Below are 72089 nucleotides of genomic sequence, written 5' to 3'. Positions count from 1 at the left end.
TTGTTTGCCTTTGCCCTTGACCTCTGGTTAATATACTCTTTTTTTCATTGATTGCTGCCTGTCTCAACCATTTGGACTGTTCCTGTTTTCTATATATATATTTAAGGATACATTATTGATAACAATTGACAAACTCTGCATTCTATAAACTTCATATGGATAACAAAATGATCTTCAATAGTTAAAGTAAGATCTCCTGATAATAAAAAGTTAAAAATACCCTAGTGAAACTTAAGAACCATATAAAATCAATAATTGCACAACTAATTCATCAAGATCAAGTAGGTTTCGTACAGGGACGTTATGCCAGCAATAACACCCTTAGACTTAACATTTTTAGGTTTGCAGGAAGAAATGAGACTCCCCTTTTGGCTCTGTCCCTTGATGCTGAAAAGGCTTTTCACAGAATCATTTGGTGGATTTCGGAATCAAACTCCTTATAAATATGGATTCCACAGTAGCATCAAACAGCAATAATGGCTTTATCCAGTGGCAAGAACCATGGGAACCGGGATTTTATCAAATTGGTTCCAAGTTGGCAACGGCACCAGACAAGAATGCCCACAAGCACCAAGTCTTTTTGCAGATTACATAATATTGACTCAGAGAGACCCAACTAACTCGATAAAGAGTCTGATGCAAGAAATTCTAATTATAAATTGAATGTGGAAAAATCACAAACTATGACAATAAACCTAAGTTATAAAATAAAGAACAAACTAGCTCAAGAATATACTTTTGATTGGGTTTCTGAAGGTTTATGTATCTCGGTCTAAAATTAACCCCACAAACGCAATCTTTATTAAATGAAACAAAAACACTTAGATGAATCATATATTCCAAAAATATGACCATTTTGGTAGAATGCCCTCCCTTGCTTACCTGCTGGTTAAGTAAAAAGGATTAACCAAAAAAAAAAAGGAGGAAATAAAACCTATATAGATCTGGGTTTTCCACGAAATTACAACTTTATTTGAAGGCAACATTGAACAATCTCCTGAACCTGTTTCATTTTAATATACAGAGATTACACTTTTCTAAGAAATATCTTATAATATATATATTATATGTACAAAAGTATTGACCATTACACCAATAGGGGCTTTGATGATGTTGCATTCTAAAGACAGACATTAAAATGCAGTTGGTTCCCTATTTGCTGAGTGATTCTGTGAGAAATTTTGCGCATTCATCCAGTTTATTTTATAGTAGGGAGGTTTTACAATCTCGATCTTAAAGGTGTTTGACGGGGTTGAGATCAGGGCTCTGTGGGTGCCAGTCAAGGTCATCCACACCAAACTCATCCAGCCATGGACCTTGCTTTGTGTATTGGGGCAGAGAATAGAAAAAGGCCTTCCCCGAACTGTTCCCATAAAGTTCGAAGCATAGCATTGTCCAAAATGACTTGGTATGCTAAAGCATTCAGATTTTCCTTGACTGGAAGTAATGGGCCCAATCCCTGAAAATCAGCCCCATGCAATTATCCCTCCTCCATCATCTATCCGCTATCAGCAGAGCGTTGACGACTTTTACACATCATGCTCCTTATGACTCGATACATTTACGTGGTCTTCTGCTTTGTGGCAGAGTTGTTGCTTTTCCTAAACACTTCTACTTTCCAACAAAACCACAGTTGACGGTGCAATATCTAGCAGGGATGACATTTCACTTACTGACTTATTGGGTGGCATCCCATCACAGTATCACGCGGGTATTCACTAAGATCTTCAGAATTCCCCATTTTTTCACAAATGTTTGTAAACGCAGACTGCATGGCTAGGTGCTTGATACTTTTGTCCATATAGTGAATTATGCTAACTACAGAAAATAGTGATTTCTAGAATTTGGCATCAACAAGACACTTCCACTTAGGTTGAGTCAATAATCAAATACAATATCAAAAGGAGAAAGGAACATAATTCCTTTTGGGAAATAAAATATTTGAGAAAGAAAAAAAAGATACCCTGGTTAAATACCAATTCAACAGATTCAATTGGGTAGGAATACCTGAGGAAACGTACTTTTACATAACCCTTCTTCAAGGTTCTAATGACAAGATTATAACTACAAATAATCTGTTAAAATGAAATATCAGCTTCTGGTTTTTTTTTTTGTGAGATACGTCAGATGTTGCGCTATGCATATTTTCTATTTCTTGTGTCATGCTTTGAATGAAAAAATAGAAACAATAAAACAGATTAGCTAGATAGATAGAAAACAGAAAAAAATGTTACATTACCATTTGTCGTATGTTGACCTACAAACCTTGTGTTCCCTTTAGGCTGGTGAACAATTGCCTAACAAATAATGGTGCAAATTGTTTGGCAAAATCTATTGAAAATAACACCACTTTGGAGGAAATTTGGTAAGAATTGTACCATTTGGACTTATATAAATTCTTTGCATCAATACTATTATGATGATATTGTGATTTTATTCAGAATTTGTAATATCATGAATTGTAGCTTACTTCACTTATTTCAGTCTTGTTTGGCTATAATAATGGAACAGCGGAACTATTTTTTCCATGTATCAGTGATTTGTGCCTGAAGTAAATCTCTATTTACTTTTCAGTATTACTATAAAAATTCTCTGTTAAATTACCTTCTTGCTGTTTTACATAGTGTTAACACGCATGTATGAGTCGGTGTATGGTGTTAGAATGTCAGTAGATAGCCCATAATTAGCGGCCCTGGGAGAAGGAGACACAGAGAGTAGGAGAGATACTGTATGTATGTATTTATGTATATGTATATGGTTTTAGTATACGTGTTAGTAATGAGGGGGGGCACAGAAGGAGCGACAAATACTAGGCTCACCCCTTGCCAGCAGGCAGCCATTTTCTGCCTCCCCAAGTAGCAGGGGCGGGCTGGGCAGGGGGGCAATTGCCTCCCAGGCCGCCCTGAATCCGGGCCGGCGGGCCGGCAGACGGATATTCAACGCAGCCACTTAGTTTGCGCCTGGATTGAATGCGGCCGTCGTGCCGGTAGCGTACCTGGCGGGGGGCGGCCTGCCCCGGCTGGCGCGTCAGGACTTGTGCGCCGGGATTTGAGAAAAACACTGAAGCCACGCCCACCGTCTTCCGCACCGGAAGGACAGGACACAGAAGAGGAAGAACGAAGAGGAGGAGGAAAAGTGACAGTGACAGAAGAAAGGTAGGACAAGATTCAGGAAGAGTGGATAGTGTGTGAGAGTGATGGGTGTTATGCTGAATGTTTGTGAATGAGGGTTTCAGACAGCATGGATGTGTGAGTGTTGGGGATGGCATGGCATAGGGAGGCTGTAATCACATTCCTTTCATGCCCAGATTCCAGCATATACTGGCTGTCTAGGCATGATAGGAGTCCAACTTTGGTGTGTTAACAACACTTTTATTGGACAGAATAATATATATATATATATATATATATATATATATATATAAAGCAAACAGCAGTCACACTCCTATTATGCTAAGTCAGCCAGCACATGCTAGAACCTGGGCATGATAGGATTGTGATTGCTGTTAATTATATATATATATATATATATATATAATTAATTAATATTGTTGTTGATTTTTTTTTTAGTCTAATTTTGGTGAGTTACTTTTAATAAAGTATTTTAACGTTTTTTGGGTTTCTTTTTTTGGTTTTGGCCAAGTGAATGCTGAATTTTCAGTTTAGGTCCAGAATTTTCATTTCGGTGCATTTTCCCTACTATATACTAAGCCAGTCACTGACAAGGTAGGCCTATACCACATCAATGTTTGGCTTTGTATATAGTGATAGGGGTTGTAGTGCAGTATTGTCAGTGTCTGGCTCAATGTATAGTGATAGGCATGCATTGACGTCAATGTGTGCCTCAGTATATAATAATTATGCTGTATCCCTGTCAATGTTTGCCTAACCATAGAAACTATGCAGTTTTAAAGTGTGTGTGCCACATACAGTATATGCCACAGGTGCCAAATACTCTCGGTACGCCCCTGCATCATGTGGCAGTCAGACCCAACGGCCATGACTCAGCTCTTCGTCCCACGTCTTAAAAGGGGTGGGATGAAGAGCTGAGGCACAGCCATTGGGTGGTGCGGTGCGGTGCGTGCACGCCGGCCGCTTTGATTTCATTAAGCGCCGGTGGAGTGACTGCCACACGACAGCCGCTTTCAATGTCGCTCGCAGCCGCTTTGGTGGCGCAATGGGCCAGTTGCCTAGACTTGCCCCCCAGGCCTTGGCCCTCCCCTACCAAGTAGAAGCCTTGAGTGTTGTAGACTTTATACAAGACTTCTGTTAAAGACAGATGCTTTACATTTACTATTAATTGCGAGGAAGAATAAAAAAGACACCACAGGTGATCCCCACGCCACGCACCCTCATCCACAATGGAAGTATAAAAAAAAGACAAAGGGAGATAGATTTATATAATAAAAAAAATTTAGAAAAAAATTATCTGAGGCACTTTTTTTAACTACAATTTCCATAACATGCCAGAATACCGATGAGTAATGGGAGTTATATCCCACAATAGCAGGTGAACATTGAGTACAAAAAGGGTTCCTGGATGTTTTATAGCAAAAATATCAAATGTATCCCCTTTGTTTGTGTGCCTAAACTCTAGAGGGAAATGTGTTTAGGTCTATTTTTCCTGAGAGTATGTTTTTAAACTAGGTTTCTATGAATAGCTTAGCTTGTCTTGAAGAAGAAAAAAAAAAGGTTTCCCTAGGTAAAGTGTAAGTCGTTTCTAAGGTTGTCACCTAAACCTAAATATACAAACTGGCTTGGACTCCCATGAGGGGACACTCAAAGGGTTAATCTCTGATGCGACAATTTACTTCAACTGAAATTCAGTCTGAAAGTACGCTCATGTATGGGAAAACATACCGAAAGAGGAACTGTCATTTTTGAGAAGATTTTGCGAATTTATTGTAATTAGAGGTGTTCTGCGATTTTAATAAAATACTAAGAGATAACTGCATCAGAGCCCATAATAAAAAGAAGAAAAGGCTATCCCTATCCCCAATTTCCCCATCAGTTAGAAATGTATAAAGCGGTAGAATAGATAGGCCGGTAGTTCATGTTGTCAAGGCGGGTAATGCGAGTGTTAACAATATCTTAAAAACTTTGAAACCATTAAAAGACACATAAATACAATATGAGTTGCATACAATAACTCCTACAGTTAATTTAGCCAACAATAATTATCAGTCAACTCTATTTTACCTCTAAACCAATAAAATAAATAAAACAGACTAACATATGAGGACAAATAAGTTCTAATATAAAATAATATTAACCTAATTCTGTTTTCTTCACATTTAGCTTACATGGCAACCCCCTTACCCTAGGGGAAAATAATTATTTTGAAGAAAATAAAAGAATATTTCATTCCTTATCCTGTGTTTGACAATATCTGGATTCCGGAAATTTGAAGAATGAAGTACTTCTGTGAAGCAATGGCTCAAACCTCCTGCTTTGTATTTGTTCTGTACAGTGAAGGATAAACAGAATGAATGCTTCAGATAAAGGGACTGGTCCCACATGGCTACTTGCTGTGGATGCAAAACAATGTACAGCGGGAGGAAATTAGGGGGAGAAAACCTGCGCCAACCATCAGTGGGGATCAACGTCTGTGGATCTTACCATACTTTGCAAAGAGAAATGTATTTATTTTAGGAACTATTTTTGACTGTTGCCTAGATTGGCTTGGAATCTACCAGTGAAAATAACATCACACACTTGAGAACACTGGATTTATTGAGAATCAGCTTCTGTGATCACATTAGAAACAAGCATTATTATATTGAGCTGTGAGAACCTTTTATGGTCAGAAGGGCTACTTTTATGGCTACTATTTTTAATCCTTTGCACAGGTTTGCACTTGTCAATACAGACTGGTCAACCCAATAATGCTAGCTGAAGTCCAAGTGGAAAGCACAGGGGCGATGTTATGGAAATTATTCATAATAATACACAGTGGCAGTAAAATGAAGTGGTGTTAGAGAGGTAATGAAGTAGGTTGGAAAAAACATGGACACTGGCTGTGAAATATAGAGGGCACATGGTAATGGATGAAAGAAAAGGACAGGGTATTTGTGGTCAATGAAGTAGACAAAGGCGGCGAGTAGGACAATAGTTATGGAGAAAGAGACATCAAGAACATAGAGGATAGGTGGAACAGGAGAAGACAGATAATAGGGCTGAACATGGACCAGAGTGGTTGTAGAAACTGATGAGATGTAAGAGTGACAAGAAGAGCAGCAGTAGTAAAAAAACAAAAAAAACAGGCTTAACAGAAAATGCAAGAGGGTAATAAAAATACTTGGTGGAGCCTGCCAATTGTTGACTACTCTCTGAGCTACTGGCAAGACTAGCTGAACTAATTGACATTAACAGAGATCGAAAATGCATGGGTGGGATTCAACTCTGACTAATCCCGATACCTGAGATAGATTCTAGATCATGGCTGCTAAAAAAATCCAAAAGGGATGAAGAAAGTATTTGTGCGGCCTAAATAGATACATTCCAGATCATAAAAACCTTTGTCTATAATCCACAAGACCATTTCAATGCCAACATATGGATGGCAGCACATAAAGAAGACACTGCACTACTCCTACATTATATGCCAGTGAATCATGATTTGCATAGACATATTTCCACATTTAATTCACAGTGACTTCCTAAGGGTTCTATCAATATGCTTCTTAACCAAACATTTGTATTTTAAAAAATCCAAAAAGGGTGTAAAAAAAACTTTAGTGAAAACAAAGAATAGAGACATATGAACCAAAAGAGAATATTCTTCAACAATGAGCTTACAATCATAATACATTTGTACATGTAAGTACTAAACAAAAATCAAATTAGGTCATCTTCAGGTCCACTTTTCAGAGCTTATATATTATAAAACAGAAAACAAAATGAAAAGCCACATGGTAAAAAAACATAATATATCTATTACTAAGTAGTACAATATGTTTTCAGGCACTATATACAAAGTTAAATACATTTTAACAGCTCAACAATAGATGTCAGTCCTACCACCTCAAGAAGTTAGAAAAACATATATTGAAGTGCTTTACGAATAAAGCGAGGAACTCCCGTGTCCCAAAGACTATATATAACAAAATACTTACACAGGGCTTTTGTTTTTCAAAACCGTTCTATGAGTATTTTCTATATATTCTTTGGCAGATGGGTGTTTCTCACTATATCTATAAATTCTCCAACTTATGTTTTTTTTAGATCTATTACCACGAGCAATAGTACCAACATTAACCCACTACTCAGTGGGATAAGAACACATATAATTGTCATCTGTCCCCCGGACATTTGTATTCTGTGCCTTGAAAGTCAAAATTGCTTATTTGGGAGCATGATTTCAGCATGCAGTCTGGATTTTAGACAGACCCTTGAATAAACTAATATCTGATTATATACATATTTGAAGTAATTAAAGTATTTAAGTACATATGAAAAGCCTCTGGTATATACAGTTATTTTTCTGCAGAGTTTCTCGATTAATGAAATATTTTAAGAGCTGCTGTGAAAATAGTAATATATTTTGATATAGTTTAAACATTTTATTTGTGTTGTGTTCTGAGGTTTTTTCTAAATCTTATTCCTTTCTAGAGGTTAGGACGCAACACTGCAAGCATTACTTCTAAGATCGTGCTGCCTGGTTTGGACTTGGCATTTGTACTTTTGTTGTGTAAGGTGATTTTGTGAAAGTCTGACGAACAGTATTGACATTTTACTTTATATTCATTTGAATATAAGATGTATTTTATTTATTCAAATGCTTGTTTTCACTACTCATGTATAAGAATTTTGGAAACGTATTTTTGTACGGAAAAACAAAATGGGTAATATAAATGTGGAATTTTATTTGATTGAGCTCTGCAACTTTCATTGTATGCAAAAGTTCGTGAGAGGCTGCACCCCTCCAACAGGATGAACATTTATTTGGTCAGCAGCTGACATAATGTTGAGGTCAACAGTTCTGGCAAGACACGAAACTTTTTTTTTTACACGAATCTGCCGTTTAATGTTAATGTTAAAAAATTCCAAGAATGTTGCATCAAATCTAAAATTCTTCGAACTGGCAGCTCAGAAAGCAGAAGTATGCTGCTGTGAAAATGATTTATTTCTGCAGATGTGTTCCATTGTTAAATCATCTAAGGGATATAATATTTTGGGAAGAAACAGAAGAGGAACTGTTTCATAGGCTTCTGGAAAATCAGCCAACCATTACTACTTATAAACAAGGTAATTTTACCAGGAAGATTACGTTCATGATTTTATGTCCTGGGGAACCAAGTTCAGAGATGTTATTATTACCCAATAAATGGTACTCGGAAGGATGACCCTGAGATGACCCTCTCAGTATTTGAACCTGCAACCCTGAGGTTTCAACAAAAAAAGAAAAAACAATTGACTTCACGTTTTACTATTTTATACATAAATTGAGGAAGCGGTATAATTGTTTGCCTTGTTTTTCCAATAGGTGTAATCCAGATATTTATTGATGAGGTCGTTCTGTTTCTTTTTAGATGAGTTTCTTGCGACTCAGGGAACTTCGCAAAAGTGGTGGCTCTTGCGATGACAAACAATCGGATTGGAGGATCAGGGAGATTACGTCACCGGAAGAGCCGCCATATTGCTCTAAATTCACCTTGACAGCTGTTTCTGTGATGTCCTCTACCTGAATTGTAGGATCAAATGGGCAGGGAATGTAATTAATTGCGGAAAAGAAACGGCCCAAAATGAACCTAAAAATTATTTTTGGCCCATTTGCACGTCTAGCAATTATCCTAACTACCTGACCTGGCATTTCACCTGTTCCATTCCAGCTTCCTTTCACCTGTAGCCTGTGAAACACGCGTCGTAGTCAGGCTAATTGCTAATTTTTTTATTTATTTTAGGAAAAGAGAAGACAAGTCCCACCATTGCCAAATTTTTAACAATATAATTATTGCTCCCATTTCAATTACCCGCCTTAACAGTTACAGTATTTCTTTTTATTTCCTCTTAATAATATACTAAAAGTTAAGTTTTATGTATTTTCTTTTACCCTTTCTGCATGTATCAGTGGATTTAATTCCAACACTCCACCAAACAGAGTAGGTTTTTTTTGTTTCTTAGTAAAGCCACAGTTTGTACACTCTTTGAACAAAGCTAAAGGCATGTCTCACTCGGTAATGTATCTGCTGCACTTTCACTTCCTTTTTATACAAGCTACTTTCAACATCTAAAACGGAGTTATGAGTAATGGAGTTTTTGAGTTGAGTGACCGAGCCATTTAAAAAAACTTTTTTTTTTTAACTTTTCAACTGAAGTTAGTAGCTAATGAAAAATGAAAGAGTTGACTGAAGAGTTTGCAAGAGTTGTGGTTTCAACAGTAAGGTTAAACCGGTTGAAAGTGGACTTGTGCATTCTTCTTCGGGCGAACATGAAAACGAACACGAAGAGTGCGTTTTTGTGTTCGTTCCGAAAGACATGCCAAAGAGAAGAGAAGACAGCGGCGGTAAAACGTAGGCGAAGACAAAGACACACACCACGAAGATCTTCGTGATCGTCTTTGTCTACCACTCTCCCCCCTTCTAACTTACCTTGGCATCGCGGCAGTTCACGGAAGTGGAAATCCGCAGGTTCGCCGTCACGGGTTACAGGGCAGCGCGAATGAGCCTATTGGTCGCCTACAGGGACCTCCTCTGGCATCAACCAATTGGTTGATGCCAGAGGAAGCGCCTGCAGGTGACCAATAGGCTCACTCGCACGGCCTTTGTAACCCCTGACAGCGAACCTATGGATTTCCGGTCCCGTTAACCCCTTCGACGCTGCGTGAGATAACGGGAGCGGAAATCCGTAGGTTAAAGGGCCGTGCAAGCGACCAATAGACTCACTCGCACGGCCCCTTAACCCCTTAAGGTGCAACAAGTGCACGAGGAGCTTAAAAGTCTGTACGAGCGACCAACAGAGTCGCTTGTACAGACTTTTAAAACCCCAATGCTGCAACTTACCCTGCAGATCCCACTGGTCTCCCTGTTCTATGTCCGTACAAGCGACTTTACGTACAGACATTTAACTGATAGAACAGGGAGACCAACAGCATCTGCCGGACAAGTTACGGCACCAGGAGTTTAACAGTCTGTACGAGCGACCCTATTGGCCGCCAGCAGGGGGCTCGTCTGCCATCAACCATTGGCAGACGAGCCCCCTGCTGACGACCAATAGAGTTGCTCATACGGACATTTAAACTTCTGGCGCCAGAGCTGCTGCGGTACGCGTTAACCCCGTATTAACCCCTTAACCGTAAAAAACAAAGAAAAACCGAACACGAAGAACACATCTGGCCCCTGGCTTGCCACTCTGCCCCCCCCCAGACTTACCAATGCATTCCCAGACTTGTCTCAGGTGCTTCAGACCCCTTGGTGTCTTGGCGCATAGACAAACTCCACTTCTGCCCGGCACTCTCACGGGGGCTTCTATGACAGAGCACCAGAATGTCATGTCACTCAGGCGCTCAGTCACCGGCTGCCGGAAAGGAGGATCCAGGTCCCCTGTAGCGCTGCAGGGGATCTGGATCTTAGTTTTATAGTCATACCTCCTATATGAGGTCCGATTATAAGACGACCTTGCATATAAGACCAGCATTTTCTCTGAAAAAACCTTGTCTTATATTCAAGCAAATACGGTCATAAAATATTATATTTCTATATTATAAAAATATAAGAATCATTTTTTTATGTAATAAATATGTAATTATATATTATATTAAAACACGCACCACAGTGGCAGTACATTAGCAATCCTTTGGCTGCTCATTCGATTAACTACATTTCCTTCTTACAGTTCTGGGAATTTTAAATTCACACAAGTGACAGTCACAGCAGAATCCAGCTTGGGTTTCGAAAGCCTCAAATCAGTTGCGTACCCAGGACTCATACATATTTAAAGGGACAGGAATAGCACCATAGACAAAACTAGTGGGGCAGTTTTGCTCCTATAAAGCAGCATGAAAGCTAACAATGTCCACAAACATAAGAAAGTATCCATCATACGTGGCAGCATAAAGAAAAATCTGAACATAGATATACCACTTCTTTTATAACGTTGCTGCACTAATATGAAAAGCCACTTAATGGGAATAGACCGACTTCCATACACATGGGTCCAAGCTCCTGTATCCATTTGACTGAGGCCACCTTGCAGTGCATTTCAGTACAAGGTGACCAGATGGGAAATATAGGCAAAGTGGTCAAATCCCTGCCCTGCTGCTCACCCCATCTCTAGCCATGCCTTTCCGCAGATTTTCTAATGTTGAAAAAATAAAAACACTGCATCATTGACAATGTTGAAGAGAAAGACTAATCCGCAAGTCCCCTCTTTCCCGGTTCATCCTTTGCCGAATTTCCTTTGTACAAACACCATCCCAAGGCATTATTCCTACCTTAGTACTACTTCTTTGGACCTCTACATTGAATATTTATGCTTTTTAAAACATTTAATCAAACTGCTTTATCCATGGTCCCTTATGTTTTTTTTATTATTATTATTATTAATAATGCTCCTCAGCCCACAACTTAAGACTTTCTACATTAAAAACAATACATCTGTAGTCAAGGTAGGGACTTGGAGATGTACGCCAGACTCTCCTGAAGATGACTCTAAAGTTCAAGGCCACGTGTTGCTGCTTTGTGGGGGAAGAGAGAAAACATTGTGATGTCAAACTTGCAGGTGCACATTTACGGATTTTGTCGTGATAACGGACAAGACAGGCACAATATTAAAATGTCCAATATTAAAGGTAGTTTAATGAACTGTTTTCTTACGTATAGTGATACAGAAATGATTACTGTTGAGGACTGCAGAATGATCTTAATCAGAGGAACATCTCAGGAACGGTGTTTTGTTACATATAACCTGGAAGATGTAATGAAAATTTGGATGCTAACAATAACATAACACTTACATCAGTCCCCCCCCCCTTTAAAACCACAGCTATTTAAGAAGGCACATTTACCTCGAAATGGATCACAGTAAACACAATTCGGTACAAAAAGCAACAAATTCAATTCAGTTTTGAGACCTGCCAACAGACCAGGAGTTTTTGGATATGCCAAATTGAGAACAGCCAAAATCAAAATCCCTATTCTATGGGGTAAAATACTCTATTTCATAGTTAAGATAATGAATTGGGAGTTTTCATTGGAGCGAAATCTGTCTTAATGGTTTATTGTTTAGTTTACATTTCCTGCCTTGGATAACAAAAAAGTATTGCAAATTAATCATAAAATGAATCATAAAAATGTTGTTAAAACTCAAGCAGGAGAAACAGTTATTCAGTTGCCCCAGTAATGTGATCCTTAATAGATGAATCATTTTTTAAACAAAAAAACAACAGTTCATATTTCATCGATATCATATAACAATGCATTTATACACAGAGAAGACTGGGTCACATGTATGGTCATTTACCAATATGCATGTAATAAAACCAAAAGCACTGCTCTAAGAAATTAAGGGGCATTTACTGAGGTCTCCCAGTGTAGGGGGGAAAAAAGCATTATAATGCTCAGTAATCAAAGGGGAATCTGTTACCTTTTGGGAATTCTAGTTACATTTAGCCTTAAAAAGTTAAGCGCTCACTTAAATAATGAAGAATGGAGGTGCTATAACTAGTGGACAGGTCAAATGGAACAGATTTGATTGATACACCTTATCTTAAAAATAAAAAAACAAACAAACAAAAAAAGTACAACTGTGAGATTTTAGGAAATTACCCTTATGATGCTTGAGAGCATTACATTCAGAAATATCCATTGACAACATTCAGGAATACATGCAAACAAATCAGTTTCCTGGTGGAGAATGACATACCAGATATGAATGTGTGAGTCTGTTTGTCACGGAACTGATGGCAGAGATATCGTTCATGATAGTTCTGGCACATTAGTGAGTAACATTTGGCTAATCAAGTATTGTTGATCTCATACATTGATTCCCAACTTTAGTAGTCAAGGTCTTCCAGCATTAGATTTTCATGATACACCACAAATGTCCTACTTGCACTTGAGTGATAAAGTACTTGTGTTGCCACCAGGAGATACTGAAGGATCTTGAGAACCAAAGTTAGAAACCTCTGAGAAGAAACTTGAGCCAGAAAGTTCATGGGGCTCTAAAAAGCAATGTATGCTTGTTCTCATGCAGATAAGTATCCCATAAAAACAAAAAGGGACATCTCTGCTGTCACAGACTGGGCCCCAAGTGACTTCTGAGAGGGACTGTCTCTGCAATAGGACTTGGTGAAAATTATTCCAAGTTCCTTTCACATCCAGCCGGATGCAACATTTCCCAATTGTCATAGTATTTTCAGGATTGTCTAGGCTCCCCAACAGTAACACCCATTCATACCTTGCAGCTCTACTACCTGAACAGAACTTATGTTCATTTCATAAATAGCCATGATGATTGTTGTATATGCATATAACACTTGGGCCTCTTGGATTTTAATCAATGTTTTTTGACTTCTAGGTCAATAAATCTTTTTTTTTTTTTTTAAAGTAGTCTCTAAATGCAGGACTTTATGCATTTTAATTGTTCCATATAAGGGGGGGGGGCAATTAAGTATAATTGCACCAGATAAAAGCCCCTATTCAGGTTTGAAGATTCTATGATGGTTTTGTAGGTCTGCTTGATATGATATTATTGCCATCGCACACATGGGCATAATAACCCCCTTCCTGGCCAACATGTTCCTCTCTAACATTCAGAAACCCAGATGGAGATCTACTAGATATTAAGGCTTAGAAATATAATGCCAACTGAAGAAACCCAGACATCTAATTTTTCCATAAATGTTAAGTCGTGGATAAACGGACCCTATTCAAGTCATACCGTGGTCAAAGAAAAACAGGCAGAACATTCACCTGGACCATGACCATTTTTATAACCTTTGTTTCAGTGTAATGTACCATGATGGCTGAAACAGATTTAGATACCCGTAAAAAATAAAATTAATACAACACTTAAAAAACTGAAGGATTATTTCTCCTAAAAAAATTGCATAGGTGAAAAAAATTGTATTCACTCTTCAGAACTGGTTAAACAGAAGACGCATAACAGTACTAACCCTTTCATCTGTGAGTTTCATAGCTCGTCAGTGATGAAAACTGATTGTGTTATCCCGACTCAAGGCGATGCTAAACATTAAGGGTATAACTTTAGAACCCTTTCATCAAGGTAGGACTATGGCTTTAAAGGTGTTCAACCATTCTTTTCTGGACCAATGAACAGCAACTCATTGCTCAACAGAAATACTTCCCAGGAGGATGCTGGCTAAGTATTATGGGAGCAGCAGATCCACATAAGGTCTATACCTGTAGGATATGCGTGGTCTAAACAGTTTATGGTGTATAGGGACACTACTGCCTTGCCATAATATGCACTTGAGTTCATATGACAGCCTTGCTTCCTTTTAAATTAAACATTTTGACACATGGCAAGATTCATCAGAATCCACTAATGCATCTGTCCCCCCCCAGCCACACCTCTACTAACAGAGTGCCAGCTAGGAGTTGCTTAGGGTCGTATGAGAACCCCCTCATGTGCATGCACAGAAAGCAATCCCACCAATCTTAAAGGCAGTGCTTTCCTGCCGGTGATTAGCTGCTTTAAGCAGCCAACACTGGTCTGAAATTTACAACGGATGGGACAGTGCATCTTTTCCTAAAGGTAAGTGCTTATTTTTTTTCCGCTAAAGAATGCATATTGACATGCATACAAAGTACTTTAACATTTTTTGGTGGCGAGGCTGCAGAAGGGGCACCTGAGAGCCCCTTTAAGACCACTAGAGGAAATCAACAACCCTAATATAATAGTGTATACAATAACCAAAAAGCTTATACTATTGGGAAGCAAGATATAGGCATGCTGTATGTCCAAGAAACAATGGGTGCATTTTTTTTCTTAGTAAACAGTCTTTTTAACTATTATGGCAGTGTTTTGCTGAAAAATCATTCTTTTTGCTACAGGCACCAGGACATGGTAGATGGGACACATTTGGTCAGACACTTATCAAAATATCCAGTAGGAGGCAGCAGAGTCAATACTATTTTGTAGATTTATTTCAAGAAAAAAAGAAAGAAAAAGAGCGGTATTATATAACTAGCCCAGCATATTTTTCCAGACTGTGTGCAGTGTGTTAACCGGGGGAGGTACACTGAATATTTATTCTATTTTAAATAGTACATTTCTTTTGTTTTCCTTTAGTGGTATTGTGGCTTCAAATTACTCTATGTTGACCACAAAATCTACTGGAAGGTTGAATACAGGAAATAACCTGGTAAATCTTTTCAGATGTAGATTAGCTTTAATCTCACCTAGTTCGAAAAATATGAACGTAAGGTTTCTGTAATTACTAAAAACATGAATTGTTAAGTAACGTGCCTCTGAAACAAATTAAAAATTAAAAAAAAACTGTTGGAACAGATGTTCATATATATTGTGGTTCTATTTTGGGATACTTTTGTCACCGCTATTGTAGACACAGTCTGTCACTGACACATAAATCACATAACAGAAAGCACGAGGGGACTAGGGCCCTGGGGAAAAATACATGCATTTGCGTTATAATAATTTATTTTTATTATTATATTACACTTTTTCTATAATAAAAAAAAAATGGCTTTTAGGTGCAACTTTAACAAAGTTAAAGAAAATCGGATTTTGGTGCCGGATTATGGCTGCCCATGTTGGAAACGTCACATTTCACTCTCTCACCATTATGTCTGGCCCACTTAAAGGTGAGGACTTCTGAATGTTTGGATATCATGACCACTAATTCTACGTCAACTAATTTGCCTTAGACCTAATGTAACTAACAAAAAATAAGATTGTTTGGGCTTAAAAGCCCTTTACATATAAAAACAGATATTAGCATTTTTTTCAATAGTTGGATGTTTCTTGATGTAAACAGATGCTGCTAGCCTATGATAACCGTAATGGCACTTTGATGGCTTAGGTTCCCTGACTGCTTTAAAACATTTTTTTAAACCAAAAGGTTTCATCACCAGTATCTAATGCTGACAAAGAGAAGCTCTTCGAGATGAAAGGGTTAAATTCTACGTACTCACAGAGACATATTTGTATCGACAGTATTGAAGCCAAGTGGAGAAATCTGGCAACAAATCATATCTAGACACTGATTTCTCACTTGCGTTGGAATCTGGTCAGCAACAGCATACCATTTTTACACTACTACTGAAGCGAGCACATGTGCGCGTTTTCACATTTCTTTTCGGTCAAGTACCAAAAACTGGGTTTACACAGGGAAAAAAAAAAAAAAAACTGCCTAAGTTATTAATTTGGCATCTAACAAGAAAAATTGGGAAGAAATTACTAGAAATGTCTCAATTTGAGGTTGTGTAATTGGATTGGTTTTTATATATATATATATATATATATATATATATATATATATATATATATATATAAGAAATGTCATTTGAAGGAGAAGAGAAAAAAAATGAAACAGACCTCAGCAGATTACAAAAAAAAAAAAAAACTGCTGGATGACGTGTAGGTCAACTTTGGCCCGATATACAAAATGTACAATAACAGGAATGGTGGGGCATTTTTTTTTCGTGTTTTTCTTTTTCAAAACAGTATGTCCAGCATTTGGAAAAATCCCTGTGTGTGTCCTTGTTACGAATATTTGGCACACTGATCTCTGAGGCAATAAAACGTCTTCTCTGGGGTGTCTTAGTCTTGATTAGATGTTTTCAACGGTGTTCAACGTGAAGGTCTTAGGCTGTTTAAATGCCAGCTCTCAGGATATCTGCCGTGTTCATAGGCTTTTCCTTTCAGCTGTTACTCAGTTCATAAATGCAGAAGAGCAAAGTCCTATAAGGAAACCAATACAAAACAGCAACAATGACTAAAATAGCTGTGTAAGTCACAAATGCCAAGTAAAATGGGATACTACACAACCTGAGGACAAGCTAGCAAATAGGATGGCAGTTACAATCTCTTACACACATAGCTAAATTATTTAATTCTAAAAACATAAAACAAGTATGGGTTGGCCCCATCAGCCCCTCCCAAACTAACATTAGCACTGGCACACAAACTATATGGACAAAAGTATTGGGACACCTGACCATTACACCAACAAGGACTTTCAGGACATTGCATTCTAAATAGGCATTCATTTGCAGCATTAATCTATGGCTATAACAGCTTTTTGGAATGTTTCTGTGGGAATTTTGGCATCCAGTAGAGAGTTTGTGAGGTCAGGCCCGGATGTTGGACGGCAAGGCCTGGCCCACAATCTCCGTTCCAGTTTATCCCAAAGGTGGTTGAGGTCAGGTCTCGGTGCGGGCCAGTCAAGTTCTTCCACACCAATTCATCAAACAATGACTGAATGGGACATACCAAGACATTTTGGACAAGGCTATGCTTTCAACTTTGTGGCACCAGTGCGGGGAAGGCCCTTTTCTATTCCAGCATGACTGTGCCCCAGTGCACAAAGCAAAGGCCATAAAGACACGGTTGGATGAGTTTGGCGTGGCCCACACAAAACCCTGGCCTTGAACATCAAACACCTTTGGATGCCAACACACACACTTCTTTTAACATACACAGATCAGCCATTACACTATGACAACCTGCCTAATATCGTGTAGGCCCCCCTTTTGGCCGCCAAAATAGCCCTGACCCGTCGAGGCATTAACTCTAGATCTCTGAAGGTGGGTTAACTTAGCAGCAGATCCTTTATGTCCTCTAAGTTGTGAGGTGGTGCCTCCATGGATCAGACTTGTTTGTCCAGCACATCCCACAGATGCTCGATTGAATTGAGATCTGGGGAATTTGGAGTTCAAGACAACACCTTAAACTGATTGTGTTCCTCAAACCATTCATGAACCAGTTTTGCTTTGTGGCAGTGAATGTCATCAAGATGTCCATTTGTTTTGCAGCATACCTGGGATCACTTTGCATGCTCTAGATTGTATGGTTGGGAGCAGTGCCTCCTGGGAACTGCCCAGGTATGTTTACTAAATACCTTTCGCACCCATTTTTGCATGGATTTCACATGTTCACCCCATTCTGTCAGACTTTCTCCTGACTGAATCAATTCATCTATATTTAAGCAGTCCTCTCCTACTCTTTCACTGCCCCTTCAACCACCTACTAGATTGTAAGGCTGTAATTGCCCAAACGAGTGTAGTTCTAAGGGCAGTTTTTCACTAAAGCACACACATACTAAGGCATACACTTTAAAAACAAAAGCCTAAGGCAGAAATAAAGATGCATTTTTTTTTTTACCTTTGGAAGAGAGCATAGTCCTTTAGTCTGAAGGATGTTCAGGACAAGATCTATTTACTTCAAACCATTCATCTATGCACCTGGTATCCAGAAGAGAAGTAGAATTAGAGAACTTTTTAAACTTACACATTGTACTCAAGCTACAGCTCCAGCATTCTAATAACTTACCACCCCCCCCCCCCGAACTATTGCATACACAAGCCTGGGAACTTTTGGTCTTGCCCCTAAGGCTCCAGGAATGAAAGCAGATTGCTGGACCGTTTGAGCGCACTGTTGGTATTTAGCCAGGAAGTGGGTCTTCTTGTCCACCCCCCCATGGGTGGACCACCTCCTTTACCTTGTCCCCATCTCCCACATAGCATGCATTGATGGCAACGATTCAATAATTAGATAACAATTGACAGTTTCTCCTGAAACTGCTATGCTACATTATTCAGACCCTCAACATCAGTTTCTACATAGACCTCTTAATCTCATGATTGTCAAGACAAGTATGCTTAACATTTTACTCAATGATAGGAAAGTGTCTGTACAAAGTCACCAATGCCCTTGACAGGGCTTGTGGAAGTCACTAATGCCTATGCATAATGCATATAGTTAAATGACCATCACAAATAGCACCAATGCCTATCCCCTTTGTTAACAGAGCACTGTCTAAGCAAACTATAAGACTAGCAAACATCACTCTTAGTACAATAGAATTGTTAGAGAACTAAAGAAAAAAGTATTAAACTTTTGGAATTTCGTTAATAAAGCTATGACCAGGGTCTTTTCACAAAAAATACTTGCCCTTTGTGGTATATGCATAGACACGGTAACCTCGCTATTGTGTCCCCTTGTTGTAGCTCTTCCAGACATATTGCACATTCTCCAGCATCTTTACTTAGCACGTCCTCTGTTGAAAAATTGAAATGCAAGCTTTTAAAATTTAAACGTGAATGTGATAAAGGAAACGAAGGAAAATGATGTATGCAATAAATAAAGAGCATATGTTCTGTCCACTTCAAATCATGTACTGTTTCATTTTATATTCTACAAAATGTCAGTTCACATTAGGACATAATATGTATTCTAAGAAATTAGAAGAATGTCAATACGCAGCGTGAAAGTCAGTGCTGGAAATGGGCTAAACACCCATCTACTATATAAAAGGTACAAAAAGCAAAAATCAAAGACATAATAAGGCAAAAAAAAAACACACTTACAGTATAAGTGACACAGTAATTCCCCTTTTCACTTTACACTAGCAAATTGTCCACCAGAGGCCACTACAGGTAAAGACTAAACAACTGAACGTACCGCGTATATAATTTAACACTACCACGCCTAAATCTGCCAATTTAATCCTGTTCCACCGCTACCACCCATGGCTAACCTGTAGGTCAGCATACCAGAACGTTTAACATTTTTCTAGAAATGGCGCTCAGACGTTGGGTGACTAAGTCAATACAGTTTGCTATTCGTATTGCTCCATCTGGGGTAGTATCCTGTCTTTGATGATCTGTTGATAATGGGTGTGTGGTTTCAACGTACTGTACCTTCAGTTATTTTTTTCTAATGTCTGCCAGAAACAGCTTAGTCTGATACTAGTGATGTATGGACACAGAAGAGTCTGAAGGTTGGTAGGCTTAAGCTATGTAATGCCCAGATCTGCAGGAATTACTTAATTCACACAGTAATGTCTGTTCACAACGGGATGGGTAAAGTATTCTTACTTTCCAGTATGCGACACTGCCATACATTTAACAGAATTCCTTTATGCCAATGCAATCATACAGCTGTTTCAGTAGGTGTGAGCTAGAATTCTGTATGTTTTGAGTATGGTACTTATCCCTCATGAGGGATATACAAGACCTTTATTTTGGTTGTCTATGTCCCTTGAGATTCACCACCCATTTTGGGTGGAGATATGATTGCTTTAAAGTCTGGAGCCTGCCTACATGCTCCTTGCTATGTGACAAAAAGCCCAGCTTGATTATTTTTGTCTTTGTTTATCTTCGTTTTAATCAATATACACCGATGGGCCATAACATTATGACCCCCTTTTGCTGCCAAAACAGCCCTGACCCGCCGAGGCATGGACTCCACCAGACCTCTGAAGGTGTGCTGTGGTATCTGACACCAACAGATCCTGTAAGTTGCGAGGTGGGGCCTCCATGGCTACATCCTGGTGCGACACACAAGCACCCAGCCATCCATGAGATATAAAAGAAAAAACATGATACATCATACCAGGCCACATTCTTCCATTGCTCCGTGGTTCCGTTCTTATGCTCACATGCCCATTGTAGGAGCTTTGCCATTGGACAGGGGTCTGCATGGGCACCCTGACTGGTCTAACTTTTTTGGCAATTTTAGCTCAACTGTTGGATTTGACCACACAGGCTAGCCAAAAATTGTATTGCCTCAAACATAGCAGACCATACAGGAGTGTCATAAGCCAAGACTCGTACTACCTTCTATGGTTTTTACCTAACATGAAAAGTATAACGGAAGACATCTTTCAAATTTCACTCTCTAGAGTTTTGTGCAGATTTCTAATTGTGAAGGACATCCAGAGGACCCACTCCAAAGGAAGAAAGTCCATTTAAAATGCTCCAGCTTTAACTTCTCCCTCTTCCACCAATACACTTCTGGCTTAAGGCAGTACCAGTTGACACAAATCACAGTGAAAAGGAAGAAAAGGTCAAACAACTTATAAGTTTCACGTTGATGTATTTTGCTGCATCTCCTGTTCTGCCATCCATGAGTACTAAGTACTAAGAGGTGTGAAATGTGTTAGGCAGTATGTCCACTATCTCACCCAGCAAGCTGTCAGATCAGCATTTCCCGTATACCTCTCTCTTTATAAAATTCCTAAGCAGCTGAAATCTCGAGTTATACCCTCTCACAGATGCCAAAAGGTACGTGCCCCATGGACAATTTCATAATGATTGCTGCTCCTTAATGTCATTTTTCCAGTGTACATTTTAGCAAAGAGAAGATAGTCCTCTTCTTTCTAGCAAACTAATCTTATCTGTATACATCTCTCCCAAACTCAGCCATTCCCCATTTTTCCATTCTTTTATTAGTGATGCAAGCTTCAGTAGGCTATTTGCTTTTTTGGTTATTTATCTGGTGGCTGTTGCGTAACATGATGTGATCAATACCAACCCCTTCAGTGAGGACTACCACGTGTCTGTGTATGGGCTGCTGGCCAATGGTGCCTCACACTCACCTTATCTGCTGTTCCAGTGGCAGATCAGGTGCTGCAGCGTGTGGCTTAATACTCCAAGCTGCACACTGAGCATTAAAAAAATAAAAATTAAGAAAGTAGCGTGCGGCTCGTATATCCAGCTGTCGGCCGCACATCAGGTGGCTGATGCACTTAAAAACGGCAGGGCCATCTTGTGATCGCCAGTCTGGCCCTGATCCCAGGGTTGGCTGCCAATTATGGCAGGCTAGCCATGCATGGAGATCAGGCTAGCGCCGGTAATTTATTAATACATTTTCTTTATTTTGAGTGGACACGACCAGATGCAGCTGTCCTTCTCCGATATTGACATATTTAACCCAGAGCCTAGAAGATGCAGCATTTAACACAGATACTCCAAGTCAAAACCTGGTAGGGTTCCCATATTCCTATGATAGTTGAGAAATCGCCCAACTATGTGGTGTCCCATTTGCAAATGCATTCCGCAGAATCCGACTTTTCTCCACTTCCCAGCCTTTTTCATGCTGTAATTTATACTGGCATTTGGACATTTCAATTATACAAGACTAGAAATTCTGAAGAGTGCAGTAAACAAAATACAAAAAAAAAAAACCCTGGGGATTTTTTTTTGTTTTTTTTTATTCTGATCAGTGATATGTAATGGTCAACAGAATTTATAAAACAGCACTGGAGTATCTGAATGTAGCTTGGCATTCAGCGCATATAAAGTGCACTCATAAATGACTGGATTTGTTTATAATAACCGTTTAAATTAACATCATAGAGATCACTGCAGATAACCGTTTACTTCACTGATGCCCTCTAAGTTAGAAGCGACTCAACTAACTCCTTCACCTACAATATTTTGGGTCCTCACACTCATACCCATATGGTATTTGTCAGGCAAGCCCAACCCAGCAAACCAGAACAGTCATCTTGCTTTACTTGGACTTGACTTTAAACTAAATAAATATCTACTCTAAAATCCTAAAAAAAAACAACCTTAAGTTCCAACATAGAATGTATACTGTAGTAGTACACGACTTGCAGTATGCAGTATTGGCTTTAGAGCCAATATGATGGATGATAGGAAGGCATTCATGGCCAACAGCTCCTATTCTGTATTTGGTTGCAGGAGGAGCTGCCTATCATTTTAAAATATCACAACAGCCTTCAGTTCCCTACAACTCATGCAAGGTGGATGGATGACCCACTCTGTTTATCCCTGAGAACTTGCCTATCCACATTCATTGTCATTACTCGCTGGAGGTACAAAGCACTGTGAATGGTGTCAAACTTCACCAAGGGGATGAACCTACACTACTTTCAAGTTTAAAGAACAGCAGCGGGTAATAAATGGTACCTCCGAGAGGCCATTACTACAGTATTGTCATGTCACCAATCCGCAGTCCATAGCTCTCAGTCTTTATCCAGAAGACAGACTTCCAAACGCCACATGCTTTACTATGTTCACACAATCTAAATAAGGATATCCACATCTTCTAGATGTGAAAAAAGTGACCTGATATCGATGGAGAATTCATTGCAAATTTGCAATTTATCTGGTTTCAAACTTAAAGGACAATTTAGTGTCCCTGACCGCTCAATTAAATGTGTATTAAAGTATTTTAATATGCATTATTTAAAATAAAAATGAAAAACACAAATTCTTACCCAAGGTAGAAGCTGCACCACAGCAGCTGCCTTCCTCATAGCTCCGAAATATTATCGCTGACTGAATTCAGCAGGGGATGATTGCTGCGCATACGCTTGGGGATCTAAATAGTCTCATGTGAAGTGACCCTCAAAGGTTTTGTTTTGGAGGTAAACAGATTTCGGATCAGAGATGGGAACTGGTGCAATTTTCGTAAAAATGAGTCTTGGAGTTCTAGATTGAATGAAGTTGAATGACACTCCATTTTATTGTGACTGATGAACTTTCTGGTGATTAAAGGCTTGGCTCTTTTTGATCACATAATCGGAAAATAATCAATAGTAATGGTTTCTTTTGGACCTTGTTGACTGCGTGTCAAGTTAAATGACTAATACATTTAATACACACACACCGGGAACATTTAAATTTCAGCAGCTGGTATTCAATCAGTAAAAAGTGCACATCAAGTGTTTTTCCTACTCTGCAGACAGTAGAGTGATGTGACAGCCACGTCTCATTTGTGACCACTGACTGTATATAGAACAGGCGAGGGACATGAATACACATTTTTATTAATCATCTCCCTTGTTAACCGTGTACTCTTGAGGCAGGCTATGGTTCCATATACTGTTTAGGAGGCAGTTTTAATGAAATGCCTGATCTATGTTATCCCTAGTGTCAGAATCAGAATTCCTTGGAACCCGTCGTAATTTTTCTCTTATGCGTTTATAGCTGTTCACAGTTTTCGTTAAGCTTGAGGGGACATTAAAGATATATTTTTTCATCTCCTAGTGTATTCATATTTTAATATTCATTCCCGGGAACTACCAAGTTCTTTGGGAGGATGGGAAAATTCTCAAGGTCACATAGTGTGGAGCTGGCTCCTTCATGTACTCCAAATTAATGATCATCTGATCATCCCATTGCTCGTACGCAGGACATTTTCTACCTCCTGACCAATATCACTTTCCAAACAGACCATTATTAGGCCATTCGCAGGCTATAATGAGCAAGGCCCTACAAAAACATCTTTGTGATGGGCTATTGAACAAGAAAACAGTCTCAGAGTCTGCTCATTTCGAAAATTCCCAGGTATGTTTGTTATTGCTTTTATAACCCAAGGCCTCTATGAAAAAGAAAAGGCGTGTGCTCATGATTTAAGGAAAATGTAGACAGCACACCCACATAGCATGTGAATGAATGAGCAGCTGTTCTGGGCAGGCAGGAAGACTAAGCGTATGTACGGGTGAATTATTAACCTATCATGCCCCGGTAGCCAAATATGTGAGGTAGAATAATGATGTCTATGAGACATAGCGAATCGAGTGCAGGCTGCAGAATTTCATATGCCCAAAGAAGTTTCAAGTCTGTCGTTCTTAAAAGTAAATGTGCTTTGTTCATCCGAAAAAAAAGTAAAACCGTGAGTGGAGCCTCTGAATAATTCAACAGTGTTTTCAAAAGGAGATCTGAAATATATTTTAATCAAAAGCTGGTTTGTAATAAGAAGTATGGGTTGGTGAAACGCCCCATTCATCGTCAAACAGAATAAAAACATTTTCTATCTTTCTATGTAGATTTTTGTTTAAGTTACTGAAAAGTGTGCGTTGACGGAGTGTGTCATTTTTTTTTTGGTTTGAATTAACTGTTCAATTGCTGTTGAAAGTACAGAGAAGCTCCCTGGTAGCCCTGTTATAAAAAATACTTATATGGTATCATATTGAGTTAGACAGTTTACTAGTAAAAGTACCGGTATAGGGTATAAAAATAACCAATATCTTTATAAGCATGTATACAAGCGGTTTTATAGCATTCGTGCGTATATACTTTTGTGGAGGAAGGTCCACATTCATTTAGCCCCTTTTGAAGATGGCCACTTTATTTATGTTTCCTATGTGAAATGCATCATACACTACAGCAATGATTTTGATACATCCTTGAAGTACATATTTTTCACAAAGATCCGGTTACCCCATTCTCACAACGTTACAGTTATGTTACCAGAAAGGAATGTTTGACAAAAAAAATAAATCCCGTCACCTGAAGCAGAAGAACACAAAAATAGTCAGGACAATCTAATGACTTTTTAGCTTTTATGGGTTAGTTGTTTTTTTACATTCATCATCTTTTCATAAAAATATCCAGCATATCACACGCTTCTCATGAGAGCTCCTATCTGTTAATTGGGTCTTCAAGGTCCTCTTCGAACGTCACAATGTCTCATAATAAAGTTTAAAAAATCGTACATATATTACACGTGCTCATTTTCTACCTATGCCATACTTTAAGACTAAAGGTGCAGTTCCACCTAATCTGCAGAGTCTCTCACTTTTGTAACTAAATGCAGCATTGGTAACATCATTTCTAGGACAACTTCCTCCTTCTAACACACTCCAGGATTCCCTGTAACCAGTTCTACACTAACCATCCCTCACCTCGTCATTTAGTTTATAGTAAAACCTAAAAAATTCCTCTACACATTTGCAAACAGAGAAAACAGTAACTTTAAAGGGGACACTCAACCATCACATACATGAGCCCTTTAACCCCTTCGTGACCAATGACATACCATATATATTTTTTAACTTTATATTTTTTTGTCACCTGACCATAAGCCTGTATATTGTTTTTTTTATTTTTTTTTATTTTTTTGAGGACAAGTTAAGCTATTCATTCTCATCACACTATATCCCTATAAATACAACACTCGCGAAATTCCTTCCATCATTGACTCAACAATGCCAAAGCAAATACTAAAGGTAACAAGCTAATTCCCTTAAAAGCACTCACCCTTTAGTACATTTATTGTACATACATGTAGATTGCACATTGCAGCCATGAAGGTTACAGTACACAACATAGTACACATGTAGTGGGCACATGTAGGAGAGGGTTTAATTCTGTTACTGTTAAAAAGACACAAAGTACACCTATGATAATGACATCTTTTCCTGCTCGATTTTGTGGACTAAAACACCCATTAGTATAATAAATATTCTGGCTATGAGTGATGCGAGTTCAATTTGTGTTTTAAATTTTTTGTACATTTTTTTTTTAAACGGCGGTAGAGGGGGTTGGAGGGGCCCTTGTGACATCACAATCCCTTTAGGGATCTACCATGTACATCCCTTTACAATTACTTCAAACATCCATACTAGCCCCCCCCCAAAAAAAAAAAAACAGTATCCAAAAAAAATAAATAAACCCTGTGAGATCCCCCTATGTTATTTAGAGTGAAAAACACCTTTGTCAAAGTAAAAAGACCTACTTTGATGTAATACTTTTTTTTTTATGGCATTCGAGTTCCAGAAGAAACTCAGAGCAACCGGCCAGCACTAGTGGCGGTGTGGTGTTAATATTTTAATGTACCAGGCTCTACCACGAACTCAGGTGGCCTTTTGATGATGTCTAAAACCCATCAATATCTATCGTCCGTAAATGCCATGAAGTGATGCACATATATGGGGATTATTCCACCCTAGCTTTCTGTAAGGTTTAACCCCTTGATGACAATTGCCGGTCACGGAAAAACAAGTCGTTTACAACAAATGACGTGCCAGGACCGTCATTTGTTAAAACGGGTGAAAAAGAAAGAAAAAAATAAATAAATAAATAAATAAAATAAAAATAAAAAAATAAAAATCGATCCGTGATCGATTTTTTCACCCAAACGGCGTTGCTGTAATGCCTCGACCTCGAGGCATTCACCAACACCACGATCGGCACCAGGGGCCATGTCTGGCCCCTCCCCGGGGCGTCAACATTCGCCATACATCGTTTTAAAAGCGTTTAGGAGGCTATCAACGATCACCTCCTAAACTTAAATGGTGTCGCTGGAATGCCTCGATCAGGAGGCATCCAGCGACACCAAACACTTACCCCAGGATGGACTGTGGCTGTGACCGCTCCGGAGAGCGGTCACAGCCACAGCTGCACGCAGTCTTCACCATCCGCAAGATGGCGGCGGCCCGGGAAAAAAAACAATAAAGATGAAAAAGATTGCTAGATGGTCTCCAGGCCCTCTAGAGAACTCTGGCTCCACTTGCAGGTTGAATACAGGTACTGCATTCAACCATGCAAGTCAATGGAGCTCAGCTTTCTAATCACAGTCTGATTAGTAAAAATAAATTAAAAAAATAAAAAAAAATTAATAATAATTAGAAAAATATAGTAAAAAAAACAGTAAAATGTAAAAATAATTTCCCACTGATGTCACTATCAGGGGAACCTTCAAGTTAAAAAATTATTTTTTTAAAAAATTTTTAAAAAGGCAAAAAAAAATAAATATATATATAAAATATATATTTTTGTGAGCAAGTCCTAAAATTAGCACATTAGCTTAATACAATTCTCGCATGTAAAGAGTTAAAATACTGGCATATTAAATGCCCATGGGGTGTCTACAAATGTATGATTTGATGGGGTAAATTGAATTGGCCGGGTTCAACAATGTCCCAATTAACACGGGGGGGAAGGATGGCCACACATCTAATTTCCAATTAGAAAAATGCACACGTACCAAATGTGGCCTTTTAGTTCCCCCAAAAAATGACAAACCCATGCATGTGGGGTATCACTGTACTCAGGAGATGTTGCTGAACACATATTGGGGTGTCGTGTGACAGCGGCATATACCAGAAGCTGTAAATTCATACATAACATAGGTGTGTGGGGGAAAAAATACACACAAAAGAATACTACTGCAAACTTTGAAAAAATTCTGGTGGTAAAATGTGTGCATGCAAAGAGTTAAAATACCAGCATTTAAAATACCCTGGGGTGTCTAGTTTTCAAAAATATATGGTTTTGTTGGGCACACTGAAATGGCCCGGCTCAAAGATGTACCAAATAGTGCATGGGCAGTGGATCCCCAAATGCCAAAGTTCAACATTGAAAAATGCGCATGCCCCAAATGTGGCCCTTTTGCCCCCAAACAGCCAGGCAAAATCATTCATGTGAGGTATCGCTGTACTCCGGAGATGTTGCTAAACACATATTGTTTTACGATTGTGACATATACCAGAACCTGTTTATTCATACCTGAAGTAAAATGTGTGTGAAAAAACAAATGCAAAAAAATGACTACCACAAAGTTTGACAAAGGCTGATGGTAGAATTAGTGCTTGGAAAGGGTTAAAATACTAGCATTTGGAATACCCTGGGCTGTCTAGTTTTCAAAAATATATGACTTGATGGGGTAAATTGCATTGGCCGGCTTCAAAGACACCCGAAATGGCACATGGGGGGAAGAATTACCAGATTTGGAAAAAATGGCTTTGAAATAGCAAAACGCTACCTGTACTTATTGTCCCATAATGTGTAGAAAAAAGCAAAAAAACAAAAACATTGGGTATTTCTAAACTCAGGACAAATAGTAGAATCTATTTAGCAGGTTTTTTCATTACCTTTTATAGATGAGTAAAAGATTTTTCAATTAAAAGTCATTTTTTTCTAAATTTTTCACCATATTTTATACTTTTTTTTTTATAGTAAATAATATGATACAATCAAAACAATGTCATCTAAAGAAAGCCCTTCTTGTCCTGAAAAATACAATATCTAATGTGTGTGGGTTCAGTAAACGGGAAAGAAGAAAATTACAGCTAAACACGAGCAGCGCAGAAATGTTAAAATGGCCATTGTCACGAAGGGTACAAAAAGTAAAATCAGCCTTTGTCACGAAGGGGTTAAGCAGCAAAACACTAATAAATATCTGGATCAGCAACGTTTTCACAAGTACCACCGAGGACTCCAGACTCTACTGAAGGGTCTTAAATTCATAAGCAGGCAACATACTGTGCAGAAGATTATCGCTATTTAATGCCAGCCAACTACAAGCGAACGAGCTCACAACACAACGCAGACGATTTTAATGAAATAATTCTCCTGCTTCACGCATAGCCTGCCAGAATGCAGCCATGAACGAAATCTGAGGGCAATAACACATCTGACCTCTGCCGAAAGTCTAAGCATCAAAACCTAGTTGGGAATTTAGATACAGTGCAACAGAACTTACCATTATATGTTATTCTTGGCTTTGTCAAGCACATGACGAGATGTAGATCCATTTCATCAGTTGGAATAAACTTTGAGCACACCGGACACTTAAATCCTGTTAGAAAGAAGAAGAAAAAACCCACTGAATAACAATACACCGGCAAGTTAATAAGATATCTTTTGGGAGGTGGGAAAGGAAGAGGGATAGAAAGGAAAATATAGGTTGAGGGTACAGATCTGATTGAATCAAGCAGCCAACCAGTGGCAGGAACGTGCTGCAATTGAAATCAATAGGAGCTCTTTCTGCTCATGTGACAGTGGTCTGATGCCACTCGCACTGGGACTTACTGGGGATGAGTATACCACGTGATTGGAGAACACATCTAGTCTACAGCCTATTGCTGGGAGTGGGAAAAGAGGCAAATTCATATGGCCATGAAAATGTAAAGGGCTCACACAGTTACAGGTATTAAAATGCATATGATGTCTAGACTAGGCTTAGACTAGAGTCAGCTCTCTTTTGTACCCTTTTCTGCTGAGCGTATTAAGTCGAAACAGGGTTGCGCCACTCAATAACATCACCTATGTTTACAACAGTTAAACAAGATCTCATCTTTACAATGTTATTCACGGTGAAATGAAATTACAGAGAGCAGGGACCGTTATCCCAATATGCACAGTTTGGGCACAGCTACCCCTTTAAAACAAAGGTTTTCTAAAATGTGGAGTATGTGCACATCGTGAAATATCATGTGCTACATCATCAGTTATTTTTTTTACTCTGGAGGTCATGTGAGAAGTAAAACTAGGGAGATTTCCTGGTTTAAACGAACTAAATTAAAGCGACAAAGGGCAGCTCAGTAGCTTCCTGATCTCTAGTCAGCCGAGATGTGTGTTCTTTGGGTTAAGATCCAATACAACTGTTCACATCAAAAACAAGCGCTCACAAAGGCAGTCCAAGTTTTGGCTAAAGGTGGGCCATATTTTTGTTCCAGAAAAAAACAAGGCTTACAGGGGTGCAATAAAGTTTGGCTAAAGATAACTTATGGAATATTTGGTACCCCCCCCCAAAAAAAAAAAAAACACATATCTATAACTTACACACACTAAAAAAACCAAACATTCTACTCATCTCCACTGTTTTTTTACATAGTAAATCGTTGGAAACATTCAGGAAACTGATCAGGTAGTTTCAGTAGCCGACTTTGAGATAATTGTCACATGTAACAATATAAACACACAATATGTTAGGGGCCATCGGTCAAACTGTTTTATATGTATCACAGGGTATATAAGGAACTTCTCCAATATTCCATAGTCTGCACAAGTAAGAGGAGGGTCATCTGATCCACTCAACCCTGGGTCCCATTCCTGGCATAATGCAATGTTTTGATCCTGGAATAGTTTCCATTTTCTTACTGTTTTAATAACTGTCATCTTTATAATATGTTATAGACTATTCTATTAATGATTGTTGGTTCTTTGCCGTTGAGTGTTTTGATGTCTAAGGAGTACTGTTATTAATCTTATTGAGCGATATGAAGGGTACCATGGTGGCACAATCAACACGTACAATATTGTTATATACTTCTACAATAACAACTGTCCCATATACTATATGTGTGAGTTGGTTTGATTCAGTGTATGTATTCTATGGTTTCCATGGTTTTAAGCTTTCCTTGGGGCACAGCACGTGGTGGGATTATGGGTTCACTGCCACTGTATGGATTGCGGTGCAGTTTAGTGATAATATAAGCTTGGTGGGTGAGTGTTCTGAAGACCCCCTTCACAAGATGACGTTGTGTACCAGGCAATAGGTGAAGGATTGAGCAGTCAGGGTTCTACAAGTTTGCTCCACACGCATGAGCCAAACTCAAAATTCATTATCATACGAAGTGGTGTTATTTGACTGCCACTGAGCTCCTATCTGCTAGCAGCACAGAGAAAGGCAAGTCATGTCGCAACTCGGCACTTGGGTTCTGTGAGAAGTATCCATATGGGAAATTGAGTTGGCAGCACAGGGTGGGCAGTGTCCATCTATCTGTGTCCCAACAGTTCTATCTGTACCTAGGCAGTGCTCTTTATACCCAAATGACCAACATATAGAGCTGTCCATCAAAAGATGGAGTGAAGAAATGTATACAACTAGAACACATGATATTACATCTGTAAAAAACTGGATACGTTTGCTATTTGTCCAAGCTAGAGAACAAACCTGACAAGTACAGCTAAAAATGGCAATAGAGGTATCAGGAGGTAAATTTATCGGTACTATTACAGAAATGCAAAATGATGCAAGGCTGCTTGACATATCTAATTATACAGATTCTACTTATGGATATCAGTTTACAGTCTATAGTAAATACACTTTAATATTGGTAATTACATGATTTCGTTTTAAAAAGGGATTAGGCACTTTAACATCTAGGCCAAAACATTATTCTGGGATGTAGTGGCAGCTCACCAAGGTTCTGGCTGCTAACTTTAAAAGCTCTTTATGATATAGAAAACAACAAATATTCTTTGTGTAAACGGCTGGATCATGATTTTAACAAGCCATTATAGCTTCAGGTGGAAGTCCATTTGCAAAACTGCATTTAAAAAAAAAAAAAATTTAAACGAAGAAAGGAGATTACATTGAAAGTACAGGCCGTTTTTCTCTTTGATTATACTGGTACATTTCACTTGGAGGCAGGAGACGACAGTTAATAATCTCCTTTGAGGGAAACTTGGCAGGGATGGTTACCATGCTGCAGGCTGTAAATCTCTGTTGGCTTACATTACAAAGTCTGCCTTGACTGGTAGCTTCCTCATACTATCATTGTTAATAGGAAACTCATTATTTCACTTGTTTACAGTAGCAAAACACATGTGAGGGTCACCTTTCGGGTGCTAGAAGAGTTTAAGAATCTAGCCATTCACCTTCAGAAGACACTCAAGGTCAACCCTTGAAGGACAGCGTGACTTGCACGAGTGTTGTGCATCCACACATCCAAAAGTTTATCAGTTCTCTGGGCACTTGGCGATCAATATGCTGGCAAACAATGGCTAAACAGATGTCCACTTTCATTTAAATTGCATAATTTTAAACTGGAAATGATGTCTCTTTTTTGAGTGAACAATTGTGTTTGCTCAATTGCCCCGGTTATTTAGAGATCTGAGTAATGTTTTAAGGTGATACGGTGCTCAGTTATTCAGCTATTAGAAAAGCCACCTGAAACCACAGGTACGGTGACAAGATAGGGTCTTTTGGGATTTTTGGACAAGAGGTCTCTCTGCCCCTGGGGCCATGGCACAAGCAAAGGTGCCGACATTAACAAAGGGGACACTTTAATGTTTCACATGAATACAGGACTCATTCTAAATAATCCGATAACCCTAAACTGGAGCATTTACAACACAGGCTATATACCTTCATAACATTTTGAAAAATGCTCAATAATTCGCATCAGAGAATCTTAAGGAGGGGATGGGGGCAATAAAACAAGAACCACAAAACCGGTTATAGAATATAAAACAAGAAATTAAACTTTGGCAGTCATTGCCCTACATAAAGCTATTTCACATATAAAAATATATGGATGATAAAATGCTTGTGTGACTATCACAGTACCCGGCCAGGAAGCCTGTCATTGTGGATAGGTAGGTCCCATTGTATAGAGCTGTAGAATATGATGTTGCTATATATAAATACATTTTAATAATAATAAACATCATCAGGTACTCCAACTGCTGTGGGCTACAAGTCCCATGGTGTGCTCTAGCTTTAACACAAATTATTGGACTATTGGCTAGACAAATTCTGTCCCTGTTTGCACCAGTAAGCCAAAAATACTAGGATTTCTTCATTGGACAGATACCTGAAAACTCAGGGTTTGACCGCCAATCTCAGGACCACACACAGTCTGTGGCTGACTCTTACATATGGTCACAGCAGTATAGAATAGGAAAGACTCCTAATTGGTACTTTTGCTCCCAGTATGTTATGGCTGATATACCGATTTCAATGCAGGTGACTCAATTAAGTATCTTCAAATAAGTCAAGGTTTCGACGAGGGCTCATATTAGAGCCATTTGGTTAACACAGTTAGTGAGTCACTACTTTTAGAGCGTTAACACTTGAAGAGTCTCAGGGTGAGTTCATTTAGAAAGTTCCCAAGTAAGATTGTACGGTGCAGCAGAATTTGTTATTGCAACATGATAGGAAAAAGTCATATATGAAGTTATGCAATATTCACTGCCTGTACTCTAGGTTGAGGCGGGGGAGAAGGGTAGAAATTCATCTTCCCAGCTTAGTACAGACATAAACTGAAGTTAGCAGTTCAAGGCAAAAACAATAAAACCGGATGACGAGAAATTCTGCCCAGATCTTGGTGAGGCTGTGACAACTAGCTGTGTTTAACTCTTTGACTGCCACGTGGAAAGTCTCAAACTAGCCAGTTTGCAGCTATGATTATTCTTTAAGAATGATAAGAATAATGCCTATGAGCAGAAGTAGAATGTTGACAGATGCTGTACTGGCTTTCGTAGGGATGGAAGAAGCAGCACTTGTCTTAAAAATTAACAAAAGGATATTTAAACTTGTGATGCTCTATCAAAGCAAGTAAGGATGATAAGCTCAGTGGTAAGCCAGAGAGGCAGCAAGTGTGGCCCAGTCTCACAAAACTATGCTCAATGAAGGTCTATGAGGGAAAGATTGTGGATGCACCGTCTCCAGCAGCCATATTTAAAGCTTGTATCCAATTACCTGGCACACTCCACCTAAAGGCTGCCCCCAAAGCAGTGGCATATTTACTCTAGAAGCTGCCCAAGGCATTACCCAGTGAAACAACCCCGACCGCTCTCCTCTGCCATCGTTCTGGAGGGCTGGGATACCATTTTCGTACCCGAGAACATCTGGCTAACTGGAGCCCTCTCCCCCTGTTCAGAACATGGGTAGCTGGTCCCCCTTAATGAAAGCTGTTTGTTTTTTGGAGGGGAAGTTGGGCAAGCTGTAAGGCTGCTCCTGCAACCCAGAGTTTCTTATGGAGACCCAGAGAAGCAGCACCTCACCCGGATCTCCAGACACAATGGAATCAGATTCCAGCGCTCTGTGTCTTAAATGTGCACATCAACTCTTTATACATCTTTTGGAGCCTTCCATAATGTAAATGCGCTGGTTGGACCTACTTACTCTAGGCCAGAATACGCTGCTGCCCAGCAAACCAGTAATGTGCTGCGATACCCTAAGTCTCTGGTGCAAATATGGGAAGTGCGGAGGTGAGCAACCGTGGAATTGTGCAGTTTGTACAGGCATCCAGAGCAGGGCTCTACAGTACTACATCTACATTTTTAACAGCGTATTAAAGCTAACACTTACCAGCTTGCACCATAATCGTCTCCAATGTTGCATCCTCAACTGTAATCTGAGGTCATATAACATGTGATTAAGCAATAAACATGTCTATGAGGCACTGAACAACAAATTGTAATAGTTGAAATTGAAACACATTAGCCAATCCAAGAAAACAACAAGGGGTAAATAATCTTTCTTAGTCTCTGAGAGGTGGCAAAATGACATCTGGCTCACCAAATGAAAACATTAAATATTATAAGGTCAAAACAATGAGCTCAATACGGCACATGCGCCACAGGGAAACTGCTTGTCATTAACTCTGCAGATTAATAATGTGTTTGGTTTTACCGGACCAAATTCGAGTTACAAACATTGTATAATTCAAAAAAATGGATTACGGTTCTCTGGCAAAAGAATGTATTTTACACCAAGTAAATGAGGTTAGTCTTTCCCCAAAAAGAAGTCAATTCTATTTTATTTTTTTTCGATCTCGAATACAACGTAATGATGACCTGAAAAAATTCTCATTTTATCTACGGATCTATTGTTGCTTTATTGTGAAAATAAATAATGCATACATCCTACTTTGCTTATCGATTTTTGTCAGTCAAAACAGCATGAAGAATATTGACTGACAATTATTTTTCTGGGGAAAAAACATTTGGATTTTAACTTCAAATGAAGCTGGCAGCATTTCCTCTTATGTGTGTTTTAAAATGTGAATGGCTGCTGAAACTTTGTACTGAGAAAATATAAACCTACAGTAATGCCATTTTCTGTTTTTGTGGTGTCTCTGTGCATACACACACACACACACACACACACACACACACACTACTCTATAATCATACCTGGGAACTTCTAGTCTCCGGCTACCCGGAGACTTCCCTTGCGGGAAGCGGCCAGGACTGCCCACTGACGTCAGGAGGAGTTCTTCCGGGTCGCAGGGTACCGACACCCCCCCCCCACTCCCCGCCTATTTTTCCTTTAAATGGGGGCGTTTCCCTCTGCCGTCAGCGGGAACGCCCACCAACGTCAGCATGCAGTCATGAGCGGGGAGCCCAGAAGTTCCCAGGTATGCATGTATGCCTGTTCATTAGATAAAATACTGTTTTACCATTCCACTAATCTGTATTTTTTCTTTAAAAATATTTTTTTCTTTAAAATAGCACCAAACTTTAAGGGTATGGCCTATATTCGAACCAATACGCTTTAACCATATATACACACACACACGCTCACTCTGTCCTAGATTCCTTTGTATAGAGCATTCAGTTATTGCAGCCTAAGTTTAACTCAATACACGTAGCTAATCAGGGCTAACATAAAAGCATTAGCTATATTAGTTTGTAAGAGCAGGTACTAGGGCGCACCATCCCTTACATTAGAACATAGGGATATAATTGATAAAGTTCTGTTTAAAAAATGCTGCTTTGGCTTGTTATGAAAAACAACAATCATGGTTATGACCAGTAGCAGTATACGTCATTAAAATGTTATATTTAGCAGCTTGGAATACAGCATTGGATTCTAGACACAGGCTTCCAGCACAAAGCCAATGAACAAACTGGTGACTCTTGCATCTTGCCAGGAAAATTAGATGTACAGGACATACGGACCCATATATCTACAGCAACTATATAAAAAAATAAAAGCATTTTAAAAGTATTTGGAACGCAATTAAAATGGGAAAGCTATCAAAGCTTTCCCAAGAAATAGCAGACAATGAACCTAAGGGGGTTGCCATATTGTGGCTCTGTAATGGTAGCGGACCTGAGCTTCTACCAACTAATGTTGAAGTATTACTGGCTCAGTTGATCCAAGTCAAATATTAGCTGGGGAACTCATAAGACTTAGTGCTGCCCACCAGATATTCTACCCACGCTCACCATTTTTGTTGGGGGGGTGGGGCACAACAATGAGCTCCTAATGCTTTTAAGATTGAACCCAGTCGGCATCCACCTGGAATGATAACGGCACACTAGCAAAAAGGTATGCAAAGAAACACCTCAGAACAAGTGCAAAGTATTTGTTTTGTTTTTTTAAATCTTGTAAATTGAACAGAATTTAATTTTATATGTACATGTGTGGGTTTTTTTTGGTTTTTATCTTATTTATCTATTATCTTAAATCAGCACAATAGTAACTTGTTGAATGGAAGGCAAGCAGTAGGCCAGCTAGAGATTTTTAAAGTCATTTATAAAGACGTTGTTAGATCAAATACCTGTTTGCTAGTTTTCACACGTAACTATTTTGATCCCACGGCATGGGATGCTTATGCATATAAATTGGATATTAGATGCTCCCATTGTATCTTTGTTAAGCCACCAAAGGGCTCTTTTCATGCCAAAACATTTTCTGCTATGATCCATCATTAGAAATGGCTGTGCACAGCCCCACACGCTGAACTTTTGCTTTGTAACTGTATCTGAATAAGGAAAACAGGTATAGTTTTATTGGTCCGAGAGAAGATGGATCTTTAGTAAAAGGCGATATCTTACTGGTCAAAAGAGGGCTTTTCTACAGAAGGTTTTTTTTCTGTTGTTGGTCCAATGTAAGTTATTACCTTCTAACTGCTTGAACAAATTAACAAAAAAAAATCATAACAAAAATGATGATCAACATTTAAATTTAAATGTTTCATAACTAAATATAGCAGGGGTTGACAAATTTGTTTTATATCTAGGAGCCAGCCAAAAGAAATGTATGTTTTAGTGCTGGGACTGAGGGAGTGCAGGCCAACAGTATGCGTAACGGCAGCCCCCTACCCTATTGGGTCGTTACGCAAAGTACAGTGCTCCACTGCAAAACCCTAGGCCCCCTAGGGTTATTTCAGTTATTTTACTTTTAAATGTAATCATATGACATGTTATACACAAGTACTGTGCCACACATCACATGATATATTGGTAACAAAGACCCCACCCTCGCTGCACCCGTTTTTTTGGACTACAACTCCCATTATGGGAGGAGGGCACATGGTATAGCATAATGTCTTAGCCCTGCATGATGGCAAGGATCAGTTGTTCGTACAAGCTGGCATGCTGACCTCACTCATTTTTCTCCAACACTTGTCATGGTAGCAATTATCCACTGACTGATCAGCAGCTGTCCCCACTCCCCAAACTGAGTTTCTGCATTAAAGTGTAAACTTTAAACATGCATAGTCTCCCAAGTGTCCTGATTTTCAGGAACTACCCAGTGTAGCTGTCCCAATTTCAGCTAGCTGTGGAAATCCTCTGATCTCCCTTGATCTCCTCTGATCATACATTAACAGAGATGTATGTTGTTACAGTACAAACCCCTATTACAAGTCCCACATGGCCACTTTGCGTTGCTTTGCCACCCACATACCCAAACAAACAAAGAAAAAATTACAGGCGTGTAACTGGATTATCATGGACCGTTTACCCATTTAATATTCAAACATCTTCAAATAGCATTGTCCCGGTTTCCTCATTGGCTGAAACCTCAAACCGACCTTGCTTTATAAAAAGCTAGACGCTGCTTGGTCTGCAAACAAATGGCTGAACCCAATCTCAGTCTCACAAAAGAGGTAAACTAACCGACAAAAGAGGGCTCATTGTGGAAAAACAAAAGCATGCTCTCCCTTAAGGCCTCCTTCTGGTGTTTTACGGAATGCAAAATAGATGTTTACTCTGGAATCTCAGTTATTAATAGCCCTCGGTGAGGTAGAACTGGAAATATCTGACAAAAGCAAGTCCAGTATTAAGGCCATACTTCCAGCTGTGTAACATGGGAAAAAAATTACACACATTAAACAGAACATGCAAATGGCTAAGAAAAATGTTGTCTGACCAGTTAATAAACAGGTGGGTATTAAAAAAGTAATCTTCACATTTCAATTTTTCTTTTTTTTTTTACTTTTGGAAAAGACTCGCCGCCTTTCATTTAACAGACTCAGGTCATTATGTCCTACCTTTTCCTCCCAATTATGGATTTGAAAAAATAAAATGATGGAGTCGATCACACCTACACACACAGCAACATTGTTGGCACTCTTTGTCGAGTAAAAAATAAAAAATAGTTTTCTAGGACAATTACTTTCAAATTAGACGATCACAGTACTTCAAAAGCCTTCATGCTAGTTAAAGAGGTGCCGAGAGGCTAACATGACCAGATCACTTCTGATGTCCCTTCCTAGACCTGACAAGAACACGGGGATCGTGCTCCTCACTTTCTTCTTGTACACTTCTAGATCTACAACTGGCCATGGCATGACCTCCACATGCCTCACAAGGTCCTCTCACCCATCAACGCATAATGAAATTCCACTGAGTCTCTTTCTTAATCAGACATGCTACAAACCTGCATGCAGTAATACTTCCTCACTACATGGCACCAAGTGTGGAGATAATATGTGGTTAAATTCAGATGGTCCCTGAATATGCCAAATTCTCACGTTATTTGTTACCCTGTCAACGTTAAACTGTGTGTTTGGCCTCTAGTAGTCAGGAAAGCATTCAAGTAGACAAATTGATGAAAAATTAACAGGTTTTTCCAGTATTGATATTTTTCTATGTTTTGCACAAAATAGCATGTATCAGGAACTCTAGATAAAAAGCCATTCATCTTCAGAATACTAATTTTCTTTTGAAACAATTAGTGGCAGTATCAGTGTTGGTGTTCAGGTGGTATAATTAAAAGTGCGTGAGATAAAAGGAGCTAAACTGTACATTATCAAATTTAGTGCCAATGAGGGCCAGTGACAATTATACCACCTTAGCTCTGTCTATACTAACTTTTATTAATGAGCATACAATGCTTTAAAATGCAATACTATTATGTCATAGACATAGTCCATACGGTCCCTTCTACAACATGGACTTTGTGAAGAAAGGGGCTTGGTAGCTGAAGGGAAAGTAGAATGTATACATACAAAGGTAAAGTAATGTGAGATTTTATTTTTGAGAGATGCAATCCCATTTGGTCCAGACCTGGTAACCTTGCCCAGCGGTCAGGCTGGGGTAATGGCAGGTACATAACAATAATGTTTAGTACTGCAAGGTTCTAGTGACAGCAGATGCTACTAAAAGAGGTGGCTGAACATTTGCATACAGTTATGTGGAATGAAGATTTTTGTAATTGATTTTTTTTATTGAAAAAAAAAAAATAGGCAAAATCATTACCCCGTTCGGAAAACATAAGTGCGTGGCATTTGTTTACGTATTGTTCCTCTAATCTTCCAGGTACTGACAGCAGGAGCTGCAGGCTAGGAAAGAAGTCCTTATCTCTAGTGACACCTGTTAAACCAGATTATCAGAGCTAAAGTAGCATAAAACAGACTAATCCTATATGTGACGTGGGGGGGGGGGGGAGAGTGCCTGGTAAAGGTTTATCGTAACCACAGGGTATGCTGGAGGACTGATGTTAACTGTAAAGAAAAAACAAGGTAAAATCCTGTCACAGGATTAGAGGAATGGAAGGTGTGGCTGAAGTGGCGCTCAGTATGGTCTGAGCTGGCTCAGGTCAGATTAACACAGTGGAGCCGTGACACACAAAATAGAACCCACAGAGACCAGAGTGACAATGTCCTCTACCTCCAATACCCACTCCCACAGCCATACAGTCTGCACTTCACATTAACTCACCGACGTTGCCGTTTAAAGGGGGAATCCTAAAGCATTTTTATGAATTTAAACTGGTGTCAGGGCACAACTGAAAATTATTTTACCAAGAATATGTCAAAAGTTTATACAATAAAATTATAATATATTGTATATGCAAATACATAACATGTTAAAATAATTCAATGATAAAGATCCAACTGATTGGATTTGATGTCCAATGGTGATCAAAATGTTCATTGAACAGAGCATTCACAGCCTCCACTATGTGACCTCTTAGTTCCATTAGGATTTACATCAATGATCCTTTATTACATTCTACACTGACATGCCTTGTTTTAACAGATTTACACCATCAGTACATATCTCTCTTTTAAAATAAAGCAGAACTGTGCCATGGAACCTCCAAAATCATCACAGTTGGCAAGCAACCCCCATACCATTTCAGACATCTCTTTAGATAAGACACCAAGTTATCTAGCATAACAAGCACTTCACATTAGTACCCATTTGCATGGCTAAGTAATTTCAGGCTCCTTTCGTGGGTTTTTTATGAAGTTCCTTTTTTCCTATGTATGTTGAATGTGATTGGAACGCTGACCATCCTTTTGTATTCTGTGCACAAACACCACAGATGATCGCCATGACTTACTTTACAAACATTTGAGCCACAATACTTAGACGTAGGGTTTTATGACAACTGTTGAATTAGTCTAGCATTACATTACTTATCTGCTTTTCCAAGATGGTAACAATGGAGAGTGTACTGATGGGAGCACAGATCTATTCAAATTCCTGCAATCCTACCTATGCTCACCACATGACAGCACAGAAAGGCTACCATATGTTATATTAGTTATACCCACATACAGGCATACCAGGTCAACCTCAACTCACACAATGACCCATGAAACCACACATTTGACCAACACTGCTGAACCCATCAGTACCTTGCATTTAGTATAATTAGCGTATCTCAGCACTGTTCTTCATTAGCGGTATTTCCTTAAATTTAACGCTGCATAACATTACCACGGTTACTGCCATATAAGGTTCTCGCATAGCAGCAACCAAAATATTATTATTGTCTTTTATTAATGCAATTTACGCAGCGCTTCATACAGTAAATACACTCAAAGGGTCTGACAAAACTAGATCTGACAAAGACAAACCAATAGATTAGGTAAGAAGGACCCTGCTCACAAGGTTACAATCGCATGGTGCCGGTCTCCTCGGTCTATAATAAACAAGACTAAGTGGCTCTAAGCTCGACATTAAAAGGGCCATTTTTTTCCATCAGTCTACTAAAAATTCGACTTATGTACAATACTAACTCTAGGGATGCAATGACATTTGTGTCTCTTTTCCAAAAAACTAAATTTTAATTAAGTATTTAGATCTACTAATGTTCCTAAAGTCCTACTCTCGCTCTCTTTATAAGGTTTGTTTTCCAAGAACTGTATTGGATTAGGCTGTTTGTCTCTGCGTACTTTAACTGGTATTATGATTATTCTGTGACTTATTTATGTACTATATGCCATTCCTTGTGCAAAAAGAACACTTAAAAAGCAACACAGAAGGTTAAATAAATTAGATCTTGGTTCTTTCATCAACTTGTTCCTCTACTGGACACCACCTAAAACAAATGTTTTCACCTAAGTCTAGGGCCCTGAATAACTGTGATATAATCAGGTCCTAGTGTTTCTAGCTTCTAATTAAAGCTGCCACATCACAGAGCACTTAAATAACCAATATATCCACTTTCTCTTAAATTGTGCACTATGCATTTTCATTAGATGACCCCTTTTTTGGAAGAGGAAAAAAAAAAAAGCAGGACTACAAATTCTACACCAATAGACTAAAGGATCAGGTAAAAAGAAGCAACACTAATAAAGTACAAAGTTATCTAAGCACCAGGAATCACAGAATTTAGGTCTATCATCATTTATACCGGTATGTATATATAGATATAGATAGATAGGATTTCTATACACACACACACACACCAAAATCAACAGGGGGCAGTTACTTTAGAGTTTATTCGGAGCTACTGTATGGTGACCACCATGAAACCAAGAGCTTCCAAATTGACGCTGCTATAGTTTTTTCTACTCTCACCTTGTGACATGTATTTTCTTCTGCGGGAAACCGCAATCCAATGCTTATGATACCAAGAGTATCAATTAGTACCAATAGTAAAGAACGCCCGCTAGTATAGAGGTATCAAAATGTTTGGCTCCCTGCTGCTTTTCAAACTCTAACCCAACTTTCCCCATGGGCGCTGCCTTGGTGTGGACAGCCCCTTGCGGAGGGAGCAGGAGAGTTTGGTCCCCCCACTTCTTATTAGATCATTAATCTAATGTGGGGAGAAGGCCCACAGGGGAGATAGCCTGGCTATGTTTTTAAATAATCTTATAGCGTAATTGAGTTTTTTTTGTGACGGCTAAACTGTATTTGCTAAACCACTGAGCAAATCATTTCTGCATACTGACCTCCAAATACGCTGCGAATGTCTTGGCTGAGATCTAAACAAACGCAACTACTGCAACAACATTTGTCAAGGACTGCATTCCTTCATCAACAGAAACAAACTAGCCTTTCAATCTCAAGCGGTATCACTGAGATTAAACGTGACATAATCATTTACTTTCTCTATATGCCTGCTCCCCTGACGAATGTCACTAGCAATTTACCATTAAGCAGATTGTGGCCCAAATCTGCACTGTGGTGGTGTTCTTCTATAACACCATTGCTTCACTGTGGCATCACGCAGGTATAAGGCCTGACATTAATCATACTGCAAGTGACGGAGGTCATTCTGCGGACCGAGGAACACAGAGCCGTGGGGAGACCTTTGCCCTGGTTGCTCGCAGCAAGTCATAAGCGGTTTCCTAAGAGGCCTTTAACAGCATGGAACGAGGAGGGGCAAGTTGGTCTTGTTAGGCTGAAGCCATCTGATTAGATTAGTTACTTTGCCCTTGAAAGAATACATATTAAGAGTCATATAACGCGTGGCCATAAAGTAAAGCAGATCGTTATACGATATTGTTACGTAGAATATACCCAGTATAAGTGACAGAATACTGTTCTGCACCGTTTATGAAAAAGATCTATGCGTAATGTAATGTAATAACAGTATCAGTAAAACATACTGCATTCATTCATAGAAGTCAGAAGTATTACTTACAAAGTATCACAGGGAAAACATTTATGGCCAGCAGGGTAAATGAGGTACCCAAATATGCATATTTCTTCTGGATACTATGCACTTTTTGGTAACTGGGTTTCAATTACATCATTATCCTCCTAACATTCAAAACAAAAAAAAGAGACACCTCAGGTTTTATGGGGTGAGACATTACAAAAATGCAAATGACTTCATGTCATATTTCTATCCATATTCACTTATAATGTAGTTCAGGGCTTGATAAATTTGTTTTAAATCTAGGAGCCAGCTAAAAAAGTTAGGAGCCAGGACTTTTTTTTTTCCCCTACACTCACACTTTGCCCAGCACTCACAGTCTCACACTTTACCCTAGCCCTCACTTTGCCCCCGCTGCTGCTGACGGCGGCTCCACCCGCCCTCCTCACTGAACGGGCTGGCACCGCCCACAAAAGTCATTGAGCAGCGCTGGTGCCGCCCACGAAAGTTATTAAGCTGCGCTGGCTGACTCACTTCTATTTTGAATCGACAGGGGTGGCATTTTAAAAAGCCGTCCCCGTTGATCCAAAATAGAATTGAGTCAGCTGGCCAGTGTGACTCAGTGACCTTCGTGGGCGGTGACCGCCCCGTTCAGTGCGGAAAGGAGGATCCAAGTCTCGTGCAGCGCCACGGGGATCTGGACCCAATTATAGGTTTGGCTCACAAACACCTAGGCACCAGGACAAAATTATCAGTCGCCATGGCAACCTGGCGCCTGGGATTTGTTGAGCCCTGATGTAGTTCATGTGCACCTATAGGTGACATTGAATGAGAAATGCCATAACTAAGTTGGGAGATTACATGACCGGGTTAACATTACAGGAACGAGCTGAAGGAGTTGGACGTCATAGTGTGATCTGGCTCAACAAGGAAGTCTAATAGGGTATATTCAGCCTCATTTTCAGATACTTTCATTCCTTCATTAATTATGTTATTACATCTAATAACAGAGGCAGTAATTAAGCTAATGAAATAATCAGCAGCCTTACTGTTCAGTGTATTTGCATTCATACCTCTTACGCAATAATGTGGGTGGCCACCTGCTATATGTAAACCTTTAACGTAAAAAGCTAATTAAAGATTTCATTTGGAAGGTAAATCTGCCGCCATCCTAGCTTAACGCTGCATATGAAAGATTCAATCCAGGAAGAGTAAACATTATCAGAAACAGATAAATACATTTGTCTCCAGCCGCGGGGGCTACACAATTTCACCATTCATTGACAAACTCCCACAAGGTTAGTCCACAATTATTTTCGATGGAGCCCAAGCTCAAGCTGGTGTCGGTGCCTCCAAGAGACTCCAGCAAACTTCACCTTAAAGAAGAGCCGAGTAGGATCTTAATGTACTGACAAATTGACAACCCCCCCCATAAAAAGTGTCTAGTCTATAAAACAGGGTAAATCTATCCTTGTTAAGAAATGCTAAATAAGACACACGCAATTTAACCGCTTTGGAAAGCAGTAAAGAATGCAATAGTTAGGCATTTGCAGAAGCAAATTAAAGAGATGTTGGTTGCAGGCATAATACAACAGGTTTTTGTGTTGGGAAAAATCTAGATGTACAGGCAAATAAGCCATTTGCATTCCAAATCAAATCCATTCATAATTACTTTGGTTAGATTTCTTAATATGATCTGGATATTGCTTAAAATATGCAGCTACTGGCTTCCCATTTCCTTATGCGATTATAGTGATTGGAAAATACTCTCAATCGCATTACCAGGGAAATTCTGCAATAGGGGAAGACGAGAGATGGTTCTCCATAGCGATTTGTCCCTTACAATGCATATGGTAACACCCCACATGCACCTTTGGTGTATTTGGCTCAAGGATAGGCAAAGTGTCTGTACAAGCACAACAGTTTGAGTGGCAAGGTTTTTGAAGATCCATAGAACATAATTAAATTGTCCTCCAGACCCCCAATAAAATGTCCGCCATGAGCAATGTTGGGGGCTGAACATGATAGCACGATACTGGCTTTGTGGGCTACATGGGTCGTTATGATCTCACTTTCTACTTATAGTGGTTTATTCACCAAAAAGAAAGTTGGTGGTAGTTTCTAGAACAGTTGTGTTTACGATCATTGACTTCACAACGAAGGTTTAACGCCAGGGAACTTCTGATGCAGGAAGAACTTGGCTGGCTCTGTATAACATATACTAAAACTAGAGACCTATCGCATCAAGTCCTCATCCATTGAATTTAGCATTATGCATGGTGTTCTCATCTTGTCTTGTTGGGGGGGACTTGACTGTGTTGGCCCTGCCCTCAACTCTTCCTTTATGAATACACACACCACAGAATAGAGGTTCCCAATTTGTCAGTTTAGATATCTTGGGCCAACAGTAAAGGCACTGCAACCATAACAGCTTTTACAGTTTGACAGATTCGGAGAGATTTAGTTATAAGGTTTATCTAAGGGAAATTGAGATTTGCGTCAAGAGTGTGACCAAACTACCATTATATAACCAGTTTCTGGTATCTTCATCCCACCCTTCCAAAGGCTGCCTGAACTAATCGACAACTAGAAGTGTATTAACAGGTATAACTAAATAGCGAGAGACACTAAGATGGCTGACCCCATGGTATACACATAAGTGGGTTTGTAAAGACCATTTATTGTTCTCTTACACTTTTTATTTCATACACATCTTCAGTTGCTGATGCACATAACAGGTGCCTCTGTGTCATTATGAAGCGTCATGTGAAAGAACCTAGCCAATCACAATGCGGGGGGCCCTAGAATATTTGAGTTGTCCCCGTACGCTTTAAATCTCTACTAGAATGTTACAGGTTTTATAGGCCCACTTTATAGCATCCTACTGCTGTTCAGTCATGCCATCAGTAAAGATCAAGTGTCAATGTGAGGTATTCTCCATTACATACTAAATAAACATTGCATAGGACTATCTGGATGTTAATATGTAATAATAATATTAATGTGATCACACTTAAATCAACATAACACTTCCTTACAGGGGATAAATAATGAAGCGCTAGAATTTAATGAACCTGCTACCAGAGGGGATAGCATGCTAATGAACGGCTTCTAGAAAGCCCAAATTAATATTTGCTTTCTAGTAACATCAGTTCTTCTACTTGAGAAGAAAATTGTACTTTCTTTTAATAAGCCACGTGTACAGTGCAGTATATGTTTTAATTTAGAACCAATAGTTTCATTAAATACATTTCAAAAGTATTTTTGAATGTTGTAGGTTCTCATTTTGTCTTAGTCTACTAAAAAACAAACAAAACAACAACTAGTATGTTCCTGGTTTTGCTCTCCCAGTGTTTGATTAACAGAGGTATATGGGGACAGGGGCTAACAAAGACTTCCTAAACTCTTATAAGAAATTCACCGCTAATGGGCACAGAACAGGTGACAACAGCAGTATTCAATGATGAAGGGTCAACATTGGCAGGTTTCCGCAGCAAGAGGGACTGAGCTGGCCCTGCATAATTGAAAAGGTAAGGGCACTAGAGAAATCTCTCTAATTTAACTATATCACATAGGGCCAGCCAAGCGAACGTTCACAGGGTTAAACCGTCATAATATAGTTGGTGAACCACCACACAGTACTATAAAACACACCGTATTTTCCCTTTAAGCAAGCATCCGTCTCTAATCCTCCAAGACAACAAGTACATGGTGGACATTAGACAAGGAAGGAAGAGAAATGATTCCACCAAACAGCTGGAGGACACAGATATATGATCCGTATTCAAGAACAGAAGGCAGCAGTGTCTAGTGACTTTGATCAACTCAGTTCTTTAACCGTCACGGGCGACAACAGTACTAAATTTATCAATCCTATGAAACCAACATAAAACACATATAGAAGAGAAAGTGGTAGTTTGATGCGGTTTTACATGGATCAATGCCAGCAGTGAATGGAAGCACCTTGATAGTTGCGTTTTCACCATTTGCCGATTGATGAGGAGGAAAATAAATATCCAGTTTCTATCTTGACCATAAATGTTAATTATTAATTGTTTTAGATACAAAATATGCAGATCCGAGATTTAATAAATGATTATTAAACAAAACATCCACCTTCTTTGGCAACATGCAAGGTATTACAAGCACAGTAGTCCCAACGGGTTGTTAATTTCTGTGGTAGTGGAGGCCAGGAGCCACATGTATTTTTTTATTATTACTTATATAAACCTTATTGTCCTAGAAAGTAATCCACCATTAAGGAATGTGAGAAAGCATTCATGGTATGACACTGTGATTCATACCAAGAAAGTCCCAGCTGTAGTTCTATTGTGTTTGGTTTTTTTTAGTATACAGTATTAAATTATTAATTTCTATAATTGATTTCTCACCCCAGATACAGATTATTGACATCCAACCTAATCTATGTCACTTTGTCCTACAGATCCAGCTTTGGCCTTATAAAATATAAATCTATTAAAATTAGATTTAATTGCCTGTGTTTCAGAAGTAAACAGAAGTAAACCAATACAACTTTTAGCTGTGATAAAATCGACATAACCTTACTGTACAGCTCTGCGGAATAAAATGGGATGATGCTTTAGTAACCTTGCAATAATTTATAGTTCAACAAATGTTTTGAAAACAGGACAATGGGATTTTATTCAGAAACAGTAACAAGTAACAATGACAGTTTTAAATGTTTTTTCATTATAAAAGTAGCTTTTGGTTTAAACTAAACTTTTATTTTTTTTAAATAAAGCCAGTACCTTTGAAGAACTCCATGTAGAGCACATAAACCGCTTTCTTTTGCATTCTAGACTGTCTAAAAAGCTTCTATGCCGATGGCATTAATTATGTGCTAATGGGTTCAAAACCGGACAGTAACCCAGTGTTCAGCCAGTGAATTTGGGGAACTCCTTATGAGGCTGCAAGCAGGTAAACGTAACAGCAACTTTTCTAATGAAAACACATCACAGATCTGCTAGAGACAGCGAAGAGATCATGGGGCGAAACAGAGAAACGACCTGTTGGGATGACTCATATCTTTAATCTTGCATGTGAGAAAAGAAATGTATAAAATACAAAAGCTGTGTAGGGGTCCACTTGAATTTATAGGTCACAAAATACTTCCTAGAATTTGGTAAAATATAATGTTTATATCCAGACCAATGTTGTCAACATACGTAGGTTGGAGAAGAACGGATGTCATACAAAGTACAAGAGAGAAGATTACTGCAAAGAAGAAAAAATGTTAATCAAGAGGTCATAGTCCAAAACTAGAAGGTCAGAGGCTTAGATGTAATGTAAGGAAGCTTTAACAACTGCTTTTCTAGCAGCATCTCTGTAAAAGTAGGCATTTGGCAAGATCAAGAACCAAATAAGATTGAATGTATTTTTACAGCATGAAAAAGACACCTAGAAGTAGCGAATGGTTCTTATCTGCCATCATATTCTGTGTTTCTGTTTCTCTAATAGAAAATTTTTCTTCCACATGGTTTAGAAATGAAAGCTGTGAATTCTGTTTGTACGGTAAATGTTATGCTGGTTCAGTGCTGGAGCCGGCAGAAGTAATCCGGTCAGACATTCTCCGCTTCCCAGGTGTATTCTGGTGAAGGAATGTGCCGGAGGCCACAGCCCAGGATGAATTACAGTGGGACAGTGGAAGCAAACCACCCGAAAATGTACAGTCTGTGAGATGGAAGAAAAATGATTAAACAACCCAGAGCCATAACAGGCTTCGTGAAAGAGATGCCACCGCTTTTACAGAAGCTGCTTATCTGCTTCCTGTTGCCAAATTTAAAAACATGCATCCATCCTTATCTCACTGGACTACAAGCTAACGAACCAGAAAATGACTAAAAACAGCACAGTTTATTGCTTTTTCACAAAACACGTGATCGGCATATGAAATATCATACTTGTTTTTTTCTGTATGGTAGATTTTATATTCTAGATTGGAGATCATTTGTTTGTGCCCCCTTATTTATTGGGGGAGTGGCAGTGGAGCTGCCTTTTCTGAAGGAAAGAAAAGCAAATCAAGATTAGAGTCAAGTTTATGTCCATAGATTATCGGCTGAAAGTTAAATTAAGGTTACTAGACTGTCCGTATGATACTTGGTATGCAGTTATAATGGATTTAAGACACAGGGCCCTTGTGCACGGGGCTGGGGGTAATTTAACCCTGCCCAAGTGTTTGGAGGAAGAAACACATTGGGGATATTATGTATCATATGAGAAAAACAAAACAGCTAGACAGGAAGTGAAACGGTCTTAATTATGTCATTTGTTCTTGGCATCTGGTAGCTCAATACAGGAACAGTTGCTCTACATGCGCATGATGGAACAATATACTTGACCAACATCAGTGAAGACCAGACACGTACTCACTGTTAACGTTTACGTAGCACTGGGCCAACGTAACATTGGCACTGGGTGGATAACCAAAAAATGCTACCCTAAACAAACAAACCAACATAACACTTCAAGGGCAAAAAGGGGACATCATTGCAGCTCAAAGATGCACAAAATTTTTTTTATTCTCTTGTTGATTTTTCTCCCCCCCCCCCCCCCCCGCATATTTGGTTTTCAGGGAACAGACAGTTAAACGGTGCCTGGTATTCCACCTTGGGCAACCCCCACTAAAATCTAATTCTATCTATCCATAGAACGCACAACAGAACATCCACAGGTCTGAAGCAAACCGCCAACAGTAATGATGGGAGCTCGGCACACAGATTTTTCTAATTCTGTTCTAAAAATAATTCTCCCTGGGGGAAGCAAACATACCTATAGCTCTAACGCATTAGATAGGAGGTACAAGTCTAATACAAAAAACTGTATTACATCTACCTAAACAGACACCATTACAAACCAGACTTATTCACTATTCCCCACAACAACTGAAGCCTAAGCAAACCTCCATACTTTGCTAAAAGCCTAGGAATGCCCATACTCCTCCATCTTCCCCACAACAACTGAAGCCTAAGCAAACCTCCATACTTTGCTAAAAGCCCTCAAAGCCTGCAATACACTCCTCCATCTTCCCCACAACAACTGAAGCCTAAGCAAACCTCCATACTTTGCTAAAAGCCCTCAAAGCCTGCAATACACTCCTCCATCTTCCCCACAACAACTGAAGCCTAAGCAAACCTCCATACTTTGCTAAAAGCCTAGGAATGCCCATACTCCTCCATCTTCCCCACAACAACTGAAGCCTAAGCAAACCTCCATACTTTGCTAAAAGCCCTCAAAGCCTGCAATACACTCCTCCATCTTCCCCACAACAACTGAAGCCTAAGCAAACCTCCATACTTTGCTAAAAGCCCTCAAAGCCTGCAATACACTCCTCCATCTTCCCCACAACAACTGAAGCCTAAGCAAACCTCCATACTTTGCTAAAAGCCCTCAAAGCCTGCAATACACTCCTCCATCTTCCCCACAACAACTGAAGCCTAAGCAAACCTCCATACTTTGCTAAAAGCCCTCAAAGCCTGCAATACACTCCTCCATCTTCCCCACAACAACTGAAGCCTAAGCAAACCTCCATACTTTGCTAAAAGCCCTCAAAGCCTGCAATACACTCCTCCATCTTCCCCACAACAACTGAAGCCTAAGCAAACCTCCATACTTTGCTAAAAGCCTAGGAATGCCCATACTCCTCCATCTTCCCCACAACAACTGAAGCCTAAGCAAACCTCCATACTTTGCTAAAAGCCCTCAAAGCCTGCAATACACTCCTCCATCTTCCCCACAACAACTGAAGCCTAAGCAAACCTCCATACTTTGCTAAAAGCCCTCAAAGCCTGCAATACACTCCTCCATCTTCCCCACAACAACTGAAGCCTAAGCAAACCTCCATACTTTGCTAAAAGCCCTCAAAGCCTGCAATACACTCCTCCATCTTCCCCACAACAACTGAAGCCTAAGCAAACCTCCATACTTTGCTAAAAGCCCTCAAAGCCTGCAATACACTCCTCCATCTTCCCCACAACAACTGAAGCCTAAGCAAACCTCCATACTTTGCTAAAAGGTATACAGACTGGACCAAGAGATCTCCATAATTATCTGTTATTTGTTTTCTGTATTGTTATTATAATTTTCCTGTTTCTATACCCTTTTCTGTCTATCTGTGCTTGATAGCCTAGGAATGCCCATACTCCTCCATCTTCCCCACAACAACTGAAGCCTAAGCAAACCTCCATACTTTGCTAAAAGCCCTCAAAGCCTGCAATACACTCCTCCATCTTCCCCACAACAACTGAAGCCTAAGCAAACCTCCATACTTTGCTAAAAGCCCTCAAAGCCTGCAATACACTCCTCCATCTTCCCCACAACAACTGAAGCCTAAGCAAACCTCCATACTTTGCTAAAAGCCCTCAAAGCCTGCAATACACTCCTCCATCTTCCCCACAACAACTGAAGCCTAAGCAAACCTCCATACTTTGCTAAAAGGTATACAGACTGGACCAAGAGATCTCCATAATTATCTGTTATTTGTTTTCTGTATTGTTATTATAATTTTCCTGTTTCTATACCCTTTTCTGTCTATCTGTGCTTGATAGCCTAGGAATGCCCATACTCCTCCATCTTCCCCACAACAACTGAAGCCTAAGCAAACCTCCATACTTTGCTAAAAGCCCTCAAAGCCTGCAATACACTCCTCCATCTTCCCCACAACAACTGAAGCCTAAGCAAACCTCCATACTTTGCTAAAAGCCCTCAAAGCCTGCAATACACTCCTCCATCTTCCCCACAACAACTGAAGCCTAAGCAAACCTCCATACTTTGCTAAAAGCCTAGGAATGCCCATACTCCTCCATCTTCCCCACAACAACTGAAGCCTAAGCAAACCTCCATACTTTGCTAAAAGCCCTCAAAGCCTGCAATACACTCCTCCATCTTCCCCACAACAACTGAAGCCTAAGCAAACCTCCATACTTTGCTAAAAGCCCTCAAAGCCTGCAATACACTCCTCCATCTTCCCCACAACAACTGAAGCCTAAGCAAACCTCCATACTTTGCTAAAAGCCCTCAAAGCCTGCAATACACTCCTCCATCTTCCCCACAACAACTGAAGCCTAAGCAAACCTCCATACTTTGCTAAAAGCCCTCAAAGCCTGCAATACACTCCTCCATCTTCCCCACAACAACTGAAGCCTAAGCAAACCTCCATACTTTGCTAAAAGGTATACAGACTGGACCAAGAGATCTCCATAATTATCTGTTATTTGTTTTCTGTATTGTTATTATAATTTTCCTGTTTCTATACCCTTTTCTGTCTATCTGTGCTTGATAGCCTAGGAATGCCCATACTCCTCCATCTTCCCCACAACAACTGAATTTTTGCCCGCCCACCCGCCCCAGTGTTGTCCTAATATATAGACAGTTAATTACCAGATCTATTTAAACATGCCAGTAGAGGGCACCAACTCTTTGGATCCCTTTAGTACCCACTTCTCCCCATTAAACCATTCCAAATACCATCCCTCTCCATCCCTCTGCCATCACAGCTATCCCAGTACCTCTGCTCTGCTACTTCTGTCCCCCACATATTCCTCCCTATTCCTATCACTCGCAACCACCAAACTTAACCAACATGGTCAACCTAACCAATTTTATTCCCATCATCTCCAACCATAAACTCCCTCCAGTCCTTAACTGTTTCCTAACAAAGGCTCTCCTCCTCACTTATCACCTCTTCCTTTTCCCGTCTACAAGATTTCACTCAAGCTGCCCCATATCTCTGGAATCTACTTCTACTGAACTTTCAGCTTTCACCCTCCCTCCCAACAGTCAACAAAAATCCCAAAACCCACTTCTTCAGAGAAGCATTCCACCTTAGCTGCTAAAACTTCCTTGTCATTGAGACAACCACCACACTACCTCTCACCCTTTCTCTGTGCCTTATACCCCCACACTACCTCTCACCCGTCACTGATAACCCCGCACTACCTCTCACCCTTTCTCTGTGCCTTATACCCCCCACACTACCTCTCACCCGTCACTGATACCCCCCGCACTACCTCTCACCCTTTCTCTGTGCCTTAGTTTGTCACCCATTTCCCTCTAGATTGTAAGCTTGCGAGCAGGGCTCTCTCCACCTAATGTATCGGTTTGTCTTAGTCTGTCAATTCTCGTCTTGTCATATCCCTTGAACTTATGTATTGTATTAAGCGCTGCGTAAATTGTTGGCGCTATATAAATAAAAGATAATAATAATAATAATAATATTCAAGAAAGATTCAGTAGGAGAATACGCAGAGTGAGTTTCAGCTTCTAGAATATATTGGATGGTATTTTTTGGTGAGATTTCTGCTGGGATCACCTCACTAATTGAACCAGTGCCAGCTCAAAAAGGTATAATGTATAGTTGAAGCAATCATATTTTAGGGTACAATCAACTGGTGTCTGAACACTAGTATACACGTCCGAATTATATGCAGACCTTCACATTTTTGTAGTAAAACCCCAAATCTCTATGAGATATACATATAGAATATCAATTTTGGTGTGATGTTACATGCAACGGTCACTATTCCACATTTAGTACAGAAGGAATCTGAAAGTTGCCTTGGATGCCATAAATATGTAAGAAGACAAGCACCCCAACCTAGGTTTTGAGTGCCAAATGCTAAGCCTACATCTCAGGATTTAATGAATAAGCTCTGAGCTAACCTCTAAATCAAACCCTGCATCATTTCCAGTTCCAATTCATTAGTCTCTCTGGAACTGTGCATCGACATTAGCGTGTTTGCAAATGTAGCCTACAACGTGCTTGTATCTGTTATATTCAGGCCTAAGAAACACCATTTAGATCATTGACAAATGCATTATGCGGCTATTCCCTACTGGTTTGGCACGACAAATACCACTTAAAAATACGGTCCTATTAATTATTATTCCTTCTACAAGGATTCCAAGATGCAGATAGATTAGTGCCCTCCACTGATATTGACACCCTTGGTAAATATGAGCAAAGAATGCTGTGAAAATTGCCTTTATTGTTTAAACCTTTGATCACACACATACATACCCTGGATATCTCATAGATATCAAGCAATTGCAGGCACAACATAGGTTTACCCCCCACACACACAAAATTGTGAAATATATGTGTAGCGCAATTATTGGCACCCCTATGAATTCATGAGAAAATACAGTTGAAATATATTCCCAGTGATTTATTTTTTTTGGAGTACACCTGGCTAACTAGGAACCGGAGATTGTTCAGCTGTGACTTCCTGCTTCACAGGGGTATAAATATTGGGTAACACATAAGTCAATTTCCTAATTATTCATCACAATGAGTAAGACCAAGGAATACAGCTGTGATGTGCGGCAAAGGGTTGTTGAGCTTCACAAGGTGGCTATAAGAAAGTGGCAAAGGCATTGAAAATGCCCATTTCCACCATAGGACAATTTTAAGAAGTTCAACTGGATGTGTGTCTATCAGACGCGTATCTACTGAAAATAGCGCCTATGGCAAGCACTGAAATTGCGCCCCTGTCCAAATATCTAAAACCCATTTACTAGCCCCTGCTGCCCATATATATATAAATATTAGTCCCTGCTGCCGATAGCAGCTATAGATCAACACACAAACCCAGATCAATTGAAATGTACTTTCTCTCAGCACTGAAGGTATATATCAAATAAACAGAATCAGACATACAAATCCTGTATCTGCAGGTATACAATAATAATATATGAAACGTAGCATCGCAGGTATAGATCAAATAAATACATGAAAACAGCATTGCAGGTATTAATCAACTGAATAAGACATATTAACCCTGTATTTGCAGGTATACATAAATAATGTATGGAAACAGCATTGCAGATATGGATCTACAGAATAACACAAAACCCAGCTTTGCAGGTATAGCTCAATTGGAATTCACATAAAAACACGGCATTAAAGGTATATTTAAAACCCCCTAAATTACAGGCATAGATCACAGGTTGCACACCCCAAAGTCAGCCCTGGTGTCCACACTGCCCACATAGAACCTGGCCAGCACCCAGATAACACACATAAGATTTGGAACCTTTTCCCAAATAGCCCAGCACAAGTCAACTTTGTCCCCAAACAGTCCGGCCTGTGCCATCTTTGTCCCATATACAACTCCTGCTAGTGCCATCTTTGCCCTTCCACAATTATAAATCTATGATACACAAACACTTTTACAGTGACTCACTAATTCACACTTTAATTCAGACAACTCATCCACACATTAACTCATGCTCTCCCTCATTCAGACAACTCATCCACACATTAACTCATGCTCTCCCTCATTCAGACAACTCATCCACACATTAACTCATGCTCTCTCTCATTCAGACAATTCATCCACACTAACTCATGCTCTCCCTCATTGAGACAATACATTCACACATTAACTCATGCTCTCCCTCATTGAGACAATACATTCACATATTAACTCATGCTCTCCCTCATTCACTCAATGCATCCACATTAATTCACACTCTTTACTTATATCTACCCCCTCTCCCTCCCTTATCACTTTCTAACCCCTCTCCCTCCCTTATCACTGTCTAACCCCTCTCCCCCTTTGTAGTTCTCTCACCTTGAGGTCCAGCGACAGGAGCATAAGGCTTCTGTCTTCCTGCACTGCCCGCTGCTTCACTGCTGAGCGCCGAAATATCTTGTCGTATTTCGGCGCTCAGCAGTAAAGCAGCGAGCGGCTTTTAAACACTTTTTTTTTTTTGATGGGGGGGGGGAACGAGGGGCGCCGAGCAGTTGCTAGGCGCCCCTCTCCTCCGCATCAGAAAAAAAAAACAAACAGCGTTTAAAAGCCGCTCGCTGGTGCCCGCTGCTTCACTGCTGAGCGTTATATTACGGAGCTCAACATGAAATACCGGAGCCGGCGCCGGCACCGGGACGGAGGTAGAGGCCTCGTGGAGGAGAATGAGGGGTGTTTGAAAGCCGCTCGCTGGCGCCCCCTTCAAGGAGCCATAGGTGCCATACCCTAGATACGCCTCTGGTGTCTATATTGTCTCATTTCACTGTGAATAGGATGGTTTAAGGGGCCAAAAAGTCTCCAAGGATCACAGCTGGAGAATTGCAGACGTTAGTTGGGTCCGGGGGTCAGAAAGTCTCCAAAATTATAATTGGACGTCACCACCAGTTGTTTGGAAGGGTTTCAAGAAAAAAAAAAACAAAAAAAAACAAAAAAAAAAAAAACTCTACTCTAGACCAAAAACAAACTCGACTGTCTTCAGTTTGCCAGACACTGCTGGAACTTCAAATAGGATCTATGGTCAGAGACGTAGCAATATGGAAAAATCTCTCATCACCAAGGTTAAATATCATTGGTAGCTCTTAAATGTTTTGGGGCTGTTTCTCTGTCAGAGGACCTGGACATTTTGTTAGAGTCCGTTATGCCATGTAGCCTATGAAATAAACAAATATCAAATGAACTCCTGACAGCCTACAAAAAATGACATCGGTGGATCTTCAAGCAGGACAATGATCCAAAACACACAAAAAATGATTTACTGGCCACAAAAACAAGCTCCTACCATGGCCATCCCAGTCCCCTGTCTTGAACCCCATAGAAAACCTGTGGGTTGAAGTGGAGAGTCCACCATCATTGACGTCAAAATTTGGAGGATCTGGAGAGATCCTGTAGGTAGGAATGGTCTCAGATCCTTTTCAATGTATTATCCAATCCCATTAGGAATTATAACACTCAGGGCTGTTATCTTGGCAAAGGTAAGTTGCAATTGTTTGATCCTTTCTTAAAAAATACACACACATACTCTGCCCTCAAGGACATCAAAGGGTTTAATAAAGAATTTGTCTCAGCACTCTATGTTCATATTAACCAATGGTGCCAATATTTGTGGAGGGCACTGTATAGGCAAGGGATTCACAGCAACTCCCTCCAATGTTTAGATAAGGATTTTTTTTTTTATTTTTTTTTTACAGTGTATACGCCAACAAATGAAAGGGTTACTGGCCAAAAGAAGCAGTGGCCAAGGACTGTAACCAGGCAGATCATTCCTAGTGGAAGAGGCACTTTGACCTGTTCAGCGTTCACTTTTTTTTTTTATTCGCAGCTAATGGCTCATGATGGTTCACTTGAGTCCCAGATCCTTAGACATTGTTTTTGTAACCCTTTCAAAACTGACAGATGTCAATTAAATTTTTTTCTCATCTGTTCTCGAATTTCTTTAGAAAAGTGCAGCTTTTCCAGATCTTTTAGCCTACTTCACCTTGCAAGACAGATTGATTTAATTGATGTTTAGATTCAACAGAGCTGGCAGTAATCATGTCTGGGTGTGCCTAGTGAAATTGAACCCAATTATCAATTAAGTTTTAATAATTGGTTGATTAAGTAACTAAGAGGGCAATTTCTTTTTCACATAGGGCCAGGTATGGTTGAATAGCTTCTTTCCTTCTATACATACAAATCATTTAAAAACTACATTTTGCATTTACACGGGTTATCTTAGTCTAGTGTTAAGATTAGTTTGATGATCTGAAACATTTAGGTGTGACAAACATGCAACGATAGAGTAAATAGGAAGGGGCAAATACTTTTTCACCTCTGCGTGATCTTACAATCTATTTAATCTGTACTTTTCATTATTATTACATTACCATCTACCCCCCAACCAGGTATTCTTTCCTTTTACTGGCTTCTTAAAGTTAGATCGGGGTACACATCTTCAGTCCTCGAGGACTGCAATATCCCAGCTTCAGCATTAGTAACTCAATGAAAAAAAACAACATTGAACTACATGTTTTCATGCAACGATACACAGAATCCCTGGCCTGTCTGTAACCTCAAGGACTGGAGCCGTCTAGCCCATCGATGCAATTTATAATCAAGTGTGTTCCATAAACTAACTTTAAACCTTAAGTGTACCAATGATTGACCGGACGTACAAATGATCAGATACTTAATGTCTGCATATTATTGCAGGTCTGCGTAGGCTACCGGTAGTTAGAGAAACAGAGATTACATATCACATCACATCATGTATGAGCGTGGGATAAAACAAATGTGTCTAGCCTGCCTCAACCTTAAAATACCTGCATTTCTAACCGAATTGTAACATTGTTTAAGTAGCAGGCAGGATTATTTACTTAGCCGTGGATTACAGATATCAAAATCACAGACACACACCACGTGCATTGAGCTAACTGTTGCGTCCTACGTCACGTGGTCTCCTCCTTCAATTCCTTTTAAACAGTTCCTGCGGTACTACGTCTCGTAAAAGACTCATCTGAAAGCTAAAACATGCTATGTAAATAGTTTAAACAATATATTTGTATGTGTAAGCAGTTTTTTGTATGGCAAATATTTTTTCTTTTTTACATATATTACACACGACTGCTGTTCCAGTGTCTTAAGGCAGAGGAAAATATACTTGCTATAAACACATTGCCAACTTATGGAACCGCTTCAGTTCCATTATGTTTAGAAACGGTGGGTGACCAGTATTGTATTGTGAATGTTCCAATATTTATAGAAAAGGAAACATAACAGCTTAAGCTTCCGGCTCACCATACGCGGCTGCGGGTGTCTGCTCAGACCCCTATGCACATGCACTCCCATTGGTCCGTGACTGTAATATCTAGATCCTCCTGATGCTGCCACATAACGGTGATTTAAAGAGGCAGCCATGTCAATTTACACCCCTCGGGGATGAGTAAAGCAAACGAACATACCTAATTACTAATGCTATTTACTTTTAATGTAAAGTACATGACGCCATTTTCAAGATTTACTAAGTATAGCTGTGAATAGTCCTCTAGTCTATCTAAAACTCGTCCGATTGCTTTCTAAACCATGTAAAACAATATCGAGAGCAAAGTTTGAAAAGCGGACTTATCGCTTTACCCACCAATAAAATGGTCCAATAGTAGCTGCTGTGGCAAAAATCACCACTTTTACAACTTTGCGCAGATCACTAGTGCTTTTTTGTGGGTACAATAAAAAAAGATCGTTGATATGTGGTTCCAGAATGCACTTATTTAATCCTAATTGCTGTGTAATAGGCTGGGTGTATATTAGCAGTGCTAAATGAATATTCACCGTGCAGTTCATACACTCCATATTGCTTTAATGGCTTATGTATCACGAGTTGTAACAAACACTGTAGGAGGTCAAAATGTATTTCTGGATCTCAGGCTAATTTTGTCAGTGTAATACTAGACACTGCATGAGGAAACATCTGCCACTACTTTGTTTGGACCCAGGTTATTAGGGATAGGGTTACCATTAGTATTAATATCAGGCATTAATTGGTAAGTTCTGGGCACTGAAAGGAACGGTATTCAAGACGATACTTTTATTGTGTGATTTATAGATCTCTCTTTGAAGGAGAGACGTAGATAGTCTCGAAAGTTCGTAATCCATTCCACATAAGTCAGCCAATAAAGATATTGTCTTTACCAAACTAGCTTACTCTCTTTCCATGGCCAACATGGTACAATTCTATACTTACATAGAGAGACAGGAACCATACTGGCCTTTTGCAATTTTGGTGATAGTCAGTACTTTTTATTTCATGGTATTGTTAGAATTAGGCATTACATGTGATAAAGAACACAGAAAACCTATCATGTGCTGAAAAATATGTTGCTTATGCGGTTTTGCTTGGGTTAATAAAAATAATTATATTCCTTGTAGAACAGACGTTGGGACATCATTCATTTACAGTGCAGGGTAGCGTTCCATGTGACAATAGAATGTCTGCAACTTTGATATTTTACATTCATCATAATTTTTAAAAAAATGAAGACATTGTGGATCACATATGTTGTGAGTGCAAGTTTTTAAAGTTTGTGAAATATTAAGGCATGTTAAAAACTAAATCTGAAACGGACTTGCATTCTTAAAAGGTCAGACATTTATGTCCAGCTAGAACTGAACATGACACAAATAGAATTCGACATCCACCTATGGCACTATCTTTCCCTCTTTATTTATTGCGTCTTTCTATGCCACATTCTCTCTAAACTGTAATGTATCGGTTTCTCTTAGTCTGTCAATTCTAGTTTTTTCACACTCCTTGAATATATGTACTGTAAAAAGCTCGGCATAAATTGGTGGCGCTATATAAAAAGATAATCTCATTGTAAAGTCAAGAAAATGTTCATCATTTAATTAACCCATTGATAATCAGACCTTCACAGAACATCCCCCCCCCATGGATAAACAAATGGTTAAAAGATTAATAACAGGAATTAGATGGAACGATAGACATGCTGAACCTGCCATATTACACGCACACACATCAAGATTAGTGTTTGGTTAACCCCTTAAGGACAATGGGCGGTCCCTAAACCCATTGAAAACAATGCATTTTGAGGACGTACATCTACGGGCTTTGTCATTAAGGGGTTAACAACGAAGATGTATGAATATAAATCCTTTAAACAAACACTGCTGAAAGAACATCTTTAAAATGACAGTAACCATTTAGCAAGTATGCATTATAAATAGCGAATGTATTTAGTTGTTCAGTAACAATTTTAAAAGGGAATTGTCAACTTCACAACTAAGTAATTAAAACAATAGTTTGGGTTTTTGGTTTCTTATTCCGTGTAATTGTTCTGGACACATTCATTTAGTTTAATGGATTATTTTCCGGAAGATGCGTTTGCCAATACGCTGTAAAATCACACTGTACCAGTAAGCAATCAACTTCACTCTTCTCTATTGAAATAGTGCTACGGAATCTCTATTAATCAAAAGCGATGAAGAAAATGTAACAAGCTGTATGGCGAAGGGTGACAAAACCAGCTTCATATCCTCCATGGTTAATACATATGTTAGACAGATCCTCTTTCGGGCAGTAGATACTGACAGGAAATACTGGAACATTTAAAAAAAAAAAAAAAAAAAAATAGGATCCTTGGTAACAGACCATCTAATATAATTGCAGATTGCATACTACAGTAGCAGCTTGTTCCTAATTTGTGTTCTCAGCACTGTTGATTTCTACTTCTCGATTTTCAATTAATCGTCGTTCTGTGCCGAATGAACACACTCCTGAGAGTGCACCACATCTTGCTTTGCTAACCACAAAGCTGAGGACACCTTGGAAGAAGCACTTGTGCAGACAAAGTTCTACCTTCGCAAACCATGCTTGCAAAAAAAAACAAAAAAAAAAAAAAACATTCACACAGCAACTGGAAAAAACTCACAATTCTCATTAGAAATAAGTAATTTCCTCCATCACGTTGTGGTTATGCGTCCCCGTCATATGATCAATTCTCTATGAGAAGTTTGGTTTAGGCCGGCCAACATACTAAAAGAAAAGCAGTAGCTGGATGCATGATGAACAATCTAATAGTTCATTTGCTGGGTGAACCCACATTTTAGGAATGTTAAACCTGCAGCATTACATACCAAATAGAACGTTTACTAAATTAAAAAAAAAAAAATATTCCTTCCAGCCAGTTGACGTCAGACGGTATGTATGAATTGACATCTGATCTCAGTCTGCTTGGTGGAAGAGATGAGTCTTTGGCAGTTTCTTGCAGGCTCATTGAAGCAAATACCTATATGTTTGGAAAAACTAAGAATCTTTATCAGGGTTTTTTTTTTTTGTTTGTTTTTTTAGATTTTATACTAGCCGATACAATAAAAGAAACATAAAATATCAAACAGTCTAAAACGGACAAACATTTCAGAAAAATTACAAAACTAGCTAAAAACAGACACTGCCCAATCCACTCAGATATGTCACACCAAAAGGACAAACCTTACTCCAATCCATAAGAGGTATCAAACACTAAGCAGTCATTGATAAATTGAGATGAAACATTTTATCTCATCCTTGCACTGAGGGGTTAAACCTCAGAAGGTTAGTAAAGAATAATGCATCGTTAACTCAATCCTTCATCAGGTTTGATCTTTTGATATGCACCGATCAGCCATAACATTATTACCACCAGGCTAATATTGTATAGGTCCCCCTTTTGCCAGCCTGATCCATCAGGGCATGGACTCCACTAGACCTCTCAAAGTGTGCTGTAGTATCTGACATCAACGAGTTAGCAGTAGATCCTTTAAGACCTGTAAGTTGCAAGGTGGGGCCTCTATGGATGCAACCAGGTGTCATGTGTTCTCCAGGTAAGCTACACACATGCTTCCAGCCATCCATGTAATCTAAAATAAAGCATGATTCATCAGACCAGGCCACGTTCTTCCATTGCTCCGTGGCCCAGTTCTAATGCTCACGTGCCCATTTTACGCAATTTCGCCAGTGGACAGGGGTCAGCATGGGCACCCGGCCTGCCCCATACACAACAAACCGCAATGCACTGTGTGTTCTGACACCTTTCCATCAGAACCAGCATTAACTTTTTCAGCAATTCGAGCTTCTCGGTTGGATTCGACCATCAGACTCCGCCCTCTCCCATGCATCAATGAGCCTTTGCCACCCATGACCCTTTTGATAGGTACTGACCACTACAGACCAGAACTTCCCACAGTTTTGGAGATGCTCTGACCCAGTCGTCTAACCAACACAATCTGGGCCTTGTCAAATTCACTCAGATCCTTAACTTGTTTCTAATACATCAACTTTGAGGATGAAATGTTTTTTTGCTGCCCAATATATCCCACCCAGTGACAGGTGCCACAGGGAAATTTGTTTAAAAAAAATTAGGTGTTTTATTTCTAGTTTTTACTAAATTTCTCATTCTAAGTTTTCAGCTAATCATCTAACTATGATATCAAAAGAAAGTTCTATCTCTCCTTGAAAAAACAATATATAGTTTACATGGGTACACTATTCGCAGGAAAAGAGAATAATCGCTGAACCGACATAGCGCAAAAATTGCAAAATTGCTCGGGGACTTGAGGTACCAAAACCCCCTGGGATTGAAGGGGTTAAAAATATATTTATTAACTTATTATTCATTTTATATCGCGCCATCATATGCTGTTGCGCTGTACTATGGGTAGACAGGACAAAAGTAGTATATAAACACAAATTTATATACAGAAACACTTGAGGAGGGCCCTGCTTCAATAAGTAATGTTAAAACACGTGCCAGAATGGGTCAGCATAGTCAAAAACATTACTTCTATGGGTCCAGTTTATGTGATAAAGCTTTGTGCGGAAGCCTCTAGTTCCTGAAGAACTGTCTCCGACATTTTACTTAATATTGCGCGATCCTGATATTCTCACCATGGGAAAAAAAAAAAAAATGGAAATTTCCATTATTGGGGGAAGTAAACTTTTTTCTCTATAACTGATTTTGCAGCCAAAAACTGCTCTTTGGGAGAAACATTCAGATTCACATGCTAGAAGAAATAAAACATTGTGAATTTTCCCTAAACCTAATCAACTGAGCTCTAATCAGATCAACTTCTTAAAAAAATATTGCTTTATGAATGCTTGTTGGACATGATGGTAACTATACCTTAACTAGGAGTATTACCTCTGTTTTTATCATAGAATGTGTATAATACCTATTATAAACCATCCAACTACAGAAATATAGCCGCAAAGTCACTGAAGACCATTAGTCTGCTGGAATGACAGAAATAAGGAACACAGCAGGCAATGTTGTTTTGTTTTAACCTTTGAATCCCACCTCAAACAGGAATGCTGGTCTTTATCACAGGATCTAGAGCAATAAACTAATTGGGGTATTTCAAATAGTTAACTATCAACTTCTAAGTTCTCTGAAACAGCATTGTGTTGTTGATTTTTGTGGTGCTCAATACAAATGTAGGAATTTGTTTTTGTTGATTATTTGCAAGCCAAAAATGTGGTTGATGAAGTTAACTCATAGCTGGTTACCGTCAATGTGTCAAGGAAACAACAGACAGCCCTTTGAGGTTTGTTTTTGGTTTTTCCCCAGAATGCTAAATAGTATACACAAAATTTGTTTTCCCCGAGACAAATCTTAAAAAGGCAAGAAAAAGGCAAAGAAAAAAAATAAAAATACTTATGGATTCTATTTGCTACATTACAAAAACAAACAAAAAAAAGTTCAATAATCTCCTGACACATGTGGAGCAGCCGCAATCTTATACTAAGCACTTGTTTAATTGCTTCAAAGTGCCCCGGCAGAACTCTCCCAGCCTGACAGAGAAGGATGGCCATCGGACACAATAACAGCTTTGTATAGAGCCGTTGCCGGACCCCCGATCACAGAACTTGTGTGTCAAACGGATTAAACTCTAGGCACCGGGATGCAATTCCTAGTGGCCATAGCTACCTGATGTCTAAAGTTTACTTTAAGAAAAGCGAGTTCCAGATTTTTTTTCTCTAAAATATGTTAAAAAGAGTAGAAGTATTCTAAATATATACATTAGATATAAGTGAAACATGAGTTTGAACCATGTGACAGAACTGCTAGAGGGTCTCTCTGGATTTCTGGTATATGTAGTAGGTACACAAGATATATATATATATATCCATCTATCTCCTTACTGCAGAACGATGTTGTAAAAGGGTACAAAAAGACTCATGGTTTAAAAAAAAACATAGGGACCTCTAGCCTTACCTACATGTTCATCCTCTACTCGATCCTCGTATTAAGAGAAACCTACATCATTCTGTTACTATCATCTGTCATCAATTGGTGCTGTACATATGTATACTTTGCATAATAAATTAACTAGTCAGAAGACGTAATTTCAACTGATCTCAGGATATTTGGATATTTAATAACAAAAAAATCTCACAAAGATGTAACAGACCCCAAACGTATTTTGCCAGTTTTATGTAGGAAGATTAACACGAAGGCAAGCCTCTGACACCAAGATACTCATACTCATACGCATACCTAGGAACTCTCTGGGTTTGACCCGGAGCACTCCAGGTGAAGCACCGCTTCTCTAGTTCAACACCAGAATCCTCTGGGTCTTGACACGCCCGCTCCCCGCCCATTTCACATTTAAATTGGGGTGTTTCCCGCGACGTCAGCGGGCAGTACTGGTCGCGTCCCTCAAGGGAAGGCTCTGGGTAGCTGGAGCTCAGAAGTTACCAGTTATGCTTGTACGCTTCATATAAAATCAGAGGAGGTCAATATTTGGTATGAAAATTCCTATTAAAAGATAGCCTAGTTCATATTGTACTTAGTTGAAGAAAACGCCACCATGAAATTAAAGTCCAAATACACAAAAACGCAAAAAGAACTGTACTGAGAAATTTTGCTGAATATTTTACGTTGATTCTGGCTTACAGGCATGAACGTTCCTACTTTGGTTGGGTTGTATTCTGCAGAGTCTGTAACAGAAAGAGGAAGTAGCTAGAGATGTGGCTTTCTAAATGACTCTACGGCTGATAACTACGTGAGATAAAACAACTTAAAACAACCCAACTTAAATGTAATAAAACAAGCAGATGTATCATTGAATCTCAGGAGATTTAAAGATTAACATGTTTTAGCATTTTCTTTGAAACTGGTCGGGGGTGATCTACAAACCATTTACAAATGAAGTAATGATTTGCCAATACCCAGGGGGGGCAATTTAATGTCCGCCCACTGAAGCAGCTGCTCCAGGGCCGTCTTTAACGCGGGGCAAAAGCCCCCAGAACCTGTGGCAGGCCGGCCAGTCCATGGGCCAGCACACAGATGCCATTGCACACCGGACGCTTTAACAAAATATATAGCGGCCGGCATGCCTGCACCGTGTCACCCAGTGCGTCTGTAAGGCTCTTCGTCCCGCCCCTTTGAAGAAGCGAAGTGCCGCTCAAGGGGGGCGGGTTGGAGGAGAGCAGTCTGCAGGGAAGGAAGGCAGCAAAAGGCTGCCTTGGGACAACAATTAAATACAAAAAGGGGTGGCTGGGGGGTATAAGTACACAACAGGGTGGTCGGGGCATCACATAAATCAATACACAAAGGGGGTAGCTGGGGGCAATACACATGGGTACATTAAACAGTACAAAATGGGGCATCAATACACAAGGGTGTGTGTGGGGGGTGAAAATACATTAAAACCAAAGGGGGGCCTGGCTGTGACATCAATACACAAGGGGGGGGGGGGACACACAAAAACCAAACCAGTGTGTGTTTGTTTGTCAGTGTGGCAGAGCCTGTCCTGGTGTGTGTGTGTTTGGTTGTCTGTGTGGCAGAGCCTGTCCTGGGCCCAGAAATCAGTGAGCAGAAAAGTAAGGTTTTATGTTATTTACTCTGTTTCAATCTGCATATTTTATTAAAAATAAGATATGTTATTAAAAGTAATCCTGTTAGTCTTTAAAAACTCTTTAAAAGTAAAGAGTCCTGGCATACTCTCAATCCTATCACATCAATATGCATTTGAAAATCAGGAAAAGATGGGCATGGATGGTGGGCTGATTCGGTGGCGCAATTGGGCAATTGACTTGACTTGCCCCCGAGGCCTTAGGCTGCCAGCCCTCCCCTGCCAATACTGGTTGTTGGACAGCTTATAGGAATCGCGCCATTCACATACAACTACCACAAACAACATATTGCAGCTGCCTTCATTCTGTTTTACAAAAAGCCAGAGATTACATCACTTCAACATAAATAAGGTTTATTTTGCAGATTGGGATTAAAAATATTTGCTTCTATCACTGGCTAGTGTCTGCAAAATTACGAACTATTCACATACATTTACACATGCAGATATATTATACACATCTGTATTTATTTTACATTTTTAAATATAGCATTCTTGTTTATTTGGCGAGTTAAATCTAGGTGGTTTTATTGAAGATGGGTTGTGAATCATGTCTTGATGGCATCACGATTGTCTCTGTCAGGATATGAAAGCATCTCTGGCAAGTGAAATGCACAGAGATGTAAAGTGCCGGCGGTGCTTTGCATCTGGGTGTGGATTATAATTGTACTGCTCTCTGCTCTGTCTTTTTAGTGGGTGTTTCTGCATTTGCTTCCAATCTTTTGTGTCGGAGATGTTTATTCACCAATGATGACACACACGCTTTCATTTCTCCTGCTCTTCTTCGAACAGAGTTTTTCCTCAACGTTTTAAAATAGATCGATCAGCTGAGAGCTCCCCTAAAATAAGTTGGTTTGCATGTCAACCAGTATGACAGATAATATTAAAGAAACTAAACTGGTATTTCCCCCACCCCCATCGCATACTATGAAAACCTGAAGACCATTTTCTGTGGACAATATGGAAACAAATCCCATTTAATAGGCAACATTAAACAACTGCATTAAATAATTATTGATGGCATTAACAGAACCCAAGGCAATACTAGAGGAAACAAAAAAAGTAGCGCTTCCTCTATTTATAGCCTAAAGAAGACTTGTTATAAAACAACAGTAAAATACATGTATTTGTGATAACTATTTTGCTGTCTTAGTAGCTTGTTGCTTATCTTAGAAGGGTTAATCATAATGCCCATGCTAAAATCACGGCACACACATATCATGTAAAGAGGTCGTGACTCCCATGATCTGCCCCACAATACAGGTCGGCAGTCCCAGGTTATTACGACACAGGTCATACCGTCAGGCTTGTAATAGCTTATTCAGGGCTGCTGGCCATTATGTCAAAAGTTGTGGAAAAGAAATCCACATCCACCTAGACCTGCGATATTACAGTGATGAAGCCCCACATATTCCCTCTGCATGCCGTGCTTTACTGAAAAACAAAATCACATGACGACTCTAAGCATTTCTCCCGGTAAATTATATTTAGCTATTTTCTTAACAGAACAGCGTAGATTGGTATGCCTAGAGACAGGTACTTGGATGCACCTCTCCGATAACTAACAACCAAGACATGTTTTCAGAGTAATTCACACAAAAATCAGCTAATGTATCTTTGGCGATAAGAAAAAAAAAAACAAGTATGTTTTACTAGTAGTGGAAAGGGAAGGGGATGGGGGGGGAGCCCAGCTGAGATTCTGGGCTTGTGGTCTCTGCTTGGGCTTAGCCACAAAACTGTTTGGAACAGCTTGTAATAGGCTTTGAAAGCCAAGAGCACCACAACTCACCAGGGAATGTCTTAATGGACAATCCAGCTCTGTGTTTCACATAAAACATGCCATCAATATAAATGTCTTTAGCAGTTTGATACAATTGAAACCTCCTTCAGTCGCAACTTTCAACCAACAATTTGCAGCAGCAGTTGACTAGCAATGGAGAACTGTGTTTACTGGGTTTCATTTACTACGGCGGCTAAAGCAGCTATATAGCTCGGCCTCATCGCATTAAAGCATATCAGGGGCCAGATGATATTTAAATTATTTCATAAAACCTTCCCCCCCCCCCAGAAAGAGCCTGGAGAGAATACAATTATTCAGATCAGACATACACTTATGTGGTCCTCTAGCAGAGATGGCCAGGGGCCCCAAATCTCATAAAAGGCTGTCTAAAAATGGCATCTTAAATAATGCTTATTAGCAGGGGCGACAAATTTGGTTTTGACCCAGGAGCCAGACAAAATTGATATATATCAATTTTCCTTATGTTTTAAGTTTCATATATTGAATTATTCGGTCATGTATGCTCCACTATCATATCCCCCTTAATTGAATACAGAGAGTTTCAGATAAAAGGAGAGAGGAAACAAGTTGGCAGTAATGAGGATACCATGTGTCCAAACATCAACCGTCATGCTTCCAAGCAATGTACATGCAATGGTACAATAATATCAGAGGTAATCACATAAATAAATGAATGTATGTCACAGGCAATGCACAAAACTCTATAAGCAAGCTACAATATCTGAGTGTTACTATCCCAGGAGTTTTACATGTACCATTACCCCTCCATGCTGCCGGAAGAAAGAAAACAGAGGAAAGGGCGGGGAAGACCCAACCAACTTATTTAGAAGGAGAGACCCCCCCCCTAATTTATTTACAGCAGGGTAGCTGGGGAGGGAAAAGTCCCCAGGTGCCAACCTTCATTGAGGCACCTACTTCAGCAGCACCTGTCTTTAGAGGCCACTAGATCCATGTTGCAGCGTATTTCTGCATTTAGACCGCTATAGTGTGTATTAACCGGGTACACCTCCCGAGCATCAGGAAGTAATTGCCTGTCGCCATGGCGACCTGGGATTTGTCGAGCCGTGCTTATTAGTAGCAGCTAAATAAATTCATTGTCATCTCGGTCTGGCTGCTCTGATCATATGATGAATCATCTTTCCTTCTTACCACGAGGACAAGTGGCTTGATACGGATGTTATGGGGCAACAGTTTTTGGCAGTAACAGTGGCTGACATTAGGAAATACTGAGGCTCTGTGCACTAAAAATGACTTGGAAGCAATCACCTTAATGGCGACTCACATTACACAAGCGTGGAAAGACCGAAGACTTATCATATCCTTCTAATGAAATCCAGGCCTCATTTTCCTGCCGTAACACATGGTTACTTGAAGGTGCTGCTCCATTTAGACATTTTCTATGGCGACGATCTTTCAGTGTCTTTTTGCATCACTTGACAAATAAGAGTTCCCCCCGCAATATATATGGAAGAGTCAACATTTTACACAATTATTTTCATTGGGCGCTCAACAATGCAAGGATAGGGCATTTAGTTACAAAAGTGTTAAATTCAGCAGAAATTTTAAGAAGTTAACAGTATATTGTAGATATTAAGATCATGGCTATTCTGTCATGCACAGCCAATCAGAGCCAGGCTCCCATTGAAATCTGAATACGCATTTTCAAAAGGCACGCCATGACAATGTAAAGGGGCCATGCAACTATCATATGCATTTAAGGGGGTAGTAGCATGATATTACATAATTTAGATATAATATTGCTACATTGTGTATGCTTAGGGTATCCAGAATAGTAAAAAAAAATGCAAAAGGGAAATGAGACTGAAAAAAACTGTTTAAAATTGAAATAACTTAATCCAAGATTGTCTTAATCACTACAATGCTTAGCAACTGAATAGCCCTAGATGTGCAGATGGGGAGGAATTCAGGAAGTCGATGCATAGACTAGTCGAGCTGTGGCTTTGGCTCACCAACTTTACTGTACATTATTAAGGTTCAGCCCCAACGAGCTTCTACTGAAAGAAGAACTTGGCTGGCCCCGTATCGTGTATGATCATATATCAGTGAGATTGCTTGAAAGTCACTTTAACTAATTAACTGTGGATTATGCAGGGCCAGCTCAGCCCTTCATGATGGAGAAACCTGCCAGGGATAGCCCATTCGTAACTAATAGGGAAGCCAACTCAGGCTTTAGTGAATAAAGCCTGCAGCATTACATACAGTGGGGGAAAAACATTGGAAAAATAAATAGTGTATACATGTGTAAGCCCCATCTTAGAGCAGTTTGAAAGCAGGTCTTATCGCCATAGCAACCAATGGACTTTTTATTGATTGGACCATCCCACTAGTTGCTATAGTGATAAGACCACTTTTCAAACTTGAATCACTTGTTACACATATCTACTATTTATGTATGGATGGGAGCTGAGACAGCACGCCTTGTACCTGGGAAACATCCATACAGACTGAAGGGCCCACTGCTTGTACAAAATAACACACGTGGTTCCCAGGTAAACCCCCTGTATGACGTCAGAGTACTCACCACCAAACAGATGAGGGGAGAGGTGAGAGGGCAGCGATCCGATGAGCAGCCTCGAGCCTCCTCCGCCTGGTGCGCGTTCCCTGCCACCTTCTTCGGGCGTGCTGCTGCCGGAGTCCCGTGCCGCCCCGGGAATGCTGAGGCCGGCCTGGCTAAGCGCGGCCTGACTCCGGATCCCCCCAACCGAGCGGCTCCGGGAGCCCAGGACGGGCTGCGTACTGTCCGAGCCCACTGCTCCAGCTCCTGCCACAGAGTGTCCGCTCGCGATATACGAATACCGTGCCAGGGGTGAGGAAGTGGCTACTCCCGCTGGGCCCCTGACCTGCCCCCGGACGGTATTGGACGGGATGTCTGAGCCAGAATATGCCCGTGTCCGACCGTCCGAAGCCGGACTGCTGCTCTGCCGCCCGCCCATCCCCAACACACACTCGACCGGGTCACCTCGCATCCACCGGGGGATGGGGGTTAATATGGTGTGTGGTAATGCCCTCCGCCCCCTGTGCGGTGTGCACAGCCGAGATCCAGTCACCTCCTGTGTTATTGGACAGGCATAGTAAATGGCATATAACAGCACTGGCTACATAACCACAGCGTTCCGGCAGCTCAGGTAGATCCAGCAGCGGCGAGTGCGCTCTCCTCCAGGGGCTGGTGTGAACTGCTGCCCGGTGTATATATACACTCCTTCCAGTTACTCGGAGCCCAGTATCTATATATATGTATATACACCCTCCGGGCGGGTGTGCAGAACTTTGTGTACCTCCTTTCAGGTGTGCAGAGGCTAGTGCCCCCTGTCGTCAGAGCGCCGTGCCCGTATGCTTCTGCCAGGTGCAAAGCCCAGTGCCAGGTGTGCACAGCTCACTGCCTGTATACTCCGGTGCCCTCCGTCAGGTGTCCGTATCCTTCTGGCTGCCGAGTATACCCTCCTTCAGCAGACGGAGAGCATGTCTCCCCACACACGGAGCTCTCCTCTGTTACCTGCACATTGTAAATACAGAGTCAGTGACCTCCCGGTGTCAGTCACGCCCATACATGATCCACGTACTGGGAATCCACAGCGCGGGCTGCATCACGGCCGGTCTCGCATGGGGCTATGCGTGTAATGCTTCACACACAGGAAGGATGTTGTATATCCACACGCAGCAAAACAATAAACTTTGCCGGACCCGGCCGCTGAATAAGACGCGCCTATGTGCTGGTGACTACACGCATGTGTATGCACCGTGTGTAGGTATGCATGTTCCTGTCACAGCTCCGGTGTCCCCTGTGCATGTGCCGGTGTCCCCTTCACGCCAGGCTGCCGCTCCTCCTCCTGTCAGTGAGGAAGTGCCGCCAGACAGCAGTCCTCCTTCCCTCCCTCGCACTCTTGTTATTCCCCCTCCACTTCGCTC

General features: G+C 39.9%; 2 protein-coding genes across 2 annotated transcripts in view; one reads left to right on the top strand and one right to left on the bottom strand.

Moving 5' to 3' along the window:
- Positions 1 to 5382, top strand: part of LOC149300728 (nucleotide-binding oligomerization domain-containing protein 1-like) — a 24801-nt gene extending 19419 nt beyond the window's left edge. The window contains exons 10-11 of the mRNA XM_089484779.1: positions 2282 to 2365; positions 5298 to 5382. Coding sequence (XP_089340905.1) covers positions 2282 to 2365; positions 5298 to 5382 — 169 coding nt within the window. The remainder of the gene's footprint in view (positions 1 to 2281; positions 2366 to 5297) is intronic.
- Positions 5383 to 18327: 12945 nt separating this feature from the next.
- Positions 18328 to 71116, bottom strand: LOC149300727 (E3 ubiquitin-protein ligase znrf2-like). Its single transcript, XM_089484927.1, has 4 exons — positions 70705 to 71116; positions 29166 to 29261; positions 19095 to 19200; positions 18328 to 18385 (listed from the first exon to the last, which is right to left on the bottom strand). Exons 1-4 carry the CDS (start codon positions 71114 to 71116, stop codon positions 18328 to 18330), a joined length of 672 nt encoding a protein of 223 aa, XP_089341053.1.
- Positions 71117 to 72089: the final 973 nt, after the last annotated feature.

The sequence above is a fragment of the Sceloporus occidentalis genome, unplaced genomic scaffold, assembly GCF_023333645.1.
Source record: "Sceloporus occidentalis isolate IW3139 unplaced genomic scaffold, rSceOcc1.0.p SCAF_23, whole genome shotgun sequence".
In the NCBI taxonomy this organism is placed as follows: domain Eukaryota; kingdom Metazoa; phylum Chordata; class Lepidosauria; order Squamata; family Phrynosomatidae; genus Sceloporus; species Sceloporus occidentalis.
The sequence above is the reverse complement of the archived record's forward strand: the minus strand, read 5'-3'. Positions and strand labels throughout refer to the sequence as shown.

Coding starts and splice junctions, on each gene's coding strand:
- LOC149300727 (XM_089484927.1), bottom strand. CDS start 71,116: ATGGGCGGGCGGCAGAGCAGCAGTCCGGCTTCGGACGGTCGGACACGG. Junction 29,262..70,704: donor CTCCCCTCATCTGTTTGGTG/GTGAGTACTCTG, acceptor TCTTTCTAACAG/GATTTAAGTGTCCGGTGTGC. Junction 18,386..19,094: donor CTATGCATATACCACAAAGG/GCAAGTATTTTT, acceptor TCTGGATACCAG/GTGCATAGATGAATGGTTTG.